A 72,089-nucleotide genomic window follows, 5' to 3' on the forward strand; every position below is an offset into this window, starting at 1 on the left:
TTATACCTTCAGCAAGGAGATCATGGATAAGGACTTGAGCTCTTGGACTTGAGTTCCGACAGAGTTATTGTCCATCATTTTATAGTCCAAAAATTTTGCGCTACAAACTTTTTCAAACACGCGTCTTAAGTTTTATACTTCTTCTCAAGAGCATCCCATAACTCCTTTGAAGTCTTTGCAGTGCTGTAGACATTGTACAAATCATCCTCTAAACCACTAAGGATGTAGTTTTTGCACAAAAAATCTGAATGCTTCCAAGCCTCGATAACCACGAAGCGCTCGTTGTCCGGCACTCCTTCAGGAACTAGAGCATCTTCCCTTATGAACCATTGCAAACTTAGGGTGGAAAAATAGAAAAACATTCTCTGTTGCCATCCTTTAAAATTAATTCCAGCAAATTTTTCGGGTTTCTCCGCCGGTTGCGGTGCCGGAGCAGAACGGCTAGAACTAGCAACATTGCTCGTAGAGCCAATGACAGGGGTTGTTGTGCCAGTACCAGTAGCAGTCACATTTGCAGTTTGGTCTCCCATATCTGTTTTGAAAAACATAAACAGGATTAAGAAAATTGGTGAAGTTTTTATATCTTCAAACCAAATGCACAAACTTATATATACTCGATAAGGTTTTATATCTTCAAATCGAGTAAACAATTGAGTAGAAAGTTACGAAAACTTTAATCTCAATACCAGAGTAGAAAATCCAAAGATTTTAGTCTCCAAATGAGTAGAAAGTTACGAAAATTTTAATCTCAAAACTGGAGTAGAAAATTTGAATATTTTAGTCTCCAAATGAAGAAAGCAAAACTTTTTTTTTCTAGAAAATACTTTTTATTTCCAAAAAGAGTAACCTTTTTTTTTTTTCTTAAAAAGAGTACTTTTATTTACGAAAAACACTTTTATTTCTTAGAAACAATGAAAAACCAGCAAAATGTTGTTTGTTCAAACCAACACCATTTACTAACTTCGGCAAAGTTTTGATATTCTTTAAACCGAATTTACTAACTCGATAAAGTTTTTATATTCTTTAAATCGAGTAGCAACTTAGAAGTACAAATGAACATAGAAAAATACATATATTAAATTCCTTAAGATTGTTGTCCAATCTGTGCTCAAAACAATAAACGTTGTTAGTAAAACAATGTTGAAAGCAGGAAATAATATCTCAACAAACTGAGAAAAGAAAGTGACGAAAATAGTAAACCAGAAACTGAAAATGATAACAATATTTAGAAAATAAATATCTGAGTCCACAGAATTCACTATGTGTCCTTAAGGAATTTAATCCCCTCAAGTACCTGAGGTTAAGGATTACTTTCTCCCATGATAAAACGGATAAACTTGTCAAAGATGTAGCGGTACCTCAAACGTCTTTGACTTCACGCGAACTCAAAGATGGCAACAAATCACACAAGACACAGACTCAGTTTTGTTTTGTAAGAAATATGCAGAATGCAGAATGCAGATTTTGATTTTGAAAATTTCAGTAGTTGAAATATGAGGCATTGCCTCTGTATTTATAGCCTGTGAAATACCTATTGTGAACAGGTATGGTGTCTGTTCGGAAAGGCCATGCCTTTTTCCGAAAATAACAAATATTTTTTGGGGGAAAATATTCTGCGAAATTAAAAATAATTATTTTTTAGCGCGGAAAATTTTCAGAAATGGAAAATTGAATAAAGTAAATTTGGTCTAAAAAGATCATCAATCAATCAGATCATTTGACCAAATTCAAATCTAAATTCAAATCCGAAGCCGAGCCGAGCGACGACGACGGCGCTAGGGGAGTCCCTCTTCTCAACTCTTTAAGAGCTAGAAAAAGTGCTTCTATATATAAGCACACAAATGTAAGAGTAACTTTCTTCTCCAATCTTATCAAGGTTTAGTCTCCAAAACCGGGTTAGAAATCACTGAAAAAGTACTTTTATTTTTGAAAGAATACTTTTATAACTCAAAAAAGAGTACTTTTATTACAAAAAAAAAAAAAAGCAAAAAAATTACTTTCTTCTTTGTCAAAAGAGTAAGATTCTTGTAGATTAACAGAATACATAGTATATAAAATTATTAATTTCCTTAAGATTGTTGTCAATCTGTATTCGGAAAATAATCTAAAACAGAATTTGGAAAGAGATGAAAAATCTAAAACAGAATCTGAAAAGAAAGGAAAATAAATTCGAGTCCACTGAATTCACAGTGTTTCCTTAAGGAAATTATTCCCCTCAAGTACCCGAGGTTATGGAATATATCCTCCCAGGATAGAACGAATTAACTCACCAGCGTCGCGGTACCTCAAACGTCGGTGAACGGCGAACCGAAAAAAGGCAGCAAATCACACAGAATATACTTGAAGTGCAAAAAGAAGGAAGAAGATAATCAGAATTTTCATTTTTTATATGAAAAATCTGATGGAAATGAAGTATTTATAGCCAACAAAGAAAAGGAATGAAAAGGTGTGAAGCCTTTTCCATGAAAAGGTGCAAAGGACCATTTTCCATTCACACCTTTTCATAAAATCATAACACTTTCAACCTCCGCAAATTAACCATTTTTTTGTAGCGACAATCGTCAGATGGGAAAGGCCAAAAGAAAATAAAAAGAGGCCAGCATCTCGATTATTTTGTGCTTTGTGCCTAGGTAGTTAATTAGAGTTATTCTTTCTTTTTCTTGCTTACTCCTTAGTGGTACAAGATTTCAGTACATAACACAACAGACACATGCACTACCCATTGTAAATAGTTTATAAAAAGAATCAGTAGTTATTTTACAATTTACTTGTTACTTTTGAGTTACTCAATTAGCAAGGGATAGTTGGGAAAGAACAATTTTAAGCATCATTATACACAAGTGGGAGCTAGTTAGTACTCTATAAATAAGGAGCAAAGCTTCCACATGAGACAAGTTAATTAAGGATCAAAGTTTTTTTAGACATGGCAGAGGAGGTCATGAAAACTACTAACAATGTAGAGATGGAGGACGAAGAGAAGCTTGAAGCAGCACCACCATCCAAATCCAACAGTCCCAGCATTATTCCGAAGAAGAGAAAACATGTTTCATCGATGATCGCTAAGAAAATTTGGTCATGCTTCTGTTTCTGCTGCCCAGAAAATTGTGGTGACCACAAGTACACTACCTAAAGAACATTAGCCCATTTGCCACAACAATGTGATACATAGTATTATTTTATTTCAATAAGATGTTTTACATTATGGGGATGTTATGTACTTCAGTGGAAAAGCTTCATGAGTCTGGCAAAGGCTCTGCCCTAGCTAGGCACAATCCATAGGATTATAATGAACTAAGGTTGCAAATAATAATTCTCTTTCTTCACTTTCTAAAATCTCTTGAAATCCATACTCTGTTATGAATGGGCCTAGACCAATATTAGCAAAGCAACCCAATACCATATTAAGTGGCTATGTTGGAGATCCGGATTGATAAATAGCGACTTGGCGGAGCAAAATAGGTTTATGCTAATTGTGGAGAAAAGTATCTGATTCCTCTCATCTCCATTCTTAATCAAACTTCTCATCCCATTCTATGTATCAGTGTATTTCTGTTCTTCTTCCTGTCTGGTTAACCTTCCTTTGAAGGACGGTTAGTTGTTATTTGCTCCTTGTTTCCATTTCTCAGTTGTATTTTGTGTTCTTAGCGATTATAATATATATTATCATTGCCTTGGTAACTTGGGTTGTTAAATATATATACTCCTAATGCCTTCTATAGACAAGGCAGAATAATATTTTATATTAGGTTAAAGTTTCGTATACTATATATGCTCAGATGGTGGAGATTTTTTTTTTGGTTATATAACGTATGACAGCCTATTATTAAGCAAGTGCAACTTGTAGCTTAAGCAGGTGAGGAGACCCGCTTTAAAAGTTGTTATTTGGAGGGCAAAATTGCTCCAAACTGGATAGCAGAGCAATAAATTTAATCCAAACAAGGGAGGAGATAATTGAATTAAAAACAATTTTACACGCAGCATACCATGTGGAAAAGCTTTCTTCCATGTTGGACAGCGGGGTCTTTTTCGTCTGAATAATATAACAGGGGCAAATTCAAAACTTTCGAATGTAGAATACCAAAGAAGATAAATACAACCACAATTATATTATTAATTTCCTATTGTCAATAGGAACCTAATGTTCTGTTGGACCAATTTGAATCCATTTAAATATGCTCTGGATCGACCCAACTCCGTATAATTGCGTTTTTCCTAGGCCTGGCAGCAAAAAAGGGCCGATCTTTGACAAGAAAGCCAAAATGTCTCCAAAGGTAAGTGACATGGCAAACATTTAGAGTTTTAGACCGTGATGACGAAATGTAACTATAATTTCAAAAAAATTATGAAACGTAGCCATAGTAAAAAAAAATCGAAACGGAGCTACTGTATTTATGAAACATAGCTATCGGCGCTACAATATGCGTTGATACAACTCTTTCGCGTAATTTCGGTTGATACGGATATCGTTGGACACATTGATACACATTTGATACAAATTTGAATCGATACAAATCTTTTGTTGATACATCTGATACCGCCTGATACGCAAACTGTAGCTACGTTTCGTAAATACGCAAACTGTAGCTACGTTTCGTAATTGCGCTTTAAACTTTAGCTATTTATGAAATTTTCACAAGTTTATACTATATAACCAAAGAGGACCCGTAATTACAATTTTTATAGACACTCTCAATTAATTACTCAACATAACACATTAACAGTTTTTAAAATGTATCAATTTAATGGTATAAGTATCCCTTAATTTTAGGCTTCAATTTCGGTACATCTAATCGCTTTTTTCCAATTTTCTCTTCCCCTTCAGTCTCTCTCTCATTCTCACGGAAGATATTTTGGCTCATTGTATTTGTATTTGTAAATAACTGGATTCTACATTTTTAGGATTCCTAATGTTCTGAATAACGATGTCCGAAACTGTATGTGTAGGAGCTTTGGTTCTGTTTTGTGTATTCCATTTAATGGTAGGTGCATTGCTGATTCTAAGAAATTTTGTCTGAGGTTGCAGTGAATGAGCTTATGAGTTTTTTTTTTCCTCCCACTAACTAGTAATTAGCATATCTGACCAAAATATTTATTACTTCTTTGATTTCTCTGACGATCTTGCTCCAACAAAATAGCTCTAGATTCAATGGAGCGCTCTTCTTGTTGTGTGATAGAATGAGTGGTGATTATGGGGACTTCTAGGGGTGATTATGTTTTTTTTTTTTGGTGGTGACCGTCTAGTGGTGGAATGATTGTATATCGGATGTATTTCAAATGTATGTTGGCTGAATAATATGAGATATATGTCACGTGTATTACTATACATACGAGATACACGTGATATATCAGCGTATGCCACGTGTATCTCATGTGTATGTCACCGCATGTGTAGTGTATCATTGTACATACAGAGATGTATATACCATGTAATCATGACATACAAATGATACATACTGTGTTTGTCAATATATACCGTCGTATCTCATCTTTCTGTCGATGTATAAGAATGCTAAAATTGTTGACCACTTATGAAGCCAGTACAAATTCATTTGCTGTCATCGTTTTTCTTGTTTCCTTATGTATAGTGAAATGTGGTGGTGGATGGAGGTGACATCGAAGGGAGTTGGATGAGAATAGTGGCAGTTAGGATTTGTGAGGAAGAGAAGATAAGAAGAAAGAAAAAATACTTAAAATCCTTGATTTCATGAGATGTGCTGGAAGGTTTTATATGCATATTAGCTGGATTTTTTACGCTTTGCAAAATTAGTGTTGTTATATTTTGCAAAGTTTAATAATATCGCTATAATTAGCAATAAGCGTCATTAATATTGCTATTTACGAAAAAAAATCTCTTTGTCAATTTAGAACCTAGTAGCTTAAAAGAGAAATTGGCATAAACAGTTGTCAACCAATAGCCAGGAAATATATATTTTTCATATATTAATATATAATATACATAGAATTAATACACATTTTTGATGCATAATAATGTATATTTAGCTAGTGAATATAATTATTCTTGGCCGACGGGACAAATGTGTAACTTGCCCACTTAAAAGACTAGAATTCTGAACCCACAAACTTCAAATTCGATTCGCTTTCAACTAAGCTATTATATTGTTCATATTATGTGATACGGATCACAAAAATACCGAATTCGTATAACCCAGTGCCCAATACTCCATTGGCCTTTATGTAGAATTAATGGGGCAATTTGCAGGATTGCCCTTCGCTGGGGGTGGTCTTTAATTTTTGCCCCTCAATTTGGTGGTCTTTAACTTTTGCGCTTCGCTAAAAATCCCTTGGTTTCAGGTTCGAACAGTCACTCAGTCAAAAAATTTTAAAAAATTTGCAAAGTAGAGTTTCGATTCGCAAGACAGAGTTTTGAAACAAAATTCAACTTTTTTTTTTTTTTGAACAGAGATTCAACCCACAACCTTCCGAGACATTAGGTGAAAAACTTAAAGACCACCGATTTGAAGGGTAAAAATTAAAGACCACTCCAAATGAAGGATAATCCGCGCAAAAAAATGGAACCGGTGGGGACGGAATCGTCCTATAACCCATTACCGGTGCCGCTATGCATGTATCCCATGGTTTCTTTCTTTCTGGAACTTTTGTTCATTCCATATTTGGACCAGTGGCTATTGGCGAAAAACCATTCCGAATTACATAAGTTTACAACTGTGCTATGTTGTGTTATCCATAGAAATCATTAACCACCAAAATTGAAAAGGATGTTATAGACATGACAAATTATATGACTTTTTTGGTTTGAATTCAATCAATGCCTACCAAAAGTCTTGACTAAAATACATGCAGTATATATATATATAAACGAAAACACCAAATTGAATAAATTAATAGTGAGTGGTGGCGTGGTCTCATTCCTTCCTTGCTTTAGCTTATTAGTCAACCACAATTAAAAGCTTTCCATTATATTCTCATGTGACAAGATTGCTATGAATAAATAAGGCCACATTACTTTTTGGTTGGGTTATACTAGACTAAAGCTAGAGATGTCGCCTGTTGTCAATCAGCACATCCATTTTCCAATTTGCTGTTCATTATAAGCATTTATTCTAACACGATAAAGTACGTTAATAGAGGAGAATTTTACGCTAATAAATTATTTTTAAATAGAATCTATGCTTAAGTGGTTGTCACGGACGAAGTGCAAGGGTAGCCATCTTTGGAGCTTTTAATTTCCGTTTTAATCGGGTTTTGCAAATTATTTAAAGTTTAGTCAATACCTTCTCCCTCTCTCTTGTTATAATGAGACTGCCCATTTCTCTTCTTCTGTATTATCGTCTTCTTCTTCTACATCCCCTAATTCTTTTCTACTACATACCAAAGAACTTATTCTATTTCACCAGTAATTCACAAATTGACATAGCTCCGTATATATACATCTTCAACGATGAAATTTTACCACTTTCATCTTAACCAACAACAAAATTCTCACCTTCATAATGTTGGCTTTAGTTATTCTGCAAAATAGAGATATACAAGTCTGGAGTTTGAACTAAACAGTTCGAACTTTAGGACACAATGTCATGAAGTATTGAACTGAAAAAACTGAATTTAGGGACATAGTGTCTTAAAGTCTTGAAATGGAATTGAACTTAAGGACACAATATCCTTAAGTATTGAATTGAAAAATTAAACTTCAAGACATAATGTCATGAAGTTTTTGAATCGAAATTGTCCTAACGTTTTAGGAAGCGAAGAAGAGGCAACATTTACCCTTTTAAATTTTGGTTAAACATTAAATAATTTGCTATAAAATCGAAACATCGTCCTAAAAGTGGCTAGCTGGTTAACCCAATCTAGAATGGAGTCAATTTAATACTTTAGTGACAAATTCAAGTCTAAACAAATCAACTAAAGTTTAAAAAAGAAGAAGTTTGAGTTGCTTTCATTTTTAGCTCGAATGTACAATTCTAAAGAAGATAAACTAGTTTTCAATTGCAAGTTTCAAAGTAAGTGAAATTTGAACCACTTCATGTTTAAATTGTGTCCAAAATCATAAATGACATAGCTTTTTATTTAAACCTAAATCCTTGAGATTGAGAAATTAAATAGTTTTTCAATAGCTTTCTTAGGTACTTAAATTAAAATGTGAGGGGTGATCCTTTTTTTTTTTTTTTTTTTTTTCCTCCCAAAAAACTGATAGAGGTTATGGACACCTAGCATTGGTTTCCACAACCCCCACGCTACCCCTACCCCTACCCCTACCCCCACCCCCTCCTCTTATGGGCCTAAAACAAACCTGCTCGTCACGGGAGGCCCAAATGGTGGACTTTGGGCGCCATAATTATCATAATTGGGTTTGGACCATCTTGATACAATCTCCTTGTCATGTCAATTTTTATTCTTTCTGCGCTAAAGCATTTATTGTTATGTTTTAAACCTGAAAAGTATTATTATATTTATTATTATGTATATATATATCAATCACCAAAACGTAACGAGTGGTGAATTATCGAAAAAGTTATCTTGCTAAAATTACCACTCATTGTCGAAAAAGTTCTTCTTGAAGGTTGAAATTCTCAATTCTAAAAGAAAGAAGAAAAGATATATATCCAATTCAATTATACTAATAATTGAAATGCTCAACTCTAAAAGAAAGAAGAAAAGATATATATTCAATTCAATTATATCAATCATTACCTTATTTGTTTTAATGACTAAGTTTCTTTTCTTATGTTTTTAACTTTTTTGGTCGATTTCCATATAACCTAATATCTTTCTAGAAGAACAAAGCTCACGTTGATTCAAAGCCACCACCAGAAATGCCAAACAGATAAAATGATTTGGGCCACATTGTCAAAAGATAGCTAGCAAGGCCTTCAAATGTCAAATGATTGATCTAAGTGGAAAACTTTAGGATGAGAAAGTGGTTGAAATTCAAGTCGAAGATGTACTTCTTTTTAGTTTTTTATTCGACCGGTTCATCAGCTTATCCAATACTACTTCAATCTCATTTTAATAGTCAATTTGACCAAATTTCTAAAATCAGCTTATTTTAAAAAGAGTTTGTCAAAAATTATTTTTGACGAAAAGCAGTTTGTGTTTGGCCAATTAAGTTAAAAAGACATTTGAGTAGCAATTAGTGTTTGACCAAGCTATTAAAAAGTGTTTTTAAGTATATTTTTCTCAAAAGCGCTTTTGGGCAATCAAAAAAATAAGTTTCTAAGAAAAATCGCTTCTGCTACACCCCAAAAATACTTATTTTCTCCCAAAAGCTTGGCCAAGCACCTCACTTTTTAAAATAAGCACTTTTAGGAAAAAATTATACCTTTGGACCTGTATTGAGAGCTAGACATTAGTAATTACGTCTTTCGAATAATCTCCAAGTTTTGAACTATTTAAGTTTAAATTTCTAAATAACTTTTTCTGCTGGTTGCATTCTCTCCTTAAAGCTTTATATAGATTTCCACACGTTATCACAACGGCAATTTCAAATGCTGTTGATTTCCCATTCCATTTACATTTTCCTCAAATTATACAAAATTTTAAGCTTTTATTATATAAAAAATTCAAATAATCAACCGGAAACAATAAAGTGCAAGAACGAAAAGCGTGCCATATGACATATGAGAATGTAAATTTCAGTATATGATAGTTTCAAAACTAAATCGATATATTCCTGACTAATAACAAGTATTTTCAGTAATTTCAACAACAGATGGAACATATCTACACATCTGAAAATGTTATTGAAGAGAAGCAGATTTTATATATTTAGATTTCCACACTTTATCACATCCATGTTAGGCAATGTATGGACTTAAAAGATCCTCGAATCCACAAAAACATTGACTCAAAATACTTAACATTTTTGATGAGTTGTAGAAATACGCATTTTAAATGTGCGCCGCATTTTGCTGTATATTAGGCATATGGCTCTTTCAAGTTTCATTATTGATTATTCTTTCCAGTCCCATAAAAAGATAAAACTAACTTTTCGGCAAATTCTGCTTTCCAAATCAAAAACCTACAAGGAATCTTATTCAACAAATTCTTAATTGCTATTTATAGGATATAATTTTATCAAGCTAATCATTCCTCTTTGTTTTTTTTTTTTTTTTTTTAACAAGCAACCTAATCAATTCTCTGTGATATTGTTGGAGCAAGTATTTGGTGCCGAATATAGGATAGATTTGTGAGTTAAACTAAATTTATTGATTTCTGTTCGTCTTAACATATATATATATATATATATATAGGTAAAACCGAGGTAACGGATAGCCTCAGTTTCTCGATATGAAAGATATGCTCGGTCGGTAGGAGACCGATCCTATCAAGACCCGGGATCCAAGCCCGACCTGGAATGAGGCGTTGAAGCGAGATGAAGAGGCGGTTGGGCACCACGACGAGAAGACCGAAATATCCGCCATCAGCCGGATATTTCGACACCGATTGCGTTAACAGCTATCAGCAGATTCTGTTCCTTGTTTAGAATTGTACTAGGGTTGGGATTCCTCTACTATATAAAGAGGAGGCCCCCATTTATTTTGGTTTCAGTTTTTTTCTGGACGGGAGAAAGGCATATTCATATATCAAGCAAGCAATAAAATCACCAGTGTCAATTCATCTTCTTAATTCTTACAATACTGTTCGAAGCTCATCACTTGATTGTCGAGTAACGTCCTCGGATCTCGATATTCAAGGTCAATTGGTGTTCATCACGCTAGATCTGTAATCTTTGCTTTATTTTATCATCCGCATTATAATCTGACATTGTGTTAAATTAAACCACATATCCTTAGCACCACATATAAATTTAATTGTTATCCATTTTTGAGGTAAACATATATATATATATATATAAAAGTTTTTATATGGACATATAATCAAGGGATAATGGTATCTTTGATCCCTCAATTATTTAATAAATTCCATTAATTTTGGTTTTTGAGATATATGACTCAACATATTTAACGTTCAATTAATTAGAATGTGTGTTTTTGGTCCTTTATGTGAGAAATATGTTATATTTGGACTACTTTTAGATGTATATTACCCTCAAATTTGGGGCAACAATACGAGCTAAACATAATAGTTCTAAAATTTTGTGAATATTCACAAGCAAAGGAACCAAAAATGCATATTTCATATAATTGAAGGGTAAATATGCTTAGCAGAATATTATAAGGATTAAATTTAAAATTTATTAAAATGACCATATTTACTATTAGACGTATAATAAAATCATATTCATACTGAAAATAAATTAACTTTATGTTTTGAATTCACCTCTGCATTTGTTCAAGACAAAGTTCAAGAAATAACTTCCTTGCATAGCTCAACTTAACTGTCATCCTGTCATTAAACAAGTTATGAATGCATGTCATGTTTAAAAATGGTACAAATTAATAACTTTTGATGCTTAGTTTTTCCACCAACTTTTTTTCCACATTTGAAGACTTCTATACAATTTACATTTTTCAATGAAATACATTTTGGGAGTTGCAAACTTGCGGCTACTAATTTAGATTATTCCTGATTAAGTTGCAATGGAAATATCTGGTCTTTCTCACAATGGAAAAAACAAAACGAAATTCGGGGCTGTGTCCCAGTCCAACCGACTTGATGGAACGACATGTCAATCCTAAGCACTTGGTTAGATATATGACAGATTTAATTGGCTGCTATTGCGACCTATGTGATGCCACTTGTGCATACACTTGTGCATAATTAATCTTATTATTAGTGCAATTTAATTCGTTATAGCAAGCTATTCATTGTAATATATTTTTGAATTAGTTTAGAAGCATTATATATGACATTATAACTTCTTATGTTGTAAGTATTTAATTGGTTGGGGAAGATAAACTATCAGTTGAAACGTCTTTTAATTATAACCCGATAGTATAAAAAAATATGTAATTTTTTTGTAAGTTGATCCTATATTGTTAGTGCTCAAATTTTAATTCTTTTGCATTTCCTACTAAATTGATGAACTGAGATTTAAAAAATCTTCCAGGGTAAGGTATGAAAAATTGCAAGGAGCTTTAATTAAAAAAAAAAAATGAAAAATTGCAAGGCCTTTCACAATTATATTATACATAGACGAAGAAATTCCAAGGCGTTATAGAAAAGTGTAAGGACTGTTGAAGACATTGTAATTAAGTAAAAAGTGTATAATCTCTTTAATAGTGCAATTTAATTCATTATAAAGTTTTAAGATAATTTTTGATAGTTTAGAAGCACATATATGACATTATAACTTCTTATGTTGTAAGTATTTAATTGGTTGGGGAAGATAAACTATCAGTTGAAACGTCTTTTAATTATAACCCGATAGTATAAAAAAAATACTCCTATATTGAGGCTATGAGTCCAAGTCTCTCCCCTATCCTTATCAAAAAATTGCAAGGAGCTTTAATTAAAAAAAAAAAAATGAAAAATTTTTCACAATTATATTATACATAGACGTGTTTGACGTTGAAGACATTGAAAAAAAAGATGAATCATATATATATATATATATATATATATTCTCTTAGTGTTCAAATTTTATAAAAAGAAACTTATATATATATATATATATTGTTATGATCACAAACTTTTAGATTCATGACACAGGTCATTCATAAATTCAACGCAATTATATCAAATAGGAAAGCTTCATAGAGAGCTCTTTCCCATTAAATGGGTTCAATTCGACGCGAATCTTAATTAGTCATAGTCGGGCCAGAGAATTTTGAATGCCAAATAATTATTTCCTTTCCCATTAAATGAACTCTATTCGACGCGAATCTTAATTAATTAGTGGGGTCAGTGAATTTTAAATATTAAACAAAATTCTTACAAAAAAGAATTAAAAAGAAATTTGTTGTGGGGCGCGGGGGCGGGGGGGGGGGGTGTGACGGAAGGTGGAAAGTAAGAGAAATAGGCTTCACCTTCCTTTGAAAATGGGAACCTATAGGCTATACGGCAGAAAAAGGAGATGAGGAGGAGTCACGAAAAGTGAACAGTCAAAGATACCCAGCGACTAGGGGTGAGGGGTAACTAGGGTTAATTAATAACTTCATATTCTTAGATAAAATAATACCATAATGGCTTCTACGTATTTGCAGTCAGCTTTGCTGAACTATATATCAGCATAGATTAGTCAAATAATGATTTGTTGTCACTTTCGGAATGATCCAAGTCTCCTAATTTGCACGTCCTTTTCCTTTCTCTATCTTTTTTTTTTTTTTTTTTTTTTAAATCAAAACCATACATTCCATTACTAGATATACTTATTTACTTCTCTTCCATTTACGCGACGAAGGGAAAAAGATAAAGAAAATTAGAAGATTTTTTATTATACTACTAAACATAAAATTTGAGAAAAGACTAAGACCTTGACATAAAATGGTATCTTGGTTCTTTGTTCTGCTACTAACTTCAATACGAGAATTTACGATTTCTACTGAGGATAAAATGAAAATTTTAAGATTAAATAATATTTAAATATAAAAAATGTTAATTTTCTCAGAAAGAAAAAGTGCTACATACATAAAGTGAAATGAAATTTAAAAAAAAAAAATTGAAAGGAAGAAAATTAGACATTTGACCATATATTCCAAATATTTGTTAATTTATTTGAAATTTATGAAGCTGTTGCTATACTTTTTGCAAATGAGAGAAGAGAACACTTTATTTTGAATTAATGAAGCTGGTGTTGGAATACAGGTTTGGAACACTTTTTTGAAATTTGAAATCCAACTCTAAGTTGAATTTGAGAATTTATAACCAAACACTTATTTTTAAAATAATGTGGAAAATTATTACGAAAGAAGTGCATAATCCTCATGGCCAAATGGCCCCTTTAACTTTCTAGGAGTGAACTATTATTCCATTCTTCATTGCGGAAGACGCATTTGATTTCTTTATATTCCAATGTTGTTTTCTTGCACATTAAATTTCTTGGGGTTACTTGCATGGAATTTCTACGTAAGTTCATTTTTAAATGGGTTTGGAAATAGGAGCACATGTGGTATATTAATTTTTGGCATAAAGACACTTTCACACTGGTAGGTAACATCATTCAAAATCACATTTTTCTTCTTTTTGGACTTTTTAATATAATATCTGCAATCAATACACTCATTCGGAAGGATCAATAATACACGACCGAGTTCTTACAATTTTTTTAATTTATTTTATATGTGAAAACGAATCCAATTAGCCAGATTTCACTTTTTCAAAGTATTTTAACAATTCATATATTTGTTTAATGTGAAACGAAGTCTTACGTTGGACATATACTCTTTCTTTCATCGAAATATTCCTGTCTTTATCACCTAGCTAGCTGCCACTTCTTTTCTTGCAAACATTAAATTCACCTAAACCAGCGACCAATTCTTAACTAAAATATAAATAAGCTCAAGTTTTCCTGCACTTTTAAATATTTTTTCTTAAAATAGGAAGCAGAATGTTGTGTTCCCCATTTTCGAATGATGGACTTTTAGAGCATTTTAATATTAAATAATATGTATTAAAGTTCATCAATTCAATGCAAAATTATGTTGCTGCATTCATCTGTACGTTAGTGGCCATTGGGGTCAAAGAAAGTGGTAATTATTTTCTTCGTAATCTCCTACTCATTACTCACCCACATTCATCCTTTTTAGTCTTGTAACTCATGTAACATCCAAATAATAATTCTCCATTATCTGCCTACTTTACTACCACCCATTCATATCCTATTCAATTCAAGGATGATTTTCCTAGCTATAAATAGTTAGTCATCCTTACTATGTGGGAGTAGAGATGAGAAAAATATAAAGTGCATGAAAAGTGAGTTAGTAAAAAAAGAGAGTTTTATTTGTTGAAGGAAGGTATTCTTTTTGGTGGAGCTTTGGACTCAACATCTTATCCAGAGTTTGTTGAGTTGTACGACGTGATCGGGCTATTGTATCCTGGAGGGGACAAGTCAGAAAGATTACTGCTGGACTGGTAAAGGTTTGCTGCAGTGGGCTTCAATCTCCTTAAAGAGAGCGAGATATCTGCGCCTCAGCCGAAGACATTTTAATTTTATTTGTCAATTGTAATTTTATTTTTATTGTATTATCACCAACAATTTTAAGGATATTCAATGGCTACAATTGAAAAATCTGCGGATGTCAAAGTGGGAGATCTTAACAAGCCATTTCGGTTCAACGGTACTCATTTTAAGAGATGGAAGGGTAAAGTACTTTTCTACTTAAGTCTTCTCAATGTTTCTTATGTGTTAACTGAGAAGAATCCAAAATGAAGAACTTAGTTCTCTTCAAGAAAAAGATGAAAAGTACGATGAGGATTCTTACAAGTGTCGGTATTATCTGCTTAATTGTCTATCAGATAATTTTTATGATTATTATGATAGAACCTACTTTACTGCAAAGAAAATTTGGAAAGCATTATAGAGTAAATATGATACCGAGGAGGCGGGAGCGAAAAAATATGCTGCTAGTAGATGTTTTCGTTTCCAAATGGTGGACAACAAATTAGTGGTAGACCAAGCTCAAGACTTTATAATGATTGTTGGAGAGCTTAGGTCTGAGGAGATCAAAATTGGAGATAACCTTATTGTTTGTGGCATAATAGTTAAACTTCCACTCTCTTGGAAGGAATTTCAAAAAACTATGCGCCACAAACAAAAGGAAACCTCTCTTGAGACGTTGATTATGAGAATCCGCATGGAAGAAGAGGCAAGGGGACAAGATGCACTTTTGCAAACGGAAGAGAGCAACTTACAACCCGTCACAAATAACGTAAATTTAATTATTTCAAATAATGCTACTCCTAATGCTAACAAAAATACCTCTACGAAGCCTGAGAAGAAAATATTCAAGAAAAATAATGGTAGACCTCCCAAGAAAAATAATGGTGGTAATAACCAAGGACAAAATGGAGGACCATGCTTTGTCTGTGGCAAGAGTGGGCATATTGCTCGATTTTGCAAGTTTCGGAAACGTTGTCCTACACCTCAGGCGAATGTTACCGAAGAGCCACTTGTGGAGGTGATAACAGACATAAATATGGTTGAAAATGTTGATGGATGGTGGGCTGATTCTGGTGCAAACCGTCATGTCTGCTATGACAAAGATTGGTTCAAAGTGTATACTCCATTTGAGGAGCCCAAAACCATCATGCTTGGTGATTCTCACACTACTCAAGTGCTTGAAAAGGGAGATGTCGAGTTGAGCTTTATCTCAGGAAGGGTGTTAACATTAAAAGATGTAATTTTTACTCCTTCCATGAGAAAAAAACTGATGTCTAGTTTTCTTCTTAATAAAGCAGGCTTCAAGCAAATTATTAAGTCTGATCAATATGTAATAGTGAAAAAAGATATTTTTGTGGGAAAGGGGTATGCTAGTGATGGGATGTTCAAGTTGAATGTTGAGATGAATAAAGTTACTAATTCTGTTTACATGTTTTCTTCCACTAATTTTGGGCTTGCTCATTTGTGTCATATTAATAATCGTTATGTGGGAATCATGAGTAGTTTAGGATTAATCCCAATGATTAAAAAGGATTTTAAAAAATGTGAGGCTTGTAGTAAAGCCAAAATCACAAAAAGACCTCATTTTCAAGTTGAAAGAAAAAGCTCGAATTGTTAGAGTTAATTCATACTGATATTTGTGAACTTGGAGGAATTTTAACTCGTGGAAGAAATAGATATTTTATCACTTTTATTGATGATTTTTCTAAGTATACATATGTTTTCTTGATGAAAAATAAAAGTGATGCTTTTGAAAATTTTAAAGTTTATCTTCAAGAAGTTGAAAATCAGTTTGGTAGAAAAATAAAAAGAATTAGAAGTGATAGAGGCCGTGAATATGAGTCTAATGAGTTTAATTCTTTTGTTAGATCATTGAGAATAATTCATGAAATTACTCCACCTTATTCTCCTGCATCTAATGGTGTAGCAAAAAGAAAAAATAGAACTTTAGTTGAGTTAACAAATGCCATGCTTATTGAGTCTAGTGCACCTCTAAATTTTTGGGGTGAAGCTATTTTGACAGCTTGTTATGTGTTGAATCGTGTGCCTCATAAAAAGACAAAAATAACACCGTTTGAGTTATGGAAAGGCCACAAGACAAATTTGAGATATCTAAGAGTTTGGGATTGTTTAGCCTATGTGAGGTTAATGGATCCCAAAAATTTTAAGTTGGGTAAAAAAGTTAGTACTTGTGCTTTTCTTGGTTATGCTTCAAATAGTACATCTTATAGATTTTTTAGTCTTGAAGATAATATAGTAATAGAATCGGGTGATGCTATTTTTCATGAAAATAAATTTCCATTTGATTCTAAAAATAGTGGCGGTCATAGGACTGAAGAAAATATTTTATCACTACCTAGTTCTTCTACTTCTGTTTTGAAAAATAAAGAAAATGATGATTTTGAGTTAAGAAGAAGTAAAAGAGCTAGAGTAGAAAAAGGTTTTGGTCCTGATTTTTATGTTTTTAATGTTGGAGATGACCCTCTCAATTTACAAGAAGTTTTATCTTCAGATGATGCTATTTTTTTGGAAAGAGGCTTTACATGATGAAATGAAATCACTTATTTCCAATAAAACTTGGAAGCTAGTTGATTTACCACCGGGTTGTAAAACAATGTAAATGGGTCCTTAGAAAAAAGTTAAAACTGGATGGTTCTGTTGATAAATATAACGCTAAACTAGTTGCTAAGGGCTTTAAACAACTAGAAGGCCTAGAATTTTTTAATATATTTTCTCCGGTAACTAGAATTACATCCATAATGCTTTTAATTGCTATTGTTGCAATTTTTGATTTGCATGTTCATCAAATGGATGTAAAAATAGCTTTTTTAAATGGGGACCTAAATGAGGAAATTTATATTGAACAACCCGAAGGATTTATTGTAGCAGGCCAAGAAAGCAAAGTGTGTAAACTTACTAAATCCCTATATGGCTTGAAATAGGCACCAAAGCAATGGCATGAGAAATTTGATTCCTGCATGATTAAGAATGGTTTTAAAATAAACGAGTGTGATAAGTGCATTTATCATAAGTCTTGGAATAATTCACATGTTATTGTTTGCCTCTATGTTGATGATTTATTGATCTTTGGCTCTAACATGAATGTTATTGGTGAAACTAAAAATATTCTTAGAAGCCATTTTGATATGAAAGATCTTGGTGAGGCAAATTTTATTCTTGGAATAAAAATTACTAGAACATGTGATGGAATTTTCCTTGACCACACATTATGTTGAGAAAATTTTGAAAAAATATAACTTTCTTGATTGCAAGCATGTTGTAACTCCTTTTGATTCAAGTGTTCACTTGTTTCTTGTTCAAAGTGAAAATGATGTGATAAATCAAAAGAAATATGCTAGCTTAATTGGAAGTTTGAGATATGTGACTGATTGCACTAGGCCTGATATTGCATATGCAGTTGGAGTACTTAGCAGGTTTACAAGCAAGCCAGCTAATGAACATTGGCATGCCATAACCAGAGTTATGAAATATTTAGTGGGTACAAAAACTTATGGGTTGTTTTGTAAAAAATATCCTGCTGTACTTGAAGGCTTTTCTGATGCAGATTGGAACACTTTATCTGGTGATTCCTGTTCTACCACTGGTTATATTTTTATGTTGGCAAGTTGTGCTATTTGTTGGAAAACAAAAAAGTAAACTATTACTGCTAACTCTACCATGGATGCTGAACTAATTGCTTTAGCTTCAGCTAGTGAAGAAGCGAATTGGTTAAGAGATTTATTATTTCAAATTCCTTATTTTGAAAAACCAATTCCTCCTATTTTAATTCATTGTGATAGCACCGCTGCAATTGGTCGAGTTCAAAACCGTTATTATAACGGTAAATCCAGACCTATAAGGAGAAAACACAGTACTGTGAGATCATATTTGACAAGTGGTACCATTAACGTTGATTTTGCAAATCTTGTGATAATCTTGCAGATCCACTAACCAAGGCCTTGGCAAGAGAAAGGGTCTAGAGCACATCGAGAGGGATGGATTAAAACCCATAAATTCATGAGTCGTATATGAGGAAACCCAACCAGGGGACTAGAGATCCTGTAACCAGGTTCAATGGGAAAAACAAATCATATGATGACTTATTGAGAAAATGCACTATTTTATTTATTCCCTCTATGGTGTGAGTGCATTATTCTGTAATAGTTTGTGGAGGTTGAGTTTATATACTCTTAATGAAATTATGTAGCTCGTATGAGTGGGGTGTTAAAGTTACAGAAGTATCCTTGACAGATTTCACTTATGTGAGTGTGGAAGTAGGCCGCTTCCTATGAGAATTGGGCTCGTTCTCAAAAAGACTCATGAAAACCGGGATAGCACAAGGCCGTAATGTGCTGGCTGTGAAAGCTCATGTCAACACCTTGATTATTATGTGTAAACGATAATTTTATTTCCCTAAAGCGACATAGTTCAAGTCCGAGACCATTACGGCTCTGGAGTAAAGATTATTGTTTTACTAAGTGAAGGTTCAATGCAGAGCAAACATTCATAATGCATAATAGTCTACCTTCAACTGATATACTATCTTATTTCAATATTAAAATGAGTGGGGGATTGATGGACTTTTAGAGCATTTTAATATTAAATAATATGTATTAAAGTTCATCAATTCAATGCAAAACTATGTTTTTGCATTCATCTGTATGTTGTGGCCATTGGATCGGAGTCAAAGAAAGTGGTAATTATTTTCTTTTATTTTCTTTGTAACCTCCTACTCATTACACTCACATTCATCCTTTTTAGTCTTGTAACTCATGTAACATCCAAATAATAATTCTCTATTATCTGCCTATTTTACTACCCCATTCATATCCTATTCAATTCAAGGATGATTTTCCTAGCTATAAATAGTTAGTCATCCTTACTATGTGGGAGTAGAGATGAGAAAAATATAGAGTGCCTGAAAAGTGAGTTAGTAAAAAAAGAGAGTTTTATTTGTTGAAGGAAGGTGTTCTTTTTGGTGGAGGTTTGGACTCAACATCTTGTCCGAGTTTGTTGAGTTGTACAACGTGATCGGTCATTGTAGTATCCGGGGACAAGTCGTAAAAGATTATTCTTGGACCGTAAAAATTTCTTTAAGCGGGCTTAAATCTCCTTAAAGAGAGCGAGATATCCGCGCCTCAGCCAAAAACATTTTTATTTTATTTATCAATTGTAATTTTATTTTTATTGTATTATCACCAACATCGACCATCCACCATATCAACCGATTAAATTTAGCCAACCTGTAAAGTATTTGCAAGCGAACAGCTGAATAAATTGCAAATCAGAGCCAATAAAAATCATGTGCAGGAATATTTTATTAGGTCAGTGATATTAATCTATTTTGTATATACTAGCCATGTGATGATTCTCTGGACATTTCTCATACCAAGAATATCAGTAAACAAAGTTGTGGTCTAGGCAGATGCAAACTGCAGTGAGCTACGAAGTAATCTCTCCACACTATTATACATTGTATGTTAATTAGCCTGTAACATGTCTTATCTCTATGTTACAAATTCTAATTTTATGGACATGATTATTTATAATTACCATTTAGATGACCTAATAATATAAAAGGTTGAAAAATGTGCAACATGTGTTCATACAAGAAGCCAACTACGTCGACTCACGGATGTAGGGAGCTAGATCAAGACCGGATAATGGTTCGGTCGGACTTAATAGCTTTATTCAAACATTGTGCATTTATTATGTTAAGAAATTTCTTAAATATGTATAAATATTAAATTTAGAACCCATTAGTATTATTATTTGGAATCGTCATTTTAAAATTCAGAACTCATAAAGTTGAAATTCTGACCGATCGCGTAGGTGGTCATTTATAGAGCAGATGATGGTGCACTAACAAGTGAGCTTTCTCTTTTTAATTCCAAATTAAAAGTAGCTTTCATGAAAATCCAAGTTCACCTTTTTAAATTTCTTCATGCACATTGAATTTTGGAAAAGAATTAGAATTGTGTTGAACACGGCATGCACTATAAGATGAGGACCATAAAGCAGATGGGGTCCAAAAGTAGGCACCGTCTTTTATATATTACACGACAATATGCATGAAAGCTTCCATTTCTTAAAAAAGAAAAGAAAGACAAAACTTTCTTTAACTGGTTCACACGTTTCAATGATTATATAATTTGTATGAGTTTTTTGTTTCAATATTTTGGGTTTCTTTTACCATTTAAGTTAGAACTATTTACACCAATATTAATTAAACACCAAAAATAAGGTGACATGCATTAATATTCTAGGTTCCCGCTTATACAATCATTGCGTTTATCATCATCATACATAAAATTTTCTATTAAATTATAAGTTCATCAAATGTACTTTTTCGGGCCTCAAATAATATTCTAGTACGTAGTAGATCCTTCATTCGTGATATTGATACTAAAAAAGGAACAACAACAAAAGAACTTTCCCGCAAGCTATTAGCTTTACTCTAATCCATATTATATGTCTGAACATTTTTGCGCATTCATTAAGCAAGACATTTTTGACAAATTAAGATTATCAAACTACAACAACGTAAATTCAATTTACCACTAGAAATGACAATAATGTTGGATATCTATTCTTTAGTTTTGCATAATTGATTTAGAGAGTAAAAATACATAACTTAAGTTTTTTTCTGTCATATAATTAATACTTATTTTAGCATGACTTAGTATTTTTAGATTATAGTCATTTTCTTTTATAGCTTGTTAATTAGTTTGGTTAACTAGCAATTTTTTAACCATTATATTAGCTTTTGTTGAATATTTTAATACAATTACTTCTGACATTATATAATTGTATCCTAGGACTATCAGACTATTCCGAAAAAAAAACCCGAAAAATCCGACTTTTTTGAAAAACCAATTTATTGGTTTGGTTTGGTGTATAAATTTTAAAACCCGCGAATTGGTTTGGTTTGGTGTTTAAAAAATCAACAATCAAACTTCTTTACTCTAATCCATATTATATGTCTGAACATTTTTGCGCATTCATTAAGCAAGACATTTTTGACAATCAAACTACAACAACGTTAATGTTTCAATTACTTCTGACATGACATGTCAATAACAACAATCAAACTTCTTTTTATTACAACAACAATCAAAGTTAATGTTTCAGCTGTGTCAATGTTGAAAACAAGTTGGTTTAGAATATTGAAAACAAGTTATTTACCAAAAAAAAATGTTGAAAACAAGTTTGTTTTTGGTTTAGAATATTGAAGAGAAAATTTCAATGAATTATAACATTTCTTATGTCTTACGTTAGTGGTTAATTAAGGGCATTTTTTTAGATGCATTTGCTCCCATCTCTATGTGGGACCAAGAAAATTAATTTTATGCATTAGAACTCAATGCATCTTCCGTGTTACGTATAGAAAACAAAAAGTAAATATGGTGGAAATAGTTATATGGTTCGTAATACATTAGATATCAAAAGTCTTTAAATATTAAATGACCGTATGCAAAAGTCTTTTCATAATGAAAAATTCTTTTCCTAGCTAGTGTTTATCTTTAGCTTCTATTATGACCTTTTTTAAAGAAAAATGCTTTGTTCTTTTTCCAGTAAAAAAAAATTCAAAATATAAAAAATAAATACACAAACAAGTCAAAAGGATTTCAATATATTTATGTTTATATATATATATATATATACAATATAATGTTTCAGCAAAGCAAATTCATCCCGGCTTCGCCTCTTGGGGGTGGGTTTTTTTTTTTTTTTTTTGAGGAAATGGTAAGGAATGAGAGGATGTTTCGGAAAGTCCACAAGGACTAAGAAAAGTCCATAATCTCAGACTCTACTTAGCCGTAATTCTCTTTATCTTTCTTTCTTTCTTTTTATGGTTCCAACCTTTCATTTCATTTCTCTCTCTCTATATATATATAACATATACTCCAAGTTAGGCCAATCCATTTTATGTTATTGGTGATGGAATTCTCAGTGACCAAAAAGAGATGTTCTCAAAAAATAGGGGTTAGACAGTACAAGAAATCTTCAGTTCCTCGTTTGAAATGGACTCCTGAGCTACATGAACTCTTCATTGAAGCTGTTCAACATCTTGGAGGAGGAGAAAGTAAGTTTCCAAAAATAAATAAATTATCGGTTACCTTAATATGCAGTTTTTTTAGTTGTGTATTTCTTGATCCATATTTCTTTCAAATTTTGATGCTTTGGCTATGTTTGGGTCGGGGGACAATAGAAAGAGTTTTGTAAAGATCAAGAATCATGGGATAATCATTAGTGAATTATGATGATCTATTAATTTGTAGAAATTGAGAATAAAAGAGTAACTTTTTGTTTTTAATTTGATAGAAGCAACTCCAAAGAGAATTCAACAGATGATGGCAGTTAAGGGATTGAAGATTTCTCATGTTAAAAGCCATCTCCAGGTAATTAATTAATACTGCACTTACAAGATGCATTATTGCTCTTTCTAAGTTTGCATAATACTAATCATTTATCAAATTTGAAATTCGTTTAAATGGATTTTTCAATTCTTCTTCTTGGAATTAAAGGGTTCCAGATCGACTACAGATCATGACGTTTACGAAATGAGGGGAAAAAAAGGGAAGGGAATGACACACGTTTATAGTATGTTTTATCTCGAGAAAAATGACTTGGAATTTGATTTCTTTAATGTATCCACAAGTTTGGCATAGGTATTTCCATTTTTTGTGAGGGGTAAAAAGAGAAGAATTAACTTGATCTATCTAGACTTAAGAATGCATATATTTTCCTTTCGCTCCTTAATTTGAGTGAAAAATAAATTAGCATGCAAGTGATATTGTACCCAAAGTTTTAATTTATAATTGTCTAAAGATAACAGCCTAATTGGTAATGTTATTCCAGGCAAGATTTCATTTCGAAGCTAGACCAAACGTTGGTTAGATCGGTCAAAAAAAATGTAATACTTTTTCTTTTGTGTGTGTGTGTGTTCTTTTTGTTTTCCAATTACAGACTTTTATCACATGATGCTTATAATTAGATACTTAATTGATTAGGTTAGGTATGAAGCATGCTAGCCCTAGAAGCGCTACGATTATTGAATAATAAACCTTAAAAGTTTGAAATCTAATCTGTTAATGAGCTGTTCCATCGTAAGCCATGCATAATTTCCTTATTTTCTTAATAAAGATACTGCGTTTCCTTTCCCTTTTAAAATCATATCAAGCCCAAAATTTAATTGAAAAGAAGTTGAAAATCAACAAAAAGATGTCTCAGCGAAAAGTTATCAATGTAACCAATTTGTTCGGATTAACAAGACCAGCTGAGCTTAATTCCGGTAATTCCCTTGAGTAATTTTGAATCTGTTTCTTCCTTTTATAGGCTTTCAATTTAGATTTTCTTTTACTCCCTCCTTTTCAGTTATGTGATGTATTTTCTTTCTTAATCTATTGCAAGAATGCTACACTTTTAGATTTTAAAATAATTCACTTTGATTTATACTTCTCATTTAACCCTTGATGAAAGTTTTTATAACCCTTAAATGTCGAGCCAATTCAAACTATATTACATCAATTGGAACGTAGGAAGTAACATTTTGATGTCTATACTTTGTGTTCGTCAGTTTTATGCATTTCAAACAATATGGTGGCCTTGAATTGAAAGCTTTATGTTTTCTGATTCCATTAATTGTTTGATTTGATTGAATTCTGAAAAATCAGATGTACAGAAACTTGAAGGAGCGAGTCAGCATCAATATTGTTAGGTCTGTGACCAACTTCCATGAAGCGAGGCCACAATTCTCTAGGTCTTCTCCACAGTAAGTCTCTATCTCCTCAATTTTAATACCAAGTTTTGGGTTCAAGCTTTTAGAATGAAAAAATTCGGGTAAAGAGCATTTTCCCGTTTAATAAACATTACATAGTGTGAATTCAAATTAATCGGGTATCAAAATAAGTACTAATAAACACCTGGTGGAAACAAAAAAACACTTCTATATTCTCTCTTCATTCGTTCATTGGTTTTTAGTAGTATACTTATTATTATACTTCCTATGTCTCAATTTATGTGAAGATGTTTGGAGTATATACGAGGGATCAAACATCCAATAATCTTACGTATATGAAAAATATGTATACAAAAAAGAGTGTTATAAGTGAATATACTATAATTCAAATTATTTAAAGAGAGTTTGAGGGAGAGTGCTTAGTTAAATTTTTTTTTTTTTCCATTATATGAATTTAAATTCCCTTTACTTGACTGCAGAACGAAAGACATGGATCATTCAATGCATGCATTAATTAGTGCATTAGCTTACCAAAACATTACGACTTTTGGTTACGAATAACATCCAGCTAGTGTTCACTGAGTCAGCTAGTACAGTTAATCAACTCAGTGTAAATAATTCCATGACTTTGAGTGGCTATTTCTACCTAATGTCACTTTTTGTAAAGAAAGAGGTGAAAAAAGATGAGGAAGAAGAAGAAAAGACAAACAATAATAAACAGTTACATATGAGATGACTTAAAAAAACTATAGTCCATATACCGATAGCTCGTGATTTAATAATTGACCACACTTTTTGCTGCTCAAATTTAATTTTTAGTGTGATTTTATAGCAATAAAAGGCAATTTTGTTAAATCATAGTATTTAATTATATAGACTTATGAAGACATCTAACTTTTCATTACACACTTTTGCAGGCATGTGTGTGAAACACTAGAACATCCTTCAAAGAGCAGCAAGCAGATAGAACCTGGAAGTCAATTGTCTTACAAAGCAAGAATCAATGAATATAGTGACCAAATTGGTGAAAATATATATAATTGCTATGACTACCAGGTTTGATGAGTTTCTTTAATTCCTGACTCATTCATTTCCTCTAAGATAGATAAAGATTTATATGGTATTGTGAAGACAACTTGGTTATTTACGAATGGTGAATCCTTTTCCTAATTAGAGATTTTGGGTTCGAACAATGGGAATCAGTGGCGGAGCCACATTAAAGATTACCGCTTGCTCAAATTTTTTATTTGTTATACATGTATATTACAAGCTAAAAGTAATAAAATGCATGATAAATACAAGGCCGGATTCAATCCCTTTTGATTTGAAATAAAAGCTTGATATAATCTTTTTTTATGTTATAAAAAATGAATTTTCTTAATAAAATTTCTAGCTCCGCCACTGCTTGGAATATAAAATCTTTTAGCAGGGAGCGCTTTACCTCATTGGTTTTACTCATCGTGAATCCAATTAGTTGTCGGACCAGTGAACTACGGACATTTTGTTAAATTTCATTTTCTTTGTGTGATTTCAGGAAGCACAAGGGAGTTTAAGTAGTGGAATGACAAAGGAAGAACAAGATGGTGGTGGTCCAACTAGTGAAATTTGTGAGTTTCCACAAGCAGATGGTGAATGTGAAAGAGAGATCAATTTTTGGCCTTTGGATGATCATCAAAATTCCCAGTCTGATGATCATAATAAATTACATTCTACCAAGGACAATTCTCCCATTAACCTAGATTTATCTATCTCTTCTTGTTTCTATTGTTAATTAAGGTAATATAGAGTAGTCCCCTAGCAAGCTAGTAGAGTACTATTTGTCTTGTATTTTTTTACGTTAATGTGGGATAACAATAATACTGGCATTTGTATCTAGGCGCCCAGTAGTTTTTGTACTAATCATGAACAAAGAAATTCTAGTGGATTATTTAATTCTTACCATTTGGCTCTTCCTTTTCTAGATTTTGTCAGTATGTTGTATATTTCTAGGTATATCCTCAATTTTGAGAAAAAGATTGTAATGAGAACGCTCAAAAGAATGTGGTCCTATATATGACATTGAACATGGAAATAGTTCTCTTTTTTATATGCCTTAAAGATAACGTGTAGAAATAATTCAAGAAATTGTATTGCTAGCTATATGTACAACAAAGGTGGATGTAATTAATGCATAAGTTATGGGTTTAATCAAACTCAATAAGTAAACCCAATTAAACTCAATAAGTACAAATAGCTCATAGATTGTAAATAACCTATTCGCATTAGTCAAGCAGTTGGATGCATAAGGTAAGTGCGGTTTGTGAGACCTTAGTCGGTATATATGCAGCACACCGAATTGGTTGTAGTAAATTTCAAATTCAACTCATAATATTCAAAATCTGAATTCGCTATACATAGGCCAACAAAGAATATTTTCTTAAACAAAAATCACTAATAGATATTGTTAGTGGCATGAGGACTAACGGAAAAGTATTGAAAAAGTTAAGGTGCTGAAAATGTAATTGCACCCTCTGAGTTTAAATTTTCCCACCAGAAACTGAAAGACGAGTATTTAGGCTACTAAAGACCTTAATAATTTGAAACTTCATCTAGAAGGTTAATTGTTGGCGTATAAAATGTCCTTGAATCACTAGACATTTCAAACAGTGAAGGAAATATTGCAAAGAAAAATTGATCAATCTAAAAACAAATGAAAAACTTTACATCTGGAGAAACACAACCAAAAAGTCAAAATTTCAAAGGTAGAGTACAAGGAGGAGTGTTATATGTATGTGGCTATGTGCTAAGCTAAGAACATTCTCAGGGATATTTAGAAAAAACTATTCAAATGACACACTTAGGGTATGTTTGGCATAGGCGATCTTTTTAATTTCTCATGTTTGATTGGTCAAACTATTTTGAAATTTATTCTTAAAAAATGACTTTCCTAAAGAAAATTGAAATACAAATTCCATAAATGGCATTTTATGCTAATTGTCCCCCACATTCGGCCCACCCTCCTCGCACCTGCCTCTCCCCGCAACACCCTCACCCCTTATCCCCTCCACCCCCGTCCACCTAATTACCTCCCTCATACTATTTGCCTAAATTTTACATATAAATGTTGTGGGAACAATATATATTTTCCATTTACTAACATTTTCCTTCATACCAAACACACGCTTAAACAGGACTTCATTTTGTTCTGGTTTTGTTAGAGTTCGCACAACATAGTATTAGGGAGAATTTTAGAGGATTCACCTAGTTGCCAAATTCTTAGAAATAGTCCTTGGAGGAATGTGTGGAATTCAGTTTAATATGTTGAAAAGCCTTTGAGAAAGAACGTGACCCTCAATCAGTGAGGATTAAATAGACACTATGCGGTTATTTGGTTCTCAACAAATACACTTATCCTGCAATTGCTAATATTCACTATGGGATATGTGATGGATAATACTAGGGTTTTGATATAAAAGTTATATTAGTATTAGCTAATATTCATTATCAAACACCAGATAAATGTGATTCTAAATTTTATTTCGATATATTCTACTCCCGGTGACCAAGCGACACTATTTTTTTCATCGAATATGTTTAAACTTGGACGTAAAGTAGACCTCACCTCAATGTTAGTTTATTTACCTTTCAACACACCTTTAATTATGTCCAATCTTTAAAGTCCGAAATTGTGGAAGGGCTCAATGACGATAGACTAATTTATTGTTAGACAATGAAAAGGATAATTTCGTGCTATTCGTTTTAAATCGAAAATAGAAGTTTAGGCATACGTATGAATATGATTATCTTTACACACTCTTATTTCATTATTTGCATTCTGAAATGAAAGCTAAATACAGATAGCTATTATTACACAGCAAATATTAAACAAGTATAATCATACTAGCCTTTTCTGCATATTGTGAGAATTAATGATCGTCACTTAACAACTTTAGAATTTTAAAAAAACTGACAAGGTTGTGGGATTCAATTTTGCAAACATTGTCATTCACTTATCAGTGTGGTTAGGCGTGTCAAAAATTGAAGGGAAGGTACTCCGAAAGTATCTTTCTATTGATCTTTTCTTTCAAGTTGAGATCAGCAAATCAATTCTTGATGTATCCAATTTCTATGTACACAAGGAGACAAGTATTTTTTTTTTTCTACCTGCAACCCCACTTCTGTCCTACCTACCTTTTTTCGTAAGGGTTGAGATTTCACAAGTTGTATGTACATTTTTTATCAAAATATGTCATGGGAATCGGTCCAAACTTCAGTGCCTCTTTGCTAAAGTCTTCTTAAGTCCTTTCAGAATCTTCCAAAACCACACCAAGTTCATCACAGCAAGAACAAATGGCACAACAGAAACCAGGAAAATCGCGAATGAATGCATCTGCTTAACCTGTTTCAATCCAAGAAAAGAAATCAATTAACTGCAGATTTGAGGAAATGTTGTAGATGGTTCAGTTTTGGCCCATCACTTGAAACTTTGTAACTAAGATCATTTGAAAAGAAATATAGCAAACTAGCAGAATGAACAAATTAGTATCTCGTCATTTGTCTAAAATATACCTGATCATAGTGCATGCAGACGTGGCAGAACAAGTAAATGAATAGCAATATTCTGGCAACCTGCAATTAACATGTATGGTTGAGATTGTCATCAAGGTTAAGTCAAGAAACAAAACAAAGAGTTTAATCTGATTACGTCAATATGAAGATGGCAAATACTTTACATACCAGCCAAGCAAACACCATCATGAAACCATTTATGAGGTATGCTTTGGACTTCTTCAATCCAGCTACATCAAGATACCTATGCAGACATAAAAGATCGATCAAGAAAATGGAACGTGGGGAAAGATAATTCGTAAAGAACCAAGTTTGACTTTGATATCTCTATTAGTACCATCTCAAGTTGATCCCAGGGGTAGTTGCCTCAGAAACTAAAACCAAGTACACATAAAGCTGCCCCACACCAGTCAACATGGCATATGTCACTGCCACCATAGAGAGAAGGTGATGAACCAGCTGCACAAGAATGAGGAATATGTCAATCGCCAAACAAAGCATGAGATTCCTATTTCTTAAATTGAGGGGAAACGAGATGCACTTACATACTCCAGTCCACCTAAAGAAGGATAAAACCAAAGGATCATAGCAAGATCAGTGACAAAATATCCCGCAGAAACCTATGAAGAAAACATAAAAACTGATTACAAAAGAAACAAGTGTCGACATAAAACACATAAATGGCAATGAAAATAAATAAGATATGAAGAATTATATTATACAAGCTTCCAAAACATATAGAAGGAAAGAAAGATATAGCACTAGTTTTGAGATTAACATTCTCTGATGAATTGCATCTTTGAAACAATCTATGGCATCAGCTTTACACCTTACTTAAATGCTCTGTCTGAATGTTTCTCACACAGGTTAGGTACCCAAAGATGTTTGCGTCCAATTCCAGAACTATAACAGAGTTGAATCTCATCAGTGGTATCACTTTACTCATGTAATAACTGGCCTTATGATAACAAATTGTAATAACTTGCTTTACGATTCTACTCAATTTGAAAGATATCTCATCAAGCAGTTTAGGTGTGACACACTAGGACTACAACATTAACAAAGAAGGCTGGAAACAAAATCTCATTCAGCTCTAGAATCTGAATGAGATGAAAACAAGGCACCGGATAAGTGTTGCCATAATTTATGATTCCATGATTAAGACCTTAACTGCGTCAGAGGAACTGCTGTGGCCAGAATACATTAGAAGATACAGAATCAGTTTGGTTATTATTTAGTCCAACAGAGACATTATAGCAGCTACTGTTTTTCACCATTAAGGATTATGACGTGTATGTTGTCCCTCGGAGCATGCATAATTACTTTCCACTATTTGAACTTCTGAAATAAAGAAAAGAAGTGTGTGGTCAAGGAATCAGGTCATTGATGCTAATGGTTTTCTACTTTTGTTAATTCCTCGACCAACTAACTTATCTTTTCTCTTTTCATTGTATGTAAAATTAGTCAAGGAAAAAAATAAGTAAAGTGCTGCTCTAAACCGTGAGCTCTGGCTGATCTGATGTGAGATAATAAACAAAGCTGGCGCAAAGTTATCAATGGAAGAAATGTGACAACACAAAAGAAGTAGTTTGACCAGAAAATAGATAAAAACACGATGAAAACAAGAACATGAGTTGATAATAAAGCGCTCACCCCCAAGACAAAGGTTGATAAAGTGGAACTCCGCATAGTGACATGGCCAGAGAGGTGATCATCAGAGAAAAGATCTGACCAGAATGCCAAGTACAGTGACATGGCTGTAATGAATATTGCATGAACAGTAGATATGGACCTACACCATAAGTGAAGCTTATATTTACTTGACCATGACAAACAACAGTAAAAATGAGGAGAAACGGATGAGTAATTACCGGTTATTCCACTCAACTTGTTGGGATTTTGAGAACCCAGCATAGACCTTAAAGTAAATAGAGGTGAATATCTTGCTAAGATCATATACCTGGAACACATCCAGATATTCAAGACATAGCTAGTAACATAAATGCAGAAAATGTGAAATACTACTTTGTTAGGAGTTAAGATTCAAAGAGGGCCATCAATCCTCATATTGAAGAAGTTAGTAAGGAGCTAGTCATACCAGTTTGCATGCGAAAATGCCAGCAATAACAGACGAGTAGACGATGCAAGAATCTGAAAGCATGCAGCTTCGGAAAAGCAGCTCAGCACGCGTTTGGTAAGTGTTGATTTCCATTGAAGTTGCAGCAGAAGAAGGAATGAAGCTTTTCCTACCCCCTAAAAATTTTGTACTGTAAACTTAGTTTGACTTTTGTCTGTACTTTATCATTCCTGAAAATAATGAAAAGGAAGATGAAACATAAACTACATCAGTCTCATAAATATGCTAGTTATCGGCTTCAGGTGTAAAAGCAAACATTGTATGGTCAGAATTGGCAACTTGGCATGATGTAGGTGGTCTCATATGACAATCACTCCAACAAAGACACCATAAGTTTTAACCTATGCTTAGATACTTCTCTATCTTTGACTAGAAACTCAAAAAATTGCATGAGTTTAAACCCGATGTAGACGCTAGACCACATATCAACTGTAAATCTTCAGGGCTTTCAAATAAGTTGTTGAGATTTTGAGGGCTCCGGTAATTTATATAGAGGGATTATGTCTATCCAGTTGTTCTAGAGAGATACAATGAACACAATTTTATCATAACCTGGACTATCTTGTTGACACTCCGCTTCTTAACCAAAAACATTTTCACAGAATCATGTATATCAGTTCATATTTCTACTTGATGCAGTAGTTCTGTATCACAAGCATAAGGAACAACATGACCATATTACACAAAATTACTTCAAATGGGCTCCTTCAGATTTTCAAATATTCAGCGTTTCAGGTTAAACTAGATCACCAATCTATCAGTAATGTTTGCCAAATTCCTCGCACGGCTTATGTTAAAGCTAGAAGTGTGTTCCGTATGACGGAAAATGTTTTCCAATAAAAGGTTCTCATTGATGAAACCATTCTCTAGTGTTTAATTGCTTTGAAGTGCTGAACGATTTTCTTCAAGGAAATTTTTTCAGAAAATGACTTATCTCACTTATGACAGAATCATTTTCCTTTACGAGTATTTCAACACTCACACCATATCAGTTGCTTCAATCAATATTTATATATAGTTACCAACCTTCACTACTCAAAAAATTCACGAAAATACTATCCTCTTGCCCAACACCTTGTAGGAATCTCATATGTCAACCTACTCCATACCTAATCAAACACTAGAAAATGATCCAAAATTTTAGTTTTCAATATAAGACATTCCACGGAAAACATCTTCCATCACACTAAATGCACCTTGATGGGAAAAATAATGGTGGAAAGGGAAAAAGGTGGTAAGAGAAGGCATAGAAAGATAGTGTAAAATGGAAAAAAAAAATATGGAACTCACTCTAGATAAGCAACAGCGCAGAAGAAAGATGTCAAGACCTAAGAGTCTCTTTCATCTCTAGTTTTCCCTTTTTTTCTTTTTGTCTCTTCCTTTCGTATTATTTCAACAAGGTTCCAGTTAGGTATTTTATGAAGACATCAAAATGTATGTCCCTTTGACCCTTTTCTAACAGTTTATAAGTTTTAGATGAGGTGATTCACATAACACATCATTAAAACACATCAGCTAAACATCTGATTAGTTCCATGAAAGTAATTAGAGCCGCACGTAAGCGACATATTTCTGTCAAAAATAAAGATACCATTTGTAACTCTAAGATGAGGCAGTTCAACTAACACAAAGACTCTTTTTATTTATTTTAACAAGGACAACATAAAAGACACTTTAAATCGTGAAAATGCAGAAGTATAATCTACCAATTATATGATCAACCAAGACAAATACATTTTACATTCCTAACACCTGATTTGGGACCTGCCCAAAATGCATTAGGATAGAAAGATGGTTAGACATTCCTCTAGCCAAAATATAAAGACAGAAACAACATGAAAAACTGGAAAAAAAAAAAAGGACAGAAAAGAAAGGATGCCTTTTAACAATCACTGGCCATTAGAGATTATAGGCATTATAGGCATTAAAACTACTTATTTACTGTGATAAAATTCACCAACAATCAGACAATCTGTTTTATGTTATATTTCAACAGTCACTCACTTCTCTTCTAAACTTAACCATAGGCATAACAGCACCAAAACAGTACCAAGAATTTAACAAGATTACATTAAAAAACAGAAACAATATAAGGTTCTTGGACTAAATTAAACCTCAGCGGGAATGCTTTTTTTTCTTTTTCTTTCCCTCCTCCCAATCTATATGACTCATCAAGTAACTATTTTTTTTTTTGTTTCAAGAGAAAAACAAAACAGAGTACGCTTCAATCAAGAACCAAATGCCAGAATAGAGAAAAAACATTATTACCTTCCAAAAAGAAAATACACACATTCACACAGAGAAGAAGAGAAAACAAAACCAAGAATAATAGAAACAAAAAAATGTAAAAGATAAAAGAAATAACAGAACAGAGTACTTTAATCTTTAATCAAAGAACCAAATGCCAGAATTGACGAAAAAGAATACCAAAACCAAGAATTAACAAAACAAAAATGTAATGATTAAGTTGAAGAAAGAAGCAACTAAAAAGATACATACTCAATTCACAGAACATAACTGATAGCCATAAGAAGAAGAAAGACTAGTTTTGACTTACCCTCAACAAAAAGAAATTTCCTAAAAAGGAAAGCAAAAAAGGGTTAACGTTTCTTTTCTGTTTGGAATACGCTATACTTTAACGCAACACCAAATGCAACAATGATTACACAGACAAAAATTTAAATGATTACACAGAGAAGAAGAGAAACAAAACCAAGAATTGATAGAAACTTTAAAAACGTAAACATTAAAAGTTAAAAGAAATAACAACGTACACAATTCAGTGTTACACTTCAATCCATCAATCATCAAAGTAGAAAAAGAAAAAAGAAAAAAACGATGGCTATAAGAAGAAGAAGAAGGACTAGTTTTGACTTACCCCAAACAAAAAGGAAGATTTTCTGAAAAGAAAGCAAAAAAGGGTTGCCTTTATTTTTATGAAGGGAAAAAACTTGTTTGCAGGTTAGTTATATATATGCGCGCAATTCTTTGAGGGGTTCTTTTTTGTTTGGAAACGGAAATGGAAAGAGAAAGAAAGAAGAGAATCTGAGACTTGGACGATTAGCTATTGCCTTGTGTATAAATTTTGTTCTAGAATCTGCCTTTGCTTCACACGTGGCATCAGATGATTCTTCAATTTGGACCTTTTGGTGCAATTTTTTTGGTTAACATAACACTAATAATACTATTCTCAAATTGCATTATTAGCTTTTTTTGGTTAACATAACACTAATAATACTATTCTCAAATTGCATTATTAGCTTTTTAAGTATTGGTGTTTCTTCTCAAAATTTGGGGTTAGGTACGCAAATGGTTCCCTAGGTCTTGATTTTTTGGCTCGGCTTAATAAAATTTTTAAGAAATAGCCTTCGAGGTAAAACTTTTGTTACCCGTCGGACTTAAATTAGTTTTGCTTATAAAGCAGAAGTTCAGAACGTTTGCGAACCTGCTAAATTAACCACAAGTTTTGCCTTATAAGCAAAAGTTAGATCTTGTGCCGACAAAAGTTCTTCCTAGTGAATTTTTTTCAAGTTAAAGTTATTTTTTAAAGATTTTGTTAAGCGGGATAAAAATTTAAAATAAAACACTTTTGTGGACACCACGCGTCATTTCCGACAAAATTTGCACTATGGATCCAATTATCATCCTTCATCGGTTTGTTTTCCTGCTCTTTTTCTATAATATACAAATTGATAAATCGCTCTTTTGTCCAAGTTAGCAGTCAAAGCGGATTGGCTAGCACAACTCTAACTCATTGTTATCACGCTATAGAGTTCTAAAATTCTGAATCACCTTAATTCTTTATTTGGAAAGACCTTTAAAATGCCAGCATAAATCAGTATTCAGCAGGTGGCTAGCACTTTAATTTTTCTCCAAAGAATCTATTTAAATGTGTCATTAGTATATTGATGTCATTTTTATGGCTACGAGTGATTGTTGATGTAATTTCTGAGCACGATCAGCATAATCATTTTTTTCCACTATCTCAAGAGACAAGAAAAGAGCAGAGCCTAATACCGGAAATGATATTAAAAAAATTGTTTTTTGGTTTTCCATCCGGTATCCTTATTGTGGATATTAAAAAAAATTGTTACTTTTATATAGATGAAAAATTCATCTCCTCAAATTATTACCCATTAAGTAACAAAAACTCATAAGGATAATTCCATCTTTACGAATGATCTGAGATTCTTCTGAAAATTGTTGATGGTACATGGGATGTAAGCTATTTCACCTTTCATGTCTAGATTTTTCTCATCGACATTTTAGCAAAGTGATAATTTAAATGGTCAATTTGCACGATTGCCCTTCATACAAACTGGTCTTTAATTTTTGTCTCTCAATTCGCTGGTCTTTAATTTTTGTCTTTCGCTTAAAAAAGTCTTTAAAATATTCGAGGTTACGGGTTCGAACCCACGATGAGTCAAAAATAATAAAACTAACGTATATATATATGTCTATTTTAAACGTAACGATAGTTTTCTTTACAAAACATAACGATATATTACAAAACATGACGGATTTTCATATATTTTTCGTTTTTATTTTTTTTTCCAGAAAATATATTTTTTTTTTTTTAATATTTTTATTTTTAAAAAAAATATTTTTTATATATATTTTTTTAAATATTAATTTTATTTTATTTTTTTGCTCAATGGCTTAAAAAATTACCTCATATTTACGTGTATGAAAGTTGTATGAAATGTGTATGTGTGAGCAAAATTTTAATATAATTTTTCATATACAAAATTTTGGAGAAAACTTTAAAGCCCTTGAATATTGTATGAAAATTGTTACAATGTTGTTGTAGTTGTATTAATTTTCAAAACCTAATATGAAATTTATATACAAACAATGTGAATGAAATTCTAAGTCTTGAGGAAGATATACACATTTCATACCATTCTCATAAAATTTTAAGCATAATGTTTAAGCCTTGATCAAGATATATACACATTTCATACACAAAAATTTGAGCATTATTTTAAGTCTTGAATGTTGTATCAAAGTTATATACAATGTTGTTGTAGTTGTATTAATTTTCTGCAATCTAATCATGAACTTTATACATGAAAATGTGAGCGAAATTTTAAGACATGAGCAAGATACAAATTTCATATTGTTTTCATACACACAATTTTGAGCGGATTTTTTAAGCCCTCGAACGAGATATACACATTTCATACATTTTTCATACACTAAATTTTGAGCAAACTTTTTAAGTCTTGAGCGAGATATACACATTTCATACAACTTTCATACATAAGTTTTTGAGCAAAAAAAAATATATTAATTTTTTTAAAAAATAAAAATAAATTTAAAAAAATATTTTTTTAAAAAAATGATTTTTAAAAAATAAAAAATAATTTAAAATTTTTTAAATATAAAGCATGTTTTGTATAGGATTTGTAATGTTATGTTTTGTAAATATAAAACTATCGTCACGTTTCGTAAATATTTCTCCTTAAGATGTATATATATGTCAAAGTACTTTCGCAAGGCCTTTTCGGGTGAACTTACATAGAACATATGCGGGAAATGGTATATTTTGCCTTGTAAGGCAAACTTTGCCTTAAGGTAGACTTTTACTTATGCCTTAAAGCAAAGTTTGCCGCATAAGGCAAACTGTTTGCAAAAGACTTGTCTTGAGATTTTTTTTTTTTTTTTTTTTTAACTGTGCGGTGGCTCGAACCTAGAACCTTAGGGTATTTTTGGCCATCTTTTTAAGCGAACGGCAAAAATTAAAGACCAGCAATTTGAGGGGTAAAAATTAAGGACCACCCCAAAAGAAGGACAAAAAAAAAAAAAAAAAAAAAAAAATTTAAATAATGAATACTTAAAGAAAATTCAGATTATTGTAGCAAGCAATTAACAAACACCACAAATAAAAAGGAGGAAAAAATTCAAACAAACAATATGGATTTGTAGCTACACAAGTCTAAATGAAAAAAAAAAAAAAAAAAACTGAACAAACAAAGTTAGAGTAATTAGAGCCAATCCAAATCATTCACTGACATAAGAAAAATTGAGGATTTCTCCAAGAACAAGTAATCAATTTTCGAAAGCACAATTACAATAAAGAAGCTCTTTTGCCCTCCTTTAATTAGGGTTCTGGTATTTTATTTATTTATTTATTTATTAATTATGCAAAAAATATTTAATGTTTGATCTCATAGCCATCCAACCCAAGGCCCATGAACAGACTAAGTGGGGCAAATGGCATTTTTTTGCCATCCCTTCTTTAACCCAAGGCCCATGAACAGACTAAGTGGGGCAAATGGCACTAGTTCTAAACTGGCTTAGAAATCTTAGCCCAATTCACCTAAACTGCTGAGTTAGATTGGGCTGCCGTCATGGGCATAACTTTGCTAAAGGAATTATCAAAGTTATCACTTTAATTGATGACTTTTAGAAAATTCCTTCACAAAGTTAGACAGGCATTTTTGCCAAACTTTTACTAAATAGTCAAGAAAAATACCCGCCAAGTGGACTCTATGAGCAAATTAATGCCCATTTATAACCTGGAACCTACGGTTTATCTGAAGGAAAAATTTAAACATTTCAAATGTGTCCCCCGAATGGCACTAGTTCTTCTTAGCCCAATTCACCTAAATTTCCGTTAGTTAGATCGGTCATGGCCAAACCCACTTAATTGATGTTTTACATAAGACAAATTTTTGCCCTAAATAGTCGAAACATGTAAATGCTTAATGCCCATACCTGAAATCATCATATCTATGGTCGTTTGGTCATGTAAATGCGTGAAATCATCATATCTATGGATAAACTTTTCCAGTGGTCTCCATTTTTTCCCTGATAATCCTTGCATGTGTGGAAATAGTGTATAATAATTGTATAACATGTGTGTATACATTATACATTGAGCATACATTGATTATACACACATTAAACAGAAAAATGTATATAATGTGTATTTATATTACATAAAAAGTGTATATATGAATTGTATATATACACATATTATACGTATGATACATTTTTCTATACATATAAAATAGTGATACATATTCTGTACAATAATGATACGGTTTCTATACATATGCTGCAATTAGTTTAAAAAAAGATACGTAATGGAATTATTGTAGAAAAGTTAAAAATGTCCACTAAGCTTCTTGGGCCAACCGATTGTCAATAGTTTCATTGGATGGCCATTTATATTTTTGTCCCTTAATTGATCTATGTTCTTTATATTCCAAGAATTTGAACGGGATATCCCCCGATGCGACTTATAATATTTAATTTTTATCCTAATTTTTAATAAGTTGTCTAGTTGCATGTACACCTAACGACATAACTCTATCTCCATGATCTTCTTTTCCTTCTTCCTCATCTTCATATGGGCTTTGACCAAAATGCCAACTACAACCTACCTTTTTGTTGGTCCTATTACCCCCTAGAGCCCCTTTTTTGCGATGTGGCGAGAACGTGACAATGAAAAAAATCGAAGATGCCACATAGATATATTTAAATTCCCTCCATTTTTATTTTTAGCATTATTTTTTCTCAATCCATTAAACAAGCCCTAAACACAAAACCCATTTTCCTTTCATACCACCACCCGAATATAACAATAATCTAAGGTTTCTTACCGATTGCATGATAGAAATTAAAGATCGTCTATGAGTTTGAAGTCTTTCATGAAGATTTGGATGTTTTGGTATCCATCTCCATTTTTTTTGTCAAAATAATATCCATTATAAACAAAAATTCCACATATGATTCCCAACAACTTGTTAAAGAACAACTTTCCACCATAAACGAAAATCAAGGAAAAAAGCGAAAAATCAAGAAAAAAAAAGGATAAATCAAAAAAAAAAAGTTGAAAAATCTAATGTTGTTAAAGAAAATCGATCGAAATCAGTTGCTACTTGTTGCTTGGTGAGTTGTTTAAGCACTTGTATCTCCATTGCTAGGAATTTGGAGAAAGCTATGAAGAACACCAAATGGGTTTATTTAAATTCTTCATTGTTTGATCAAATTAATGGATAGTTCTATTAGGTGTTAAATCTCCTTTCATATTTGGATTTGTTTGGATTAGATTTGAGGAAGTTTGTGATTTTTTTTTTTCCAACTTTAAAATTCAAATTTTGCATAAAGATGAAGGAGAATGGGTTCCTTAAAAATATGGAAAATAGAGATTTTTTTTTTGAGTTGATTTTGGTGTGATTTTTTTCCAACTCCTAATGAAGACATTTACTGTATACAAGCTAATGGGTTTGGCCTTATAAAGCCAACATTTTAATTGACTTTGTCTTGCCATAGAGGTGGGCAAACGATTTTGACTATTATCCATTCATCAGAGCATGACAAAGAAGGAAGAGAAAGAAGAAAAACACCAATGATGTCATTATTAATGTTAGAAATAATAGAAGAATAACAGAGAAACTAAGGCTTTGAGGCATGAAAGATACAAGCAATTGTCTTTCAAGAGTTATTGCCTGAATATTTTTTGGTGCAAGCAATTGTCTATAAAGATACATTAAATTGTATCGCTTCTTCTGAGATGCATGCGTACTTATGATAGTTTAACGAAATGCTCCTTTTCTGAACAACGCAATTTTCTGTTTTATTTAAAATTCAAATTTTGCATAAACATAAACCGTTCAAAAATAAAATACGGTTTGATATGCCAATTATTCATTTACTAGACCTAATGGGTTTGGCCTTATAAAGCCAACAAATTGACTTTAGGTGTGTTGATGAAGTGATTTAAAGAAGGGCGGTGTCATTACAAAAGTATTTATAGGGTAAACTTTCATGTTTACGCGCATATATTAACTTTTGAACACCCCTGGGCTTTCTTCTTTTTTTCCGAACCCCCCGAATGAAAATCATACTCCCACATATTACAACTACTTTGACTTCCATTAAATAAGGTCATTGTAGTTTTCTTGTTCAGATATATCCATTTTGCGAAGTTGCTTGAACACAAATTCTATCATCAACTTGTATAGTTAACGCTACAAGTAACGTAACAAATTACGACCCCGAGGTTAGTTTTTCACAATTCTTTAAATACGAAGAAAAATTTAAACAACAGCCTAATGGGTCATATTTGTGCAAATCTCCATTTTCTTTTTCCTCACGGGCCACGGCTCTATGTCCTACGCAACCCTTTTTTTAATCTAAGAAGGACAAATTAATAAAGAATAATGATGCTTTATATTCTATTAATTTTGAGGTGGAAATTAATGTTTATTTTTTGTCACATCTTGCCATGGAGGAATTAATAAAGAACTTCATTGGTACAAGAGGAGAAGCAACCACAAACAAGCAAAAAAAGAATCAGTAACAGAAAAACTTTGAAGGAGGAAATAATCAAGAAGGAAAGAAAAAGTGGAGCATTCCTTTGACACTATTCTCTTTAATTTGTCTGCATGGTGCTGTAAGATATTTTTAAATATTAAATAACGTACCGACTTAAATCTCAAAGTTAGATTCTGAGCTAGCCAAGATTCTCATTTTGGCTGCTTTTGTCTCATCCATCTAGCATTGGGGATATGCACAAATTTTAATAAGGGACTTAAAAATGTTAAACTTGCAGCCATATTAATTCGGAATTTTAATAAGAGACTTAAGTTTTTGCTTTATTTGCGCAGGGCAAATTTTTGTTGCTTCAATTGATCAATCTTTTGTTGACCTTGCTTTGTTTTTAATAATTTGATACTGTAGGTCGTTGGACTTGTTGAATGTTTTAAATTGTTGTCTTTGGTGGATGCTAAGGGATGTAAGTATGGTTGGATATTACTGTAGTGTTGCTTCAATCTTATGAGGGAAAATACATCATTTTCCCTCTAAACTAAATATCGCTCATTTTGATTTTAAATATTTCCTCAAGTATTTTGGCCCTCGAATAATGTGTTTTCACCAATTCACAAAGAATTGTTTCTTCTCTAGTTTCTAAATTATTTGCTTAACACAACATGTAATTATATACCCCTTAAACAACTTATGGATGAATTAAAATCAATTTTACTTTGCCGGACTTAAATTTAATTAGGCTAGTGTAAATATTTTAGAAAAGAAAATAGTTTTGTAGATATGGCTAAAGTTATAGATAGAGTATTTAAGAATGCTATTTGAAATAAGACTTGTAGAAATTGAGACTTCCAATCGGTATTGTTACACCACTCAATAAAGATTATATTGTATTACGATAAACTTTGATTAATTTCTTTTCTCTTTTATTAACTTTATTTGACTAAAATATTTAATTATTATTTTTTAAATAAATTAATCAAAACTAAACTAAAAATTAATTAAATAAAAAAAATACTACCCATTATTAAACTTGGGCCCCACACACATTACCCCTAACCCTTTCAGACTTTCTCCCTCTTCTAAACCCCTTCCCACACCAAATGCGGAAAATGACACCCCTTCTTAGTGAATTTTTTCAAGTTAAGGTCATTTTGTAAAGATTGTGTTGAGCGCTAAAAAAGGATAAGAATTTAGAATAAAACACTTTTAGGGATACCGTGAACTAAATTTCAAGCGCGTCATTTTCCGGCAAAATTTGCACTATGGATCCAATTATCATCCTTCATCGGTTTGTTTTCCTGCTCTTTATATATAATATACAAATTGATAAATCGCTCTTTTGTCCAAGTTAGCAATCAAAGCGGATTGGCTAGCACAGCTCTAACTCATTGATATCACGCTATAGAGTTCTAAAATCCTAAATCACCTTAATTCTTTATTTGGAAAGGCCTTTAAAATGCCAGCATAAATCAGTATTAAGCAGGTGGCTAGCACTTTAATTTTTCTCTAAAGAATCTTGTATATGGTAAAAACCGGATAAACTTGTGTCCGATGGGAACCGAAGTAAAGGATGGAGCCGAGGGGTCATGAACACATTCAACTTTGCTTCAACACCAATGAGGCATTTCTGAGGACAAAGTTGATCGTTAAATTAACGAGCCTAAAGAGCACGCTCGATATGGGTCCGGATAATCGAATACCCATCTCTCCTCGAAAAATCCCCCTATGGAGCGAGGGTTTCACGCGTCATCCAACCATTCCGCCACACGTGCGGGACGACGAAATGGCGGGTGTCGAAGCAAAAAAAAGGAACCTACGGACAAGCGCTTATCCATTTTAGGGTTTCTCTAGGAGAGAGGCTTTTTCTACATTGTACTAGGGCCCATTTATTGTTACTATAAATGAGAGGGCTATCCCTTCCTTTTTTAATCTTAGCTTTTCTTACTATTCAACAGATTGTAATAAAAAAAGTGGCATAAATATTTCCTCGAAGTATTTTTGGCTCGAATAACGTAATGTTTAGAAAATAGCAAATGAAAGTACCAATTCGCGAAAATTGTTTCTTCTCTAGTTTCCATTACTATTATAAAGCGAGGGGACAAAATTGCTAATACTATCATTACTTATTCGCTATCCCCTTATATTATAATTAAATCTATCCACATATCCTATCCACCACTTATAAATTTAATTGTTATTTACTATTTAGGGGTAAACAGTTTGGCGCCCACCGTGGGGCATAGGATAATAGTGGTGGTTTAATCTTTGCTACTTCTTTTTTCACTTGTTGTTTGAAAGTTTGCAGATTTGCAGAAAATATTATGTTTGAAATGGCAAGCAACGGTCATTCCGGGCATGTGAACTACAACGAGATAGTTGCTGAAAACGAAAACAACAGTGGGTTACGGAACCCGCCTACGGATCCAGACGACCCTAATGATGTCAACTCGAAGGCCTCGACCAATGAGAATACGAGTCGATCCAGAGAATGCCATGCCACACCACATTCTTTGAATAGCCATAACTCAATTACTTTGCCTCGGGCTCAAGCCCAAAAAACACCAGATATACCGGATCAGATTAACTTACGTTTACTATTTGAAATGTTGCAGGAACAAGGGACTGCTATAGCCGAACAAAGGATTGCAATAGCTCAGGCCAGAGCAAAGACGACAAAGTAGCCTCGACAAAGCCAAAAGAAGTTACTGAACCAAGGCGAGAGGAAGCACAGATAGTCGAGAGCAACAGGTCCGGAGCCAGTTCGTCTACAAAGGTTTTGAAGATGCTCGAAACTTTGGCAAAATGGGTTGATTCAACAGAGAAAAGGGTGGAAACATATAACTCTCAGGTGGATCAGATCTTGGGAGCACCCCCGATCTTGAAGGAACCAGATTCAAAGAGATATATTCAAAGGCTTTTCCCTCCGAGTGCGGCCCCAAAGTTGATCCCGAAGAGGTTCAAGATTCTAGATATTCCAAAGTATGATGGGACAATAGACGCACAGGAGCATGTGACCTCGTACAATTGTGCCATAAAAGGCAACGATATCGAGAAGGATGAAATAGAGTCGGTATTGCTGAAGAAGTTGGTGAAACATTGTCCAAAGGGGCATTGACTTAGTACGACCATCTGCCCGAGCATTCCATCACTTCCTTCGAGATGCTCACAAATGCGTTTATCAAAGCCGGTACGCGGGGGCCAGAAGGTACGAGGCGTAAAGGCGGATATTTTTAATCACCCTAAGAGATAATGAGTGCTATGTGAATTCGTGAATCGGTTCCAAAGGGAACGGATGGAACTTCCCCGTGTCCGGAAGAATGGGCGGCACGAGCTTTCGCAAGAGGCTCGTCCGGCTGTTCAACCCGCTCTCATTCAAATTAAAGGAGAACTTGTTGGAATACGAGGCAGTAACTTGGGTAGATGTCCATAACAGGTACGAGTCGAAGATTCGCGTAGAGTATGATCAACTTGAACTCCCCCCGAGTCCAGTAAATGGAAGCAGGAACTCTGAAAGGTCGAGGAAAAATTATGAATCGGAGACACGGCCATCGAGGGAAAGGTACCGACCATATTCTCAACCGGAGAAATCCAACTTTAGGTCTGATAAAGGAATAAGCGGCCCCAGCCATTTCCCGAGAAAAGGCGATAAGAGAGCTGATCGTGCGTCAAACAGGCGAGGGTTGTTATTTAGAAGCGATGCCGGTAGTTCAGCCAGCAATGGAGACATACTGAGGTTATTAGAGTACAACTTCAACATCAATACATCAGACCTTGTCTCGACTATCGGGTGTATCACAGAAGCCAGATGGCCAAGACCGTTGAGATCCGATCCGGCTCAAAGGGATTCGAGCGTGATGTGTGAATATCATGAGACTCACGATCATAGAACCAAGAACTGTCGCCAATTAAGGGAAGAGATGGCTCGGTTGTTGAAAAACGGTTACCTTCGAGAATTCCTGAGTGAGCGAGCCAAAAGCCACTATAAAGGAAGGGAAAATCACAAAAAGGCCGAGCCCGTAGAATCATAGCATGTGATCAATATGATAATCGGAGGAATGGATACCCCTCGAGGGCCTATGATGAAAAGAACAAAGGTTTCGATTACACGAGAAAAATGGACCACGGATTATTTGCCCGAAGGGACTATTTCCTTCAATGATGAGGATGCAGAAGGCATCATGCAACTGCACAACGATGTGTTGGTAATCTCTATTCTTATCTTTAAATCTCAAGTTAAACATATTTTGATTGACCCAGGTAGTCAGCCAATATTATCCGATGGAGAGTGGTAGAACAACTGATGTTGCTGGATCAAATCATCCCGATAGCTCGTGTGCTCAGCGGATTCAATATGGCAAGCGAAACTACAAAGGGAAAAATTTCTTTGCCTGTCAACATTGACGGGACCATTCAGCAGACCGTGTTTTATGTTATCGAGGGGGAGATGAAGTATAATGCTTACTCGGCAGACCGTGGATTCATAGTATAAGGGCGGTGCCGTCGACATTACATCAGATGTTGAAGTTCCCAACTTCGGAAGGAATAAAAACTGTCTGTGGTGAACAACCCGCAGCAAGGGAAATGTTCGCGGTCGAGGAAGCCCCCCTCGTTCTGAAGAAACTGGTTCAAAAGGTTGATGAGCCAATCAAAGGAAAGGACACCAAATAACAATTAAAGAATGCAGGTTCGAATGAAGAACAAAAAGAGATGAGCCCGAATTGCGAAGAAGATAATTTTGGTGTGCCCAGATCATTCATATTACCGGATGATTCGGATGCAACCAAATCTACCGTGGAGGAGCTGGAGCAGATCATCTTGTTTATGCATTTACCGGATAGAAAGGTATACCTGGGCACGGGGTTAACCTCGGAGCTCAGGAACAAGTTAATTAAATTTCTTCAAGCTAATGACGATTGTTTTACATGGTCCCATATAGACATGACAGGTGTGCCATCGGAGGTGACAATGCATAAGCTCAGCCTCGATAGAAAATACACTCCGGTCAAGCAGACAAGAAGACCGATGGCCAAGTCAAAACATGTCTTCGTCAAAGATGAGGTAACAAAGCTCTTGAAAATAGGTTCAATCCGGGAGGTAAAATACCCGGACTGGCTAGCTAATGTCGTCATGGTGCCGAAGAAAGGTAACAAATTTAGAATGTACGTTGATTATAAAGATCTAAACAAAGCATGCCCGAAGGATTCGTTCCCTATGCCTCACATCGATCGAATGATTGATGCGACGGCCGAGCATGAGATGTTAAGTTTCCTCGATGCCTACTCCAGGTACAACCAGACCCGGATGCACCCGGAGGATCAAGAGAAAACTTCTTTTATTACCGAATATGGGACTTATTGTTATAATATCATGCCATTTGGATTAAAAAATGCCGGAGCAACGTACCAACTCCTAGTTAATCGAATGTTAGAAGAACAAATAGGTAAAACAATGGAGGTTTACATTGATGATATGTTAGTCAACTCCCTGGAAACAGAGGACCATTTAAAACATTATACCTTCGATGTACTTTGCAAATACAACATGAAGCTGAACCCAGGGAAGTGTGCCTTCGGGGACCATTACGCAAATTTTTGGGCTTTATGGTATCAAACCGGGGGATTGAAATTAACCGGGACAAAATCAAAGCTATTGAGGATATTGAAGTGGTGAACAATGTGAAGGCAGTGTAAAGGCTGACCGGAAGGATAGCGGCTCTGAGTCGATTCATCTTGAGGTCATCCGATAAAAGTCACCGTTTTTTCTCTCTGCTGAGGAAAAAGAATGACTTCGTTTGGACATCGAAATGTCAAAAATCCTTGCAAGAATTGAAACGGTACTTGTCGAGCCTGCCCTTGCTGCATACACCGAAGGCAGATGAGCAACTGTTTCTATATCTATCCATATCCGAGATGGCGGTAAGTGGCGTCTTGGTCAGAGAAGAAGGAAGTACGCAATTTTCAATCTATTATGTGAGTAGAACATTAGGAAATGCGGAGACCCATTATCCTCGCCTCGAAAAATTAGCTTTAGCACTGGTAAGTGCTTCAAGAAAGCTAAAACCTTATTTTCAGTGCCACTTCATATGTGTAGTAACTACTTACCCGTTAAAAGATATCATGAACAAACCGGAACTATCAGGTAGATTGACCAAATGGGCCATAGAAATTAGCAGTTATGATATCGAGTATAAGCCTAGAACGGCTATTAAATCTTAAATCTTAGCTGATTTTGTAGCGGATTTTACCCCCGCCATGATTCCCAAGGTAGAGAAAAAGGTCTTGTTAACTTCGGGAGAGGCTTCGGCTATTTGGACCCTATAGCTTTAGGTATTTGGACCCTATATACAGATGGGGCATCAACCGGGGGAATTACTGCATCCGGTCCTGTCCCCTTGGCCGTTTATGAAATGGGGAATGGATATTGTCGGACCTTTACCATGGGCCCTAGGTAAAGCTCGTTTTATCTTATTTATGACTGATTATTTTTCAAAATGGGTCGAAGCGTAGGCTTTTGAGAAAGTTCGAGAGAATGAGGTTATTAACTTCATATGGGACCAGATCATTTGTCGGTTCGGCATCCCAGCCGAGATAACTTGCGATAATGGTCGATAATTCGTTGGCAATAAAGTTAATAACTTCCTCGAAGGGTTGAAGATCAAAAAGATTATGTCCACTCCATATCGCCCAAGTGAAAACGAACTGGTAGAATCAACGAAGAAGACCATAATTCAAAATCTGAGGAAACGGTTAGAGACATCAAAGCACAAATGGAGGAAAGTTCTACCGGAGGTATTATGGGCCTACAGAACAACATCAAAATCGAGCACGGGAGAAACGCCATTTTCCCTGGTCTATTAGGCCGAGGCTTTAATCCCCGTAGAAGTTGGAGAGCCAAGTCTAAGGTTCCGGTATGCCACGAACGAGTCAAATGAAGAGGCTATGGCCGTAAAGCTTGACTTAGCGGACGAACTACGCGAGAATGCGCTGGTCCGTTTAGCAGCTCAAAAGCAACAAATGGGAAGATACTATAATCGAAGGATGAACTTTCGACATTTCCAAGTTGGGGACTTAGTGCTTCGGAAGATTACCCTGTACGCTAAGAACCCCGATGATGGAAAGTTGGGACCGAACTGGGAAGGACCGTATAAGGTAACTAGAATAACTGGCAAATGATCGTACTAGTTGGAAATTGAAGATGGCCAACAGCTGCACAACAACTGGAACGTGGCACACCTAAAGAAATACTATTGCTAAGGTATGACCCGCTAACCCTTTTGATTATTCTAAAGTTCAAACCTTTCTTTTTTCCAGTGTCGTACCGGAGTGAATTACGAAGGTGTTAGAATTAGGTCTGAAAGCACGTGTTGCACTCTTTTTCTTAGCTCAGTTTTGTCCCGAATTGGGTTTTCCGACAAAGTTTTTAACGAGGTAACAAGTACAACGTGTTACCCTAAGAAGACTAGGCTAAAGTCCCATAAGCTTGAAGACCAGTTAAGTACTGGGGACTGAATAGTGTTTCCCCGTTCATATTTCCCGAACAAACACTAGGGGACTACTATACCCCCACCAAGACCTAAGAAGAGCTCACCGAAGCAAAACAAGAAACGAAGTCAAGATCCGAACAATTTCTTTCTTTTTTTTTTTTGTAATTACCCGAACCTTCTATATTAGGTTTCAATGTAAGGGCCAAACGATCGAATGAATCGTGCCCGGGTAGTATTGCTACGGCAAGAACAGAAGGGTTCGGATGAAATCCTTAGTTTTGTATAAGAAAAACATTTAGGAGATGAAGAGAAATACTTCTGAAAAGTATGTCTTAAATACATTCTTTTATTAATATAGCCCTTGACTGGGGCCTATCGTCATATAATCGACAAAGGCACAGAGGTTATAGTTAACCCAGCCCAATTAACTGTTAACCCTCGACTATGGACTGCCATCAAAAAATTGGTAAAGGCACAAAGGTTATGGTAAGCCGAACCTAATTCACTAAATACAAACAGTCGGATGAAGGTCAAATAATTAAAGACCTCGACTTAAATGCCCGAGGTGACTCGAAGCCGTCTGAATTCACAAAGCATAAAAAAGCCCCGCGGGCAAGCCATCTATAAGTCTTCGGTTAATATGAAACCGAACGAAATAAAGCCCACAACCAATGAGTTAAGATTGGTTCAACTCTCTAAGAGAAACCGTTAAAAGGCTTAGGGCCGAACCTCAATCACTCTTTTACGAAGCAAACGTTAAAAGCAACAATCATAAAATGTATTCGACTCAAAGATCGAAGAAAATGATGGCAAAAAGGAAATACGCATTTCATATATGGCATAATAAACCGAAGCTTTGCACTTATTATTTTTACATAGATCAAAAATAAAAATATCATAGATCAAAAACAAAAACAAAAAGGCTCGTATAGGCCCTATTTTACTCGGTATGAGAAGAACCCGAGTTTTCAGAAATGGTCTCTTCAGAATCATCCTCGGAGCTATCCTCGAGAGCTTTCTTAGCCTTATCCTCGATCATCCAAGCATCGAGTATGCGAGGCGGGATATCTTGCATACCCCGTTCAACCTGCTCGAGTGTAATCCTCCGGGATTTCCACCGATCATGTTCAACTAAGAGTGTAGAACGAGCCTCGGTGGCCTTCATATCTTTACAAGCTTCCTCCAGGTCGGCCTGAGCTTTCTTTAATTTCTCCTCTAGCTCAAACCTCATGTCGCTCAGAGTGACTCGAATCTCGTTGATAGATGCCAGTTCGATCTGAAGGGCATCATTGGCCAGAATAGCGGCCTCGAGCTTTTCTTTGAGCTCGTCATTCAGCCGGGCTCGTGTCTCGGCCTTTTCTTCAATTGTCCTCAACTTGTCTTTCTCGACGGCCTTCTCAGCCTCGAGGCACCCGATCTTCTCTTTTTCGACATTGACCTTGACGAGAATCAAGCCCTTCCCTTGTTGGGCGATAGTAGCTTCAAACTCACTAAGTTTGGTGGCAAAGTCAGCATTCTCTCAGCTGAGGTTTTTGTTATCCCCGTCCAGGAGCTTGTTCTTTTCAACTACATCGTCGAGTTCAACCTTTAAACAAAGATTCTCCTTTTTTGCTGCTTCAAGCTCGGATTGAAGATTCGAGGGGAGCAATGACCCGGCTCAGTTGATCCTCTTTTTCCCGTAAAAGAAGTTTGAACTTCTTAGTCTCTCGGCCTTGAACATCTAGCCAGGCTAGCAAGTCATCTATCTGGTGCTGGGCACGGACGAAGCCTTCATTCACAAGCACGACTCTCTGCAAAAGTGAAACAAATGAAGATAAAGATTCAACAAACGAAGATAAAGAATCATACATTGGATGCTTTAAAGATACGAAAGAATGCTTACCCGATTGCCTGCATGCATGCCCTCGTTCATAAGATATTGCCACGAGAGTCCTTCCATCTTCTCCTTGTCCGAATCTGAAACAAGAAGTCTCAAATAACTGGCCACCCCCACGGGGGGAGATAAAAAGTTGCAGTCCTCAGAGACGGTGACCATGGTCGACCTTGTCCTCCTTAGCTCTACACTTGGGGCCGGGAAAATATCTATAACTCTAGTTCACGAACCTGACTTAGTAAACCGGCTGGAAATCCTCGTTGCTCAAGGAATTTGGAGATGGCCGAACCCCGAAGCTTCCGCCATAGCAGAAGGGGTATTAGCAAACATGTCATCAAGGTTCTCCTGTTCCGAAGAAGGAGCAGGAGGAGAAGTTGGGGTTGCATCGGCCGTTGGCGGTACCTCGGCCGTAGGAGCTGGTTCGACGCTTGGGGGCGGGTCGGTAGCCGTTGTTGTTTCGACCCTTCGAGGTGTTTCAACCCTTTGAGCCGTCTCAGCCCCTGAAGTTGGGCCAGCCACCCCAGGGGCTTTTACTAAGGCGCCACCTCGGGAGAAGTGTCACCTGTAATATCAATAAAGTCAACAGACCTTAGTGGAATCGGAGCTTGAATATACTTGGTTATTGGAGGAAAAGGAACCTCATCCTCGACCTTTTCTTTTTCTTCTGGCCCTTAGTCGAGGGTTTTCTCTTTTTCTTTTTCCCAAACCTGGGTATCAATAAGCGGTAAATTGACCATGGAATGTCAAAAAAAGAAAGGAAGGTTCGAGCCGGTGTTGCGAGCTAATCTTACGTGCGGGTCGGATCGTGGGTCACACAACCTTTGCCCAAACCTGGGTATCGAAAGGTTAAATGAAGGTAAATTGGAATGGAAAAGGTGTGACAAGGATTAAAAGAAAGGAAAGGTTAACGTAAATCTGCGCAATCCAACGATCACTGGGCAAGTCTGCCCATGTCCGATCTTCGTGCAGATGTTGGCCGATGATTGCTTCGATCCAATCGGCGAAACCCGGAATTGCACTAGGAATCCAAGCTTCGGCTGTGATATTGGAGAAGTTAAAATAGAAGAGGAGGAATGCTCGAAGATGCGTAAAGGAGCGTATTGATTCAAAAACTTACATTTTCATACCTCGACTTTATCAATTCACTTATTCCATTTTTGGGAAAAGGCATATATTCCTAAGTGTGTCACGTGGATTATAATTATTCGCGAAATGAACACGTCGTGCAAATTGATCCGGATATTCCAAAACTCTCGAGCCACGTCTCCTCGGAGCATCCCTATGTGTACACTATCCCGTGAAGCCTTTATCAACGCACGGAAAGAATGGGATTTTTGCCATAACGATAGTTAATGGTTTTCGGAGATGAAATATCAACAAGTTATCACAACCCATTCTTTCGTGAACGTAAGTATCATATATATAATAGAAAGATATCAATATTCAAAACCTCGAAATTACTACAAAATAACGAGACCCTGGTAAATTTGAGTTCACTATGAATCATATAAGTGCAAGAAGTAAGTTCAAATGGAGCGTATTTTGAGTGTTTAATCAGATGTACGACACTTTGAGAGGTCACTAAGGCAAGCAATATTTCATACGGATAAATTCACTCAATGCTTTCGAAGCAAGGCACGAAGTAGCGTTAATACGAACGTCATTTAGTTAGTTAATTTCACGTGGATTCATGCTATACATCAAGACCGTATCAAAATGACACCTCGTGCAAGCGATGAGTCAAGTGAAACGTATCAAGGGGACCGAGAAGTCCGTTTGTCACCTCGGAGCATCAAGACCATAAACACCACTCGCTAAAAATGGACAAAACCCATCGTCAAGACGGAACATAAGATGGGCGAACGGAACATCAAAGGCCAAAATTATCATAAAGCTCGAACTTCCTTATGTGTGGGATGAGAACAAGTTCTAAATCTTCATAAAACACCAATTCTTTTAGCATACTTGAACCTCAATTTACAAGTCATACAATATCAAAACCTCGCGTATCATATACCAAAACGTTCAACACCACCTTGGTAAACTATCCAAGTAGTTCACTATGAATCAAATATAAGTGCAAGAAAATTTTAAGACGTGCTCATTAGTTTCACCAAGATTAAAGCAATTCTCACAACATCTCCAAACCAAATAAATTGAAAGCTAATTCCATTTATATAAACCTTAGAGCTTTACATCAAGAACTTATAAACCTCAAGCGGCGATCAAGTAGATATTCGACTTTCTTAGCCAAATTTTCCTTAGTTTGTACAAGATTATATATGCCTTAACACACAATCAAATATCTAATGTTCAATATCAGCACTATCAAATATCAACAATATTAGACCGAAGCCCTTAAAAGAGGGACCGAAGTCGTATCAAGGGGACTGTTTCCATGCTCTTGGGACCGAAGTCCGTTTTCGAGAGGAGTAGTCACAAAAATAGACTTGAATTAAAGCCATATATATATGTCTTAGGGTCTTTCCACTCCTATATCAATTTTATACAAAAGATATACGTCAAGATACTAACGAGCGGTACATGCGAGGTTTTGCAAAACGAAAATGGGCAAGATCGAAATCTTGGCCCCTTTTCGTCGATACAAGCAAAAGCAATAATGCCTCGAAGCAATCCTTATGTGTGGAATTAGATTTCAAAACATCTTGAATCACTCAAAGCACAGCTTTACACAAGTGATTTTAGCATACTTGAACCTCAATTCCTCCAAAAACGGGTTTACTTCAAATCGCGTGGAGTTGTTGTCCTCGAGATATTCTTGAGGATTGATTTGAAAGCAATGAATGTTATGAGAGGAGAGAAGTTTCTAGGTCTCCTTTGTCTAGAGAGTTATTATTTCACAGAAAAATTCTCACATACTATATAAACCAAATAAATTGAAAGCAAATTCAATAAAATATTTTGTAACTAGAGCTTTGGCCAGAAGTTTGCAAGAATTTATTAAAATGAATCCAAGTATCGGTAGATTGATATGCAAAATTTAAATAAAATAATTTAAAAAGGCTTGCCGCTTTTACAAGATATATATATGCCATCTAATCCATCAAATAAATTACTAAGATAATAATGGGAGTATTTTACATACTACACCCATGATAATGCACCTCGGAAACGGTTCAAATGTCGTCAAGTCCATATTCTCGAAATGTGAAGTACCATATGCCAAAAATCAAGACTTGGTGGCCTCAATTCAAGTGTTAGTAAAAATGTTCGGGGTCTTACGGAAATACATGTGTGTGTGTGTAATGCTTGCGATATATGACGTATGGGGATAACGATAATGTACCGAGTGTAAGGCCCCTACGGGTGGATACAAGCATATATAGGGCCTGAACGAATCATGGATAAGATTTCCAAAACATCTTGAATCATTGTATGAACTAGTATACACAAGGATGATGCTAAAAATACTAACGGCGGTCATCGGGTTTGAAACTGCGTGGAGTTGTTTATAATCAATATCATGATCATAGATGTGTGTATGAGAGAGAGAAGTTTCTAGGTCTCCTATTGTATATAGGAAACACTTGGATATATAATAAGAGACAAAGACTTTATCATATAATAGATTTGAAGAAATCAATAAAATATTTTATCTCTTCTTGTATATCTAATATTTATTATAATCGTATCATACTTGATAACGGTTCAATGTACATAAAATATATAATGAATGTAATGCATGAATAAACTGTATCACTAATCCTACATAAATTACGGACCCGATAATAATGGGAAGGATCACTCATAAACCATACACGAACATCAAATGTCGTCAAGTCCATATGCTTCTAATGTGAAGTAATATGGAAGCTCGCTTACTCACTTGTTGGATCATATCATAGGATCATTGACAAAAGAAGAAAGGAATGGCCTTAACGTACCTCATGTATACTCGAATCGTCCGAATAACATTATACCTAAGAATCATGGATAAGCAACTTCATACTTTCGTAAATGTTACGATTAAGATAACATAGGGCTTAATTAGGCTATTTACCTTGATTTCTAATGTGCATTAACTAAACACGAATAGAGCTTGACAATTTATGAGTAACATTTTCCTTATAAACGCTTAATAACTTTTCTCATACTTTACATATATCTTCTCATTCGGTCCAACATCAACCACAATACCCACAACACAATAACAACACACACACACACACACACACACACACATATATATATATATCAAAATATACTTAAATCCATTCCCAATCATCTCTTAATATAACCCCAAGTCACTATCTTATCCTTCATCAACTTACCGAATGACATAAATACTTTCCTCCCTTACCATTCACTTCTTAAATAACCCCTTCCTTATCAACTTACTACCACTCCACTCAAATACTTTTCTTTACTTAGTTCACTAAAACTCTTGGTAATAAACTCAAATACAAGGGTAGAAATTATTTACATACCTTGAGGGGGTCAAAAATCCCAAGAATCACTTCAACTTCAACTCCCCAAGCTTCACAATCTTGAAGAAACCCTAGAAGCAACCCTCTTCTTCACAAGCTCGGGTTTACGGGGTCCGGGTCTTGTCAAATCTTCACTAATATAGTGGAAAGTATTGGGAGTTTTTCTGATTTGGAATGGAGGAAAATATTAAATAAGGTCGTGGCTCCTATATTTATACTTGGAAGCCAAAAAGGCTATAGCAATCCGGTTCGACGAGCTGGTCGATGGCCCGTCGACGTGTCGACATTCCGTCGACCTGCGCCTGCAGATGCAAGGCTGCGGGACCCTGTCGACACCGCACATCGATGGTTCATCGACCATGTCTACGAACCGTTGACAATGACTGGTGTTCTGCTGATTTTTCTGATTCAGTTGGATCGCGTCGATTCGATTCGTTCAACTTCTAACTCTATAAATTGTCAGGAATATCTGCTGGTACCCTCGTACACGGTGTAAGGCACTTTCTACCTCTAAACTCGGGCTTGGGTCTCTATTCCAAAGGCATACCCGACTATGAAATCATAGGTTCGACTACTACGAAAGCGAGGGGTATAACATTCTCCCCCTTTAGGAACATTCGTCCTCGAATGTTTGAACAATCCTGGGTTATAAAAATTTCGGCAGAGTTTCCCCTATACTTATACCAATCCATCTTGCACGCAGCAACCCAAAATAATGCCACACAGGGCCACATACTATAACACACAATAACATGGCCTCACACGACCAATCATGATAACTGAAATGAAATAATACCTGGGGGTGATGATGCCTCAGATCGAACCTCCTATACTGCTGGAAACAAATGCGGGTACTCAGTCTTCATTGCCTCTTCCGCTTCCCAAGTCACTTCCTCAACATTCTTATTTCTCCATAAAACTTTAACCGAAGCTACATCTTTGGTCCGCAGCCGACGGACCTGTCTATCCAATATAGCCACTGGAACCTCCTCGTATGATAACTGCTCGATCACTTGGATATCATCTACTAGTACAACTCTTGAAGGATCTCTGATACGCTTACGAAGCATAGATACATGAAATACTGATGTATCGACTCTAACTCAGAAGGCAGTTCTAGCTCATATGCCACTGTGCCCGCTATACGAATGATCTTATATGGCCCAATATATCGAGGGCTCAACTTACCTTTCTTGTCAAACCTCATCACTCCTTTCATAGGCGAAACTTTCAGGAACAACCAATCGCCTATCTCGAACTCTAGCTTACATCGCCGATTATCCACATAGGATTTCTGTCGACTCTGAGCTATTAGTAACCTCTCTCTAATCACTTTCACCTTATCGAAGCCCCTTCTTTGACCAAGTACGGGCCTACTAAATAATTCTCCCGACATCGAACCATCCTATGGGTGATCTACGTCTCCCCATATAAGGCCTCGCAAGGAGCCATTTGAATCTTTGGAATGGTAACTGTTATTGTAAACAAACTCGATAAGAGGCAAATGATCATCCCAATCGCCTTGAAAGTCAAGTACACAAGCCCTAAGCATATCCTCGGTCCATGTATAGTACGCTCTCTACAAATCCGTAATGCCGGGGGTGAAATGCGGTACTAAGACTCACACGAGTCTCCAATCCTTCTTGAAAAGACTTTCGAAATTTGGCTGTGAACCGTACTCCCTATACGAAATAATGGTTGTAGGAACACCATGAAGTCGTACAATCTCCTTAAGATAAACCTTGCATAATCCTCGAGCAGCATAAGTAGTTACGACGAGCGAAAGTTAGGCGACTTTGTAAGCCTATCAACTATGACCCATATCAATCACACTTCCGGCGAGTACGTGGAAACCACCGTAATAAAGTCCATATTAATTACATCCCACTTTCATGTCGGAATATCCATAACTTTACCAATAGACCTCCGGGCTTACGGTGCTCTATTTTGACCTGTGACAATTTGGACAACCGAGCAACAAGTTCCTGCTATATCTCTCTTCATACCATCCCTTTGATAAACTTCTTTGAGATCATGGTACATCTTTGTTGAGCCTGGATGAATAGAATAGTGGGAGTAATGTGCCTCCCCCATAACCTGCTGACGGAGCCCTGCAACATTAGGGACACATAACCTGCCTCGATACCTGAGTACTCCATCTGTAATCCAAAGGTGTCTTTTCTTTTACGAGTCGTTGTATCTCGGTAATGAACTAAAACAGGATCCTCATACTGGCGCTCCTTTATCTCTTCTACCAAGGATGATACCGATGTGTCTTGAACCGTAACTCCTGCATCACCTGAATCTATCAATCGAACTCCGAGGCTAGCCAATCGATGAACCTCACGGATCATTTCTCTTCTCTCTGGATAGACTGAGGGCATCGGCTACTACGTTAGCTTTCCCGAGATGGTACAAAATATCTACATTATAATCTTTTAACCACTCTAACCATCGCCTCTGACGCAAGTTCGAGTCCTTCTGCTTAAAGATGTATTGGAGACTCTTACGATCAGTATAGATATCAAGATGGACACCATATAAGTAGTGCCTCCATATCTTCAAGATGGACACAAATTTCATACTATTTTCATACATACAATTTTGAGGTGATTTTTTAAGCCTTGAACGAGATATACACATTTCATACAGTTTTCATACCGTTTTCATACACTAAATTTTGAGCGAACTTTTTAAGTCTTGAACGAGATATACACATTTCATACAACTTTCATATATAAATTTTTGAGAGAAAAAAATTAAAAAAATTGAAAATTGATCGAGATATACGTATTTCGTGCGTTTTTCATACACAAAATTTGAGCAAATTTGTAAGCCTTGAGCAAGATATAAACATTTCATACACAAAAATTTAAGTGATTATTTTAAGTCTTGAATGTTGTATCAAAGTTGTATACAATGTTGTTATAGTTGTATTAATTTTAGAGAAATCTAACATGAACTTTATACACGAAAATGTGAGCGAAATTCTAAGCCTTGAGCGAGATACAAATTTCATACTGTTTTCATACATACAATTTTGAGGTGATTTTTTAAGCCTTGAACGAGATATACATATTTCATACTGTTTTCATACCGTTTTCATACACTAAATTTTGAGCGAACTTTTTAAGTCTTGAATGAGATATACACATTTCATACAACTTTCATACATAAATTTTTGAGCGAAAAAATTTTAAAAAAATTGAAAATTGATCGAGATATACATATTTCGTACGTTTTTCATACACAAAATTTGAGCGAATATGAAAGCCTTGAGCAAGATATACACATTTCATACACAAAAATTTAATCGATTATTTTAAGTCTTGAATGTTGTATCAAAGTTGTATCAAAGTTGTATACAATGTTGTTATAGTTGTATTAATTTTAGAGAAATTTAACGTGAACTTTATACACGAAAATGTGAGCGAAATTCTAAGTCTTGAGCGAGATATAAATTTCATACTATTTTCATACATACAATTTTGAGGTGATTTTTTAAGTCTTGAACGAGATATAATCATTTCATACAGTTTTCATACACTAAATTTTGAGCGAACTTTTTAAGTCTTGAACGAGATATACACATTTCATACAACTTTCAAACAAAATTTTTGAGCGAAAAAAATAAAAAAAATGAAAATATATATATTTTTTTTAAAAAAGTATGTTTTTTATAGGGTTTATAATGTTATTTTTTGTAAATAGAAAATTACCGTCACGTTTCATAAATATTTCTCCTTAATTATGTAAAAAATACTTAATGTTTGATCTCATAGCCATCCCAACCCAAGGCCCATGAACAGACTGAGTGGGCCAAATGGTATTAGTTTTAAACGGTCTTAGAAATCTTAGCCCAATCTCACCTAACTGCCGAGTTAGATTGGGGAGATTGGGCTGCCGTCATGGGCCAAACCCACTTAATTGATGACTTTTAGAAAATACATAAGACAAATTTTAGCCCTAAATAGTCAGAAAAACCTGGGTTGGACTCTATGAGCAAATTAATGCCAATACCTTCGGCCAAATCTATGTCCCCTAGGTTTTGCTGCTGCATCGGAGAATGTGCTTTCACTGGAGTTCATGTAAATGCCGTGAAATCATCATATCTATGGTCGTTTGGTACAGATCTGGCCGGATAAACTTTTCCAGTGGTCTCCATTTTTCCCCCCATAATCCTTGCATGTGTGTAAATAGTGTATAATATGTGTTTATACATTATACACTGAGCATACATTGATTATACACACATTAAACAGAAAAATGTATATAATGTGTATTTCTATAACATAAAAAGTGTATATATGAAGTTTATATATACACATATTATACGTATGATATATTTTTCTATACGTATAAAATAATGATACATATTCTGTACAATAATGATACAGTTTCTATACATATGCTGCAATTAGTTTTAAAAAGGATACAAAATGGAATTATTGTAGAAAAGTTAAAAAAATGTTTATTAAGCTTCTTGGGCCATCCGATTGTCAATAGTTTCATTGGATGGCTATTTATATCTTTGTCCCTTAATTGATCTATGTTCTTTATATTTCAAGAATTTAAACTGGACATCCCCTGATGCGACTAATATTTAATTTTTATCCTCATTTTTAATAAGTTGTCTAGTTGTACACCTAACGACATAACTCTATCTCCATGATCTTCTTTTCCTTCCTCCTCATCTTCATATGGATTTACAAGATCAAACCATTCATCCAAGAGCATGACAAAGAAGGACGAGAAAGAAGAAAAACATCAATGATGTCATTATTAATGTTAGAAATAATAGAAGTATAATATAGAAAGTAAGGCTTTGAGGCATGAAAGATACAAGCAATTGTCTTTCAAGAGTTATTGCATGTATATTTTTTTGGTGATTACAAGCAATTGTCTATCAAGATACGACAAAGCTTGAAATTATACGTGCAAATTGTATTGCTTCTTTTGGAATGCATTCGTACTTATAGTAGTTTAAAAGGAGAGCGTTTCGGAAGAAACGCTCCTTTTCTGAATAACACAATTTTCTATTGTATTTAAAATTAAAAGTAAAATTTTAAATAAACAGAAACCATTCAAAAATAAAATACGAAATAAGACCTTTATTTAAAGATCCAACCCCTAACCCGTTAAATATATATATATATATATATATATATATATATATATATATATATATATATATATATATATGCCAATTATTCTTTTGACTTAGGCTTAAAACATTTAATTCTTGTTCATATATCTCCATTTTGATAACACAAATTCTTTGAATTTTGACATTTTATTTAAAACATTTAACAAAGATAGTGCATTTTTAAAACTTTTACCAAAATAGATTAAACGTATTTCTGAGTAACGTTTTATGAATTATTTTATTCAAAAAATCAAAAGGCAAAAACTAACTGTAAACGGCGTTAGAAAGAGGTTTCTCGTAATCATGAGTCATGATATAAGATAAAAACGTTATCCACAGTAACGTTTTAATTTACTCAATTAATATGACCTCGTTTCACGCGACACCATTTTCCCGGCTCACATTTTCTTTCAATCTTTGCCCCCACAGGCATGTGGGAACAACCATTTGTTTTAGGGCTTTGTGGCCGGAAAATTGCCATTTACCGATCCTTCAATTTTCAAATCCCACCAGGGATACATGAAAAGGTGTATTCGGGTGAGATCTTGTTGTCAATGGTGTGAAAACCTTGAGATTGTTTCGATTTCTCAAATTTCAGCCGTGAAATAGTTACTGCAAACGAATCTAAGAAAAAATTTGATGCAGTTTAGGAAATTCTTTAAAAAAGTGATCCCCTTTTTCATGTATTAGTATTAATTAATTAGTGCAAGGTTTACACTTGCTTCTTTTTTTTTTTTTTTTTTTTTTTTAAATATTATCAATTGTTGTTGAGACTTTTCCAAATGCCGAAACCCGATTGAAGTTTCATGAGCTTTTTTGCTATCCTGTTTTATTTGATTCGAAATTTTGTGACTACAATTCTGATTTGCTATGTAATACTTATTTATTTTCTGATTTTTCTAAAATGCTATTATATTTTTGCTTGAATGCTGTTGAAATTTGAGTTTGTGTTAACATTTTAAAAATGGGTTTTGCCGTAAAACAAGGTATTGACAATGAGAATTTGAGATTCAAATAATGATTGATTATGTAAAATATGTGTGTAGAATAGCGAAGAAAAAAATTATAGAAAGAGGAGGTGAATGAAGATTTATGTGAGAGATGGAAGATTTGATGGTCTTGTTACAGTTGATTGCTTTCAAAGATTGATCAAACCACAAGGAACTGAGTTAAGAGGTATCGAAACCATTGAGGAAAAAATCATCAGGCAGGGCAGTAAACTTTAAGCAAAGAATCGTGACTGACCGTAGGGGTGCTCATGGTATGGTAGACACCGATTACCATATCGAAATTAAAAAAATTTATACTGTGATTTCAGTATTATGGTATTTGGTATACATTTTTAAAAAGTTTGGTATTCTGTACAGTATTCAATATCCATAAAGAAAATATCGAATACCATACCGAAGTATATAATTACATATACAATTCATATATTTTAGTATTAACAAATATATAAACTAGTATTATTAGAAAACTAATTGTTTGGAACTTTGACTACTTTATCTAGATTTAAATGTTTTTTTTTGTGTAATTAATTTACGTAGGGGATTGCTTGTACTTTCTTTTGAATATTTTCACATGAGTAAGGTGTTTAGAACATAATAATTGAGACGTTTTTTAAGTAGCGGAAGTCATAATTCTCCATGCTATGAGTATATGTAATTCGAAATCGGATAAACTATGGTCCGATTTACCGTACCGTAAAATATCGAAATCAAACATTAAAATACCAAACCATACTGAATTAATTTGGTACGAAAAATGGTAAAATACCGAACCATACCGAATTAATTTGGTACGGTAATGGTATAGTATTTTTAGAAACCGAAAATCGAAATTACAGTATTGAAGTTTCAAATACCGTACCATGCCCGCCCTGTTGTAATACTTTAAAGGGTATACTAGTCAAATCAATTCATGTAAGGAGCAGAAAGTCGTTACTGAGAGTAACGTTTTAAGGTTAAATCGTTACTCACAGTAACGTCTTGTACTTCCGTTAAATCTGTATGCCGTTAGTTTTGCCCGTTAATTTTTTGAAATAAAATAACTTATAAAACGTTACTGAGACATGCGTTTATTCTATTTTGGTAAAAATTCAGAAAATTATAGTATTATTTTTGTTGTTTTAAATAATGAATTATTTCAGTCAAAAATTCCAAATTCTTTCATCAACTTGTATATTTAACGCTACAAGTACTGTAACAAATTATGACCCCGAGGTTAGTTTTTCACAATTCTTTAAATACGAAGAAAAATTTAAACAACAGCCTAATGAATCATATTTGTGCAAATCTCCATTTTCTTTTTCCTCACGGCTCTATGTCCTAAGCAACCCTATTTTTAATCTAAGAAGGACAAATTAATAAAGAATAATGTGCTTTATATTATATTAATTTTGAGGTGGAAATTAATGTTTATTTTTTGTCACATCTTGCCATGGAGGAATTAATAAAGAACTCTGATCCATTGGTGCAAGTGGAGAAGCAACCACAAACAAGCAAAAAAAGAATCAGAAAAAGAAAAACTTTGAAGGAGGAATTAATCAAGAAGGAAAGAAAAAGTGGAGCATTCCTTTGACATTATTCTCGTCCTTTAATTTGTCTGCATCCTGCTGTAAGATATTTTCAAATATTAAATACACAGTTGTTTCCCTCTAGTTAGAGTTTTTGTTCTAAAACGTACCGACTTAAATCTCAAAGTTAGATTCTGAACAAGTCAAAATTCTCATTTTGGCTAACGTACCGACTTAAATCTCAGAATTAGATTCTGAACAAGCCAAAATTCTCATTTTGGCTAACGTACCGATTTAAATCTCTCAAGGTTAAATTCTGAACAAGCCAAGATTTTCATTTTGGCTGCTTTTGTCTCATCCATCTAGCATTAGGGATATGCACAGTAGTGGAGTATGAGATTTTAATAAGGGACTTAAAAATGTTAAACTTGCGGGCATATTAGGAATTTTAATAAGGGACTTAAGTTTTTGCTTTATTTGCGCAGGGCAAATTTTTGTTGCTTCAATTGATCAATCTTTTGTTGATCTTGGTTTGTTTTTAATCATTTGATACTGTAGGTCGTTGGACTTGTTGAATGTTTTAAATTGTTGTCTTTGCTGGATGCTAAGGGACGTAAGTATGGTTGGATATTGCTAAGGGACGTAAGTATGGTTGGATATTACCGTAGCGCTGTTTCAATCTTATGAATAATAATTGGCATGAAAAGAGAGTACAGTACTTCAATTTATTAGGAAAAGAAGATAATATAAAATATTCTTCAATAAATGGCAGAGCAAAGGTCCTAGGGTAGCCTTCAATAGATAATTTTATATAAAAATGATGTAATAGTATACATACAAATGCATATATAATACATAAACTAGGGTAGTTATAACATAATTAATCCTCCTACATATGTTGAATGTGCTCACTGCCTATGTAATTTTTTTCTCCTTTTAAAAGTAAAATAGTTGAGAGAACTTTTCAGATAAGGACCGAGTGAAATCACGGATGACATAAACTTATGTGAAACACAGTCAAGTGTGTGTACTGGATATTGAATGTAATTCCAAACATAAAGTCCCTATGTTGAAGAGCTTTTACAGGTTTCTACCTAATTAGTTCTGGAGTAAATTCACATAACATACTTTAATTTTTATAGCCCTCCAACATTTGCAAAGAACAAGGAACCTCACTTAACCTGAAAGTTGATGGTCTTGATGTTGCCATTATCGTAATTCTGAAAAGGTAAAAAGTGGCTTAACTAGTAAAATTTGTTGCCATGTGAGGTCACGGGTTCAAACAGTGGAAATAACCTCTTGCAGAAATGCAAGATAAGGCTGCATACAATAGATCCTTGTGATCTAACCCTTTCCCCAACAGTGTGCATAGTAGAAGCTTAGTGTATCGGGCTATCTTTTTTTTTTTCCCAAGATAAGTAAAGGTGTCAACCGGTTCGGGCTAACTGTTTTAACCGAACCGACAGTTAAACCGGAACCGGAGAACCGTAGAACAGGATTAACCGGTTCCGTTAACCGTATAATTGTATACCGGTCCGGTTCCAATATTTTAGGAACCGGAACCGGTTAAACCGGTAAAACCGGAACCTTAACCGGTGAAAATTAAAAAAAAAAAAAAAAAAAAAAAGGAAAGAGCCGTTGGGCCGCAGTGTCCGTTAATGGACCGTTGGCAACGGTCCATTTGCAAAAATGGCCGTTGCCAAACGGCCATTTTGTTAATTTTTGGCCCCCAAATTTTTTTTTTAACACTTTAACCCATCCCCCACCCCTATATAAACCCTTCTTCATTTTCATTTTAATTCACACCAATTCACTCTTCTTCATCTTTCTCTCAAATCTCAATCTCTCAATTATAATTATTTTGCAATAACTAGCCACAAAGTCTTATTATAGTTTCAACTTTCAATTATTAATTTTGCAATTATAATATTGTTGGTGGAGTTGGTGATTTTGCAACAATCCGAAGTAGCTTTGGTGGATTTGCAATTCTAGCCACCTTGACGTTGTTGGAAATTAATCCGGCAATTTGGTACCTTCGTTCCAACTCTATCTTTATTTTTCGCAATTTAATTCTAGCAATTTAATTTACGCAATTTAATTTGTTGTAATTTATTTTCTTGTGATTTATTTGATTGTGATTTAAATTAATTCTATTTAATAATGTCAAAGAGATTAAGACGTGGTGCCGGTAGTAGTAGTCGTATTGTTAGGGGTGCGCTTAATGAGGAAACATTTGTGGAAGAAACACCTAATGTAGGTATTGATGTTGGTGGAAATAATCCACTTTTAGGTCATGAGGCAATGCAACAACATTTTACCGACACTTTTAATGAAGACTTAAATGATGATGATGAAACACAACCCCCTGAAAATCCCATAGGAGATACATGTCCTGCACAATCACATACACAAGACAAACCGCCTAGAACTCGTAAGCCAACAGCTAAAATTTGGAAATTTATGACTAAGAATAGGGAAAGCCAATCAGCTACATGTAACATATGTGGACAAGTATTTAGTTTTAAGCAAGGAACTGGTAAGGATGGTGGAACGGGTACACTAAATTCTCATATGAGAACCAAACATATGGATGCTTGGGGAGAGCAAACGGGTTCAAATGTGGGGGGATTCAAATGATGATAGACCCACGAACCGGTAGAAATTTTAAGTATGACAAGAAAAAGAACGCGTAGAAATAGCTAAAATGGTAGCTTATGATTGTTTACCATTTTCCTTTCCCTCGGGTTTGGGGTTTGTTACTTACATTCAACGTTGTTATAATCCGTTATTTGAGGGTATTCCTAGAAGTACTTGTAGAGCCGATGTTATAGATTTGTTTAAAAAATATAGATTTTATTTGCGCCACGTATTTAATTCTTTAAATTGTAATGTTTGTCTTACCGCCGATTTGGGTCTTAGTATTAACCATTTAGATTTTTTTGCTATTACATGTCATTGGGTTGATGACAAGCAAGTTATGCAAAAAAATTATAGCTTTTTTATATGACGAAGGAAAAAGGTCGTCACGATGGAAAATTTTTAGCCGATTCAATGTCTACTATTATGAAATTTTTTAACATTTATAGAAAAACACTTTGTATTGCTTTAGATAATGCTTCTAATAATACAAAGGCAGTTGGTCTTTTAAAAAAAAAGAAATAAACCCTCCTCTAAAAAATATTTTTCATGTAAGATGTAGTTGTCACATTTTAAATTTAATTGTTAAAGATGGTCTTGAGCATTTTGATGATTACGTTCAAAAAGTTAGAAATGTTTGTTGCGTTTCTTTTTGTAATGCTAATAGGGGAAGAATTAGAGATTTTAAGAATGCTTGTGTGGAAAATAACCTTAGACCTAGGAAAATTCAAATAGAAATTGAGACTAGGTGGAACTACACTTACGTTATGCTACAACAAGCATATGAGTATAGGATTCCCATACAACAAGTTCACAACAAATATAATACCGATAGTCAGGATTGGTTAAATTTTATGCATTGGGAAGATGTTAAAGAATGTATTGAACTCTTAGAAAATTTTTATAATGCAACTCTTGCTTTTTCTAGACAATTTTATTCCACGGTAACCGGAATTTTAGCCTACTTAGCGGAAATAGCTAGAGTTTTACAAGAGTATAAACATAAACCCGGTTATCAAGCGGCTATTTTTGAAATGATAATCAAATTTAAGAAGTATTTTTTTCCCATCCCAACTTTATTTATATTGGGTTCCCTTTTAAATCCTTGTTTAAAAGCTGTCTTATACTAAAAATTTGGTTAGTCAAATTTATACATTTTTAGAAATTGAAGCGGAACTCAACCATCTTTAACAAAGCCTCGCTATTGATGATGAGTTTAGAAAAGTTTTTACTCATTATTCTAGTTTGGAAGAACGTAACACCCGTTGCTCCACGCCCTACTACTTCTCAAAGTAGCAAAAAGGGCTTGTCGGGTTTAAAAGTTTTACATTCACAGCCAACTTCTTCTTCTACCGCAAACTTTGATGAATATAACTTTTATTTGATGCACCCAAATGTAGATATCAACCAACTGGATGAGGTGGACGTCTTAGCATGGTGGAAGAAGTACAAGGCAAGCTATCCGGTACTTTCAAGAATGGCTCGAGATATCCTTACGGTTCAAGTATCAACCGTGGCTTCGGAGAGCGCATTTAGCCAAGGAAGACAGCAAATTGGAGACCATAGACATTCATTATCCGGCTTTAGCTTGCAAGTACTAGTGTGCATTCGAGATTGGATTAGATCGGAGCGACGCAACCAAAACTCAGAAGCGGAGGAAGGCGAAGAGGAAGAAATTGAAGATTTGATAGCTAGTGGACCGGACCAAATGGAAGACTTTGAAGATATTTCCATGACCGAATATGATGTGGGGGAAATTAACGAAATGGTTCAAAATTGGTGATTTTATTATTCTACTATTTTTGTACAACTCATGTATTATTTGCAAGTTAAAAAAAAAAATACAACTTGCAAATAAATGTTATCCAAGAATGAATAAAAATATGGCTCATTGAGCTTACTTCTATTTACTTGTGTTCATATTTTTACTTTTATTAAGTTAGGAATATACCTAAAATATACTAAGAATATACTTATAAGTATATTAAGTTATATAGTATACTTAAACATATATAAGTATATATAGTATATACTATATATAAGTATATATAGTATATAAGTAAGTATATATAGTATATATATATTAAGTTATACATATATTTAGTATATATATTAAGTATATATAGTATATATGTATATATAGTATATATATTAAGTTATACCTATATATAAGTATATATAGTATATAGTACATATATATACATATATATAGTATATATATTAAGTTATACACATATTTAGTATATATATTAAGTATATATAGTATATATAGTATATATGTATATATATTAAGTTATACATATATTTAGTATATATATTAAGTTATACATATATATAGTATATATATTAAGTTATACATATATATAGTATATATATTAAGTTATACATATATATAGTATATATATTATATAGTATATATATATATATATTAAGTATATATAGTATATATATATATATGTATATATATTAAGTTATATATATATATAAGTATATATATTATATATATATATATATATATTAAGTTATACATATATATAAGTATATGTATATATATATATGTATAACTTATATATATATATATATATATATTTAGTATATATATTAAGTATATATATATATATAAGTATATATAGTATATAGTATATATATATATACATATATATAGTATATATATTAAGTATATAGTATATATATATATATATATATATATAAGTATATATATATATATATATATATTTAGTATATATATTAAGTTATAGTACATATATATAGTATATATATTAAGTTATACATATATATAAGTATATATAGTATATAAGTATATATATACTATATATATTAAGTTATATATATATAAGTATATGTAAGTTATACATATATATGTATACGAAAAACACTATATATATATTCTATATATACTTTATATATAGTATATATGTATATATATTTAAACTTTAATTATAAAGTTGTATATATATGTAAATATATACAATATACAAATAAATACTATATATATATATATATATATATATAAAAAAAAAAAAAAAATTTTAAACACTCCAAACCGGACCGGTTCCGGTTTAGGTTCGGAGTTTAAAACCGGTTAAACCGGAACCGTTGTATTCCGATTTTTAACTACAATATATTCCTTAACCTTACTATAATATATATATATAATTCAGTTGGAACCAGTTGACACCCTTAAGTCTACCCCTAATGTCTATTTCTCACAGTATTTGGATATCTGGGCTTTTTTGCTTTCTCTGGTGTTACCTTTTTTCTTCTGTACCTTTTACTGTTTTTTACAAGTTAATACTGGTAGTATCTCTTTGAATCCCCAGTACCCCACTTCCCTACCCCTATAATTCCTTTCCCTTTAAAAAGCCCACGAGCAACAATGACTCGACACATAAAAGCAACCCCATTTCAGGCCTCTTTAACACACCCTCTCCATTCCATAAATTCATGTAGTTTTTTGTTTATTTAACAAAAAAATTTTCTGAAAACTTTAACTCTCAGTAGTATGAAAATTGTGAAAGAAAATCTCCAAGATTCTACAGGCATCTTTACTCATACTCCCCAAAATGGAAGTAAGCACTTCATGTTTAATTTCTTTTTCTACATTTTATATGTTATTCTGATTTGTGGGTTTATTTTTTGTTGATAGGAGAGCAATTATTACATGATGAACAGGAGCCACATTCCAGCATTTGGTAGCTGGGAATCATGTAACACAGATGAATTTCCAATTCCTTTCACACAGTGCTTTGAATCAGCTAGGCAAGTTGACTTGCTTCGTTACAGTTACTCTGAAGACCGTGATTTGTACGTGGCCGGAGATCTCTACCAGAATGATATTCTCACTCCTGCCATGATCGTCGTACCTCGTCGTAAGGTAAGAGTATTAATTACTCATTATTATTTATGTTACTCCCTTCGTTTTGTAATAAGTGGTGTTTTTAGTTTGTCACTCTCCTTAAAAAATTTTTTAGAAGTGTTTTTACTAATTTACTCTAATTAAATTTTAACTTTTTCTAAGTTATTTCTTTTTAAAAAAAGTCATTTAATGATTCTTAATTATGTAAATAAAAAAAAATTAAAAGAATAAGATTCATTTTTTCTTAAAATTTTAAAACATCATTTATTTTTTAACGAAATAAAAAGCCCAAAACATTATTTATTGAGAAACTGATCGAGTAGCCTCTATCGTACGTTACATTTAAGAGTAGTTGCGTAATTATTAAAGAGGGGGACTTTTTGGTCTGTAAATAAACAGAGAGTGTAATACGAGGCTGAACATGTGAAAGCGTTAAATGGGTTTGACATACTCCATTAATGAGCCTAGCTGATGAAGCTCCTCATCTTTATTTAAGAACTAAAAAATTTTGGAGTAAAAATTGAAAATAAAAAAATTAAAATAAAGTTGAAACTACTGTCATTATTTTATAAAAGAAAACTATTTTTCATTAATCATAAATATTCTAAAAAATTCTGAAAAGAGAACCTATAAAAAAATTAGATTAAATATGAAATAACTCATTTAAGAAATTAATATATGTGAACTTGAAAAAGTAGAATACTTATTTATAAAGTTAATGAAAAAGAAAAAGATGATAATGTTATAATGTTGGGATGTAAACTTGAGATTTGACCTCCTTTATAGAAATCGATTCGAACCGCTAAGTTGAAAAATTCATTTTACAATTGTTCTTTTATTGAAAAATTCATTTTACAATTGTTCTTTTATAATACCAGTTACATTCTCAAAGGCTTTTTTATCGTAGAAACTTCTTGGCAATAGTAGCAGTACAAATTTTTGTCGACTCGGAGTTTAAATACAATTATTGGTTTTTGGCTATTTGCTGTTAGTACAATTTTATCCTGAGTTAATAGCTTGTCGCACAAAGCTAGTGTTTGAAATATTTCAGAAAGATTATAATTTTATATGTTACATAAATAAGGGTAAAATTGATTAATCTGCACCTTAATATAAATTTACGCTTGGATCGATGTTCCCATCTCATTGTTTTCTTCATAATGTTTCATCTTCATTACTTGTTTTTTAATTTTTTTTAATTTTTTTTTATTTTGGAGGAACTATAAATTAATGTTATGCATGTAGATATATAATTTTCTTATAGATTTAATTTTGTTTAGCTAACCTAATATCTTTTTTTTTGTGATTTTGTTTTTTTAAAAAGGAAAAAAGGTCAAACAAAGTGAATTTATACTAAAATGTATTTTTTCAGCCAACTCTAAATATGGAACAAACTAAATTTGAATCGTTTTCTTCATATATGGGTCTCGTTTATGGAAATTAAACTAATTTTCCTCTTTGTTTGTTTTTATTTCCTTTTTTATACCGATATTTTTTCCTCCAAATATTATGCAAATTCCCAAAATTCAGTAAAATGATTATGCAAAATCCCCCAAAATCAGTACTTTCCTGCGATGCTCTTAACTCTCCTATAAATTCGAGCTGTTAGTTTTTACTTTAATATATAAACTCAAAGTGCTTCTTCAATGGAAAAATTGGAGAGATGACAGAAAGAAAAAAAGAAGGGAAAAATAACATTCACACAAATCAATATAGAAAAATATGTCAAATTGGTCGTAGCATCACGGGGAAAAGAAAGTACGTTTACACAAGTCCATAAAGAACGGTATATCAAATTGATTGGCTTACAAAAGAAATTTCTACAAATTTCGACAATGCTGTGGCCTTTGCTTATTTTCTTCTTCTAGCTTCACTTCATATTCACGAAACTTTAAACCCCTAGCTTCAGCTGACTCCCTTTGTCGTGTTCATGTCATCGTTGTCAAAGGAGAGCTATTTGTATAGTGAACAAGTATGAATAACATTTGTAGATTTATGTGGATGGTTTCGCTTATTTGTCTATCATGACAAAAAGAATACTCCTTTCTATATTGAAAACACTTTCAATTGTGTGTAATGATTGTCCTGGTGTGCCTGTATATATGTGACTTATAGGGCATCGACAACAGTTTAAAAGTCTTTAATTTTTCTTTCTTAAACTCGCTGAAAGATTGTATGGATATGGAAATTGAACAAATAATACTTCTATATATTTAAATAGTATGATAATGGCTTCAAGTTAAAATTGGCCTTCGATTGCTAATGGCTTGGTCCCTTGACCACATCCTTCAATTGCTAATGGCCTGGTCCCTTGACCACATTCATTTTAACAATATACCTGTCTATGCTAAGCCGTATTGCATGAGATTTGGATGGATCTGGTGTCTGTTTATATAGTGTTCAAAATATAATGGTGAAAATCCTGTCCAGATTCTATAATTAATTACTGATGCATATTCTATAAAGCAATAACTGAAAGAATTTGGAGGAATCCATAATGACAAAAAGGGTAACCGAAAGAATAATCAATGTTATAACTGTAGCTCTATGTAAATGCTAATTGCTCCATTATATTTACTATTGCAGTTACGTAGGTTATACCCTTTGCAAAGAAGACAATTAATATTTATTTAACATGAAAAATAAATGTCAAAAAAAGGAGATAAAAGATAAATAGAACATTAATAGGTACCCTTACATCGCCCACGTCACAGTACTACTTTATATTATATATAGATATAGATGTACTGTGCCCACTCTATGAATTTAATTAAGGCACTATATACCCTTTTGTAGTACTTTTTCCGGATAAAAAAGAGTGTACACTTAGCTATTTGCATACATTTTAAGAAAATATTAATTCTTAAAAAAAAAAGTAATTTGACTAAACTGTTCCTAATTAAATATGTATTGAGATTTGATCACATAGCACTTAATAGGGGCAAATGCAAAAAATAAAGTTAATTCTTTCTTGATTTAGTAAGCGAACACTCTTTTTGACTAAAAAAAAAAAAAAGTTAAGTGCACACTCTTTTTAATCCGAAGGGAGTACTATATTTAATCACTTTTATTATGCAAGCAATTAAATGACCTTTCTCAGCTGACAATTGGGATGTGCCTAGTGATATTATTTATTACACCCTCCGGTTTAAAATAAATTTCCACTTGACCTTTTTATTTTGGTTCGAAATAAGTGTCCACTTATATGATCTAAAAAGGAATTAGTTTTATTTTTTCAAATTTGCTCTATTTACTCAAGATAATAAATTAGTACGAGTCTCATTACTTAAGGATAATTTAGTTGTCTCATTACTTAAGGATAATTTAGTCAAAATAATTTTTTTTTTCTTTCTAAAAGTTAATATTTTTTTAAGGGATTTGAAGGCTAAGTAAACACTTATTTTGAACGGGAGGAATT

The 72,089-nt window shown here is 33.7% G+C and overlaps 3 protein-coding genes across 9 annotated transcripts in view; 2 read left to right on the forward strand and 1 right to left on the reverse strand.

Moving 5' to 3' along the window:
- The first annotated feature begins 22,741 nt into the window (after positions 1 to 22,741).
- Positions 22,742 to 26,677, forward strand: LOC132036537 (myb family transcription factor MPH1-like). 2 transcript variants are annotated; one of them, XM_059426895.1, is made up of 4 exons: positions 22,742 to 23,069; positions 23,309 to 23,385; positions 24,661 to 24,704; positions 25,643 to 26,677. In XM_059426895.1, the coding sequence occupies exons 1-4, from the start codon at positions 22,913 to 22,915 to the stop codon at positions 25,785 to 25,787; spliced, it is 423 nt and encodes a 140-aa protein (XP_059282878.1). In that variant the 5' UTR covers positions 22,742 to 22,912; the 3' UTR covers positions 25,788 to 26,677. The 2 variants fall into 2 exon arrangements, with proteins under 2 accessions (XP_059282878.1, XP_059282877.1); XM_059426894.1 differs by having other exon boundaries at positions 22,759 to 23,069; positions 24,661 to 24,758.
- A 2,079-nt stretch (positions 26,678 to 28,756) lies between these two features.
- LOC132036536 (uncharacterized) lies at positions 28,757 to 34,473 on the reverse strand. Of its 6 annotated transcripts, none has more exons than XM_059426889.1 (10): positions 34,289 to 34,472; positions 32,437 to 32,519; positions 31,372 to 31,580; positions 31,145 to 31,233; positions 30,927 to 31,065; positions 29,819 to 29,893; positions 29,611 to 29,732; positions 29,442 to 29,517; positions 29,274 to 29,333; positions 28,757 to 29,103 (listed from the first exon to the last, which is right to left on the reverse strand). In XM_059426889.1, the coding sequence occupies exons 3-10, from the start codon at positions 31,483 to 31,485 to the stop codon at positions 28,975 to 28,977; spliced, it is 804 nt and encodes a 267-aa protein (XP_059282872.1). In that variant the 5' UTR covers positions 31,486 to 31,580; positions 32,437 to 32,519; positions 34,289 to 34,472; the 3' UTR covers positions 28,757 to 28,974. The 6 variants fall into 6 exon arrangements, with proteins under 6 accessions (XP_059282872.1, XP_059282873.1, XP_059282876.1 ...); XM_059426890.1 differs by lacking the exon at positions 34,289 to 34,472 and adding an exon at positions 34,185 to 34,283 and having other exon boundaries at positions 32,437 to 32,530; XM_059426893.1 differs by lacking the exon at positions 32,437 to 32,519 and having other exon boundaries at positions 31,372 to 31,526; positions 34,289 to 34,473.
- A 33,868-nt stretch (positions 34,474 to 68,341) lies between these two features.
- Positions 68,342 to 72,089, forward strand: part of LOC132036843 (uncharacterized) — a 5,043-nt gene continuing 1,295 nt past the window's right edge. Inside the window, exons 1-2 of the mRNA XM_059427241.1 lie at positions 68,342 to 68,384; positions 68,462 to 68,689. Of these exons, the coding sequence (XP_059283224.1) occupies positions 68,379 to 68,384; positions 68,462 to 68,689 (234 nt within the window). The 5' untranslated portion in view covers positions 68,342 to 68,378. The remainder of the gene's footprint in view (positions 68,385 to 68,461; positions 68,690 to 72,089) is intronic.

Source organism: Lycium ferocissimum, chromosome 11, assembly GCF_029784015.1.
Source record: "Lycium ferocissimum isolate CSIRO_LF1 chromosome 11, AGI_CSIRO_Lferr_CH_V1, whole genome shotgun sequence".
NCBI lineage: Eukaryota > Viridiplantae > Streptophyta > Magnoliopsida > Solanales > Solanaceae > Lycium > Lycium ferocissimum.

Excerpts from the sequence above, each read along its gene's own strand:
- LOC132036537 (XM_059426894.1), top strand. The coding sequence starts at position 22,913 with ATGTTATTGGTGATGGAATTCTCAGTGACCAAAAAGAGATGTTCTCAA. Across the intron at positions 23,070-23,308 it reads ACATCTTGGAGGAGGAGAAA|AAGCAACTCCAAAGAGAATT; the intron begins GTAAGTTTCCAA and ends TTAATTTGATAG. Across the intron at positions 24,759-25,642 it reads TTCTCTAGGTCTTCTCCACA|GCATGTGTGTGAAACACTAG; the intron begins GTAAGTCTCTAT and ends ACACTTTTGCAG.
- LOC132036536 (XM_059426893.1), bottom strand. The coding sequence starts at position 31,485 with ATGGAAATCAACACTTACCAAACGCGTGCTGAGCTGCTTTTCCGAAGC. Across the intron at positions 29,894-30,926 it reads TATCAACCTTTGTCTTGGGG|GTTTCTGCGGGATATTTTGT; the intron begins GTGAGCGCTTTA and ends TTTTCTTCATAG. Across the intron at positions 29,733-29,818 it reads CTTTAGGTGGACTGGAGTAT|CTGGTTCATCACCTTCTCTC; the intron begins GTAAGTGCATCT and ends ATTCTTGTGCAG.